A 72089-nucleotide genomic window follows, 5' to 3' on the forward strand; every position below is an offset into this window, starting at 1 on the left:
ATCTTATTTTGATGTAAGGTATCACATCTTACAGTTTGTTGGTATAGTTCATTAACACCCTTTGTATACCACATTTTCTGACTTTCGAGTAAGTATGAAAAGGAAGTTCATCATTCCTATGCAATTCGATACAATGACACATAACAAACAAGTTTCCCTTGTGGTTTAATACCAATCCAATCCACCTAATAACTTAATTTCATCAGAAGTGACAATTATCATGATGATCGCTAAATCCTATCATACAATGGTAAAAATGAAATGAAATCCTTAAGTTTTATGTCCCACGGTTATGCCGGTTAGGCTAAAGGAGACAGTGATGATAAGAGATGAGTGAAATGGTGGAATGAAGAAAGTGGGATGAAACTGGAGATTCCCGAAACAACCCACGAGCACGGTGTTTTTTCACCACAAAGTCAACACGGTGAGAGCTGGGATCGAACCAGGTACTCGAAACACCGGAGGTGATCGCTCTAGCACTGAGCTTGCGCGCCCCCCACATATCATGGTAAATATAGTGCTTATTTCGCTTCTTAATATTTTGTATGGCCGGAAATTCTTTTTTATTTTATTCATTGGAGGCAAACTTTCTTACAGATTGATACTGGACTTTAACTAAACACGTGTGGTTTATTGTTCAATATTCCTCCAACTCTGCAAGTAAACAAGTTACCACCAAACGGAATCTGTAATCAGAGGTCCCTACAGAGGTTCAGACTTTTCTTCACTGAATAGTTTTAAGCTCTTTCCTTTTTTTATAGTAGGCAATAAAAATAGGAGAAGAACAATATTACTTTTCTGCGGCAGTGTGTCATTTATTTGAGCAAAGCTATGATAGTCAAAATTTGCAGACACTCCTCAAATAACAGGAAGAATCCCACAGCTATTTACAAAGGCAATCAGAAAAACAAGTTCATTTCTCTGCTTTCACGGAATATTTACACGTGTAACACTTTGCGTGCTGAAATTAATAATAATAATAATAATAATAATAATAATAATAATAATAATAATAATGATAATAATAATAATAATAATAGTGAATATCTACAATATATTATCATTATTCATACTTTATCTTATTTCTGACATAATACATAATTTTGTCCTCTTCAATCACAAGCCACTGTTGTGCTTATACGGTAAATTTGGTTTGTATATACTCACACTCATGTCCAGTTCCATCTAAAGAAACTAGTATAAAACAATTTTGTTACCAAGCGTTATAGTAGTGTATGATTGAATTCCGGATATATGAAGGCCCATAAATATGCAAATGACATATGGGCCGTTAAAATTAGTAAAATATGCATTGGGCCGCGGAAAACTTTGCATTTGAATCAAATTTACTGGAATCCCAAGAGAACAGTTCGCAAATGTAGCATAGATTGTGTCTTAAGTTACTCATATACAGACCATGACAATAGTCTAGGAGACAAAGTTTGTGTTTGTCTCGTATCGAAAAAGTATCGTAAAAGTGGTGGTCTCTTAGGAAGTGTCGGAATAAAATAAACCGTAAAATCTACTACAAAAACAATTTGCAATCATAAGAATGACTAACTACTCACATTGTCGTTAATTTAAAGTTGTGAGTAATTCCACGAAAGAATTCCTCAAAAGATCTTTTGTTTGTGTAATAATCAACACACAGGTTCCTCAATCTATGCTGCAGATCAACGTAAACCTTTTTAGTTTTCTTGACGGGGTATTGTCCTCTTTCGCACTAGGAAATGGTAGAATGAACGGTGGAATTCTCTTTCTGTAGGCTTTGTATGAATTTCCATACCGTTGGGTGGTTATGTCCAACCAAATGGAAATACTTAAGATTCCACCCCTCACATAAGTTATTTGTGCGAGGATTGTTAGACAAAGTTGCCTCATCAGAAATCCAAACTTCCGGTGGAAATCTTGGTGGCAATCTCTTAATTCTTACATCAGAATTCTCAGAATTGAAATATTATTAGCAGTTCGAATTTTGAAACATAATGAATAAATCAAAAATTTATGCCGAAATCTTCATTTACCAAGTAAGAAACAAAATAGTTTAAAACCCGAGAATTCAAATTATACTTTCTGCCTTTATGTCCTCCTGCCATTTCGTCCGCGTGCCATTTCGTTCTGCTACCATTAATTCCTGCCATTATGTACCCTGCCATTTTGCCCTTCTGCCATTCTGACCATTCCCCCTTGCTCTAGAACCATTGGATGTGCCTTGATATCGTCTCTTGGGAACTTCCTAGGAACTGTGTTTCTTGTTAAATTCAGCATGCAACATTTTTGAAAGCGTTAACTCAACTTGATAATTATGTTGCATTTGTCTTCCGTACGGAAAGCTACGTTGATTAGTCAATGTCAAGTTTCTGTACAGTTGTGTGGCGGTGGGGTCTAAGTGGAAAATGGAAATGACTCTTTCGTGCCTAAAAATAACGCGTTACTTTGGAAGTAGGGTAAGAGTTACTTTTTTGGGACAAGTAAAGCTTGACATTTTAAAGGAAAGTAAAGTAACTTGTAACGCATTACATTTTTTACAAGTAACTTACCCAACACTGCCCAGAATCGATTGCAGAAAAATGTTTTTCGCTGTCTATTATAATTGTTGTTCTATAATGATAATTGATAAATAATCAAACCACTAATGCTGGGCTAACTTGTTTCTGTGAAGCTTAATCGATGGTGAAGTATCTCTTCCAGCGGCGTATCCAGGGGGGCGATCGGGGCGTCTTCTCCCCCAGAAGAGGAAAGTTGCTTATTTTATATATAAATAAAACCCATCCCATAGTTTGGAGCTCTTAAAAGTAGCTATACAGTATTACAACACCCCCCAGAACTCAGTCCTGGATCCAACCCTGACCTCCTTTCTATATCTCTTACCGGTGTCGCTCTGAAACATAACGGGAGACGAACGGACGGACAAAGTCGTTCTATAAAACTTCAGACCTTTATGCATAGGTCATAAATTGAGGTCATAAATTTTGTATGTCCACGGGTTGAGGACCTCCTTTCGATAATCGAAACCAGAGAAAAAAAACTTCAAAGTGAGACGAGGCGTGACTTGAAAAAAATACGAGGAGAGACAAGGAAACCTGATTTCTCCTGCATATCAAAATTTGAAATGGGGTCTATTACAGTACATTTCGCTATAGTCAATATTTACTGTACTATTAATATAGCGTTTATTATTCTATTCCTAAAGTATTCAATCAGCGTTCAGGGGAGACGATTATGAGTATTGTGTTACATTGCTCCTGTTTCGGGCAACGGGAAAGTCAATGAAAATTGTGTTGAAAAAAGGATTTTAAAAAGCTGACAGAAAGAAAGAAAAAGCAAAAGACCATCATATTTTTTCGTTCGTGATACAAGATTGACGGATGGGTTGTCACAGCGGGCGGGTTGTCGGTTGAGGTTATTTGAATGTTGTTTTGTGGTTTCAGGGAAGACAGCAACCGACCCTGTGAATTTCTGAAAGTGTATAAAAGAGAGAGATATGGAGTTGCGTGTTTGGCGCGTGTCAATTATTACCTGTTGTGCAGCGGAAGTTGCTGTGAAACGAAAGGCGCAGAATGAAAAAGGAGGTTTGTAACTTTTGCCACTATTCACATACCATAATGGACCTGTTTTATTTGTCTTTTATTTTAAATTTTTCATTTTTTTTCATCTTTTTCTTACAGTGAAAAACAATACAAGAGTATCATTGTGTTTTACTACGTATGTTTAAAAACAATGAGATAATATCTTTAGGTTTTTCCTCCAATGCTTCCCCTTACGCTTTGCGGCTGGTCTGTCGACCTCACTCATATATACTAGGGAGTGCCGTCGTATATTTCGCCCCGGGTGCTGATTTTCCATGGCACGACGCCATCCGGCGGTACAATCTCGTGTGATTCAGATCACATGTAGGTTAAAGTTTCATTTAACAGCACTGTTGAAGGTAAAGCTAAATTCAATTTATATGAACAAACGGGTGTCTCCTATTTAGAGTATTAGTCAGTGACTATGTGGTCTTTTGATTTATACAGGTTGAATCAAAACGACACCGAAAAATTTTGGGAGTTGATTCTTGACACCAAGAGAAGAAGAAAAGTATAGATCAACCTGGGTGCACAAATGCTTGCTTTCGGAGTTATAAGCTGCCAGGGCTGCTATCGAGGCCATCGCTTGTCCCCACAAAAAGAAAGTGTTTTTCATATTTTATATATAAATAAAAACCATCCCAGAGTTTGGAGCTGTTTAAAAGTAACTCTAAGTAGCAGTATTACAACCTAATGCCCCTCTCTAGAAGTCCGTTCTGGATCCGCTCCTGGGACTACTTCAGTCGGAACAAACCGTAACTTAAGAACATTGGAATATTTAAATTTTAAATTAAATTGAATAAATATGAATAAATGTCTTTTTCACTGTTTTCCACTTGATTGATACTCCTTGATACCGAAAATGATTTTCTATTTGGACTGAAGAGGAAAATTTGAAAGCCAGAGATAATTATGTGGTGTATGATTCTCCGGTCGTTTTTCATATTAACGAATGCGGACTGCTGAAAGTGATTTCCTGTTTTGCTGCATTCTGATAACTAGAGCAAAGTAAAAAGCTGGATACTTGGCATGCGAGGTTAATAATGTCCGATATTGACTATATGTGAAGTCAACAAGAAAAGGAATGATAGAAAGCCTGTAGTATATGTTTTAATTAGAGCATGATAAAAAATTAGAATATTTAAATGTTAAATTAAATTAAATAAATATGTGTAATAATAAATGTGTTTTTCATTGCTTTTCCGTTTGATTGATTCTCCTTGATACCGAAAATGATATTATATTTTGACTGAAGAGCAAAATTTGAGAGCCAGAGCTAATTATGTGAGGTATGATTTTCCGGTCGTCTTCCATTTTAAGGTATGCGGACTGCTGAGAGTGGTTTCCTGTTTTGTTGCATTCTGATAACTAGAGCAAAGTAAAAAGCTGGATACTTGGCATGCAAGGTTAATAATGTCCGATATTGACTATATGTGAAGTCAACAAGGAATGGAATAATAGAAAGCCTGTAGTTTATGTTTTAATTAGAGCATGATCAAAAATTAGAATATTTAAATGTTAAATTAAATTAAATAAATATGTGTAATAATAAATGTGTTTTTCATTGCTTTTCCGTTTGATTGATTCTCCTTGATACCGAAAATATTATATTCTGACTGAAGAGCAAAATTTGAGAGCCAGAGCTAATTATGTGAGGTATGATTTTCCGGTCGTCTTCCATTTTAAGGTATGCGGACTGCTGAGAGTGGTTTCCTGTTTTGTTGCATTCTGATAACTAGAGCAAAGTAAAAAGCTGGATACTTGGCATGCAAGGTTAATAATGTCCGATATTGACTATATGTGAAGTCAACAAGGAATGGAATAATAGAAAGCCTGTAGTTTATGTTTTAATTAGAGCATGATCAAAAATTAGAATATTTAAATGTTAAATTAAATTAAAGAAATATGTGTAATAATAAATGTGTTTTTCATTGCTTTTCCGTTTGATTGATTCTCCTTGATACCGAAAATATTATATTCTGACTGAAGAGCAAAATTTGAGAGCCAGAGCTAATTATGTGAGGTATGATTTTTCGGTCGTTTTCCATTTAAACGTATGCGGACTGCTGAGTGGGGTTGCCTGTTTTGTTGGCTTCTGGTAACAAAAGCAATGTGAAAAGCTGGATACTTGGCATGCGAGGTAAATAATTTCTGATATTGACTATATGTGAAGTCAACAAGAAATGGATTAATAGAAAGCCTGTAGTTATGTTTTCATTAGAGCACGATTAAAAATAGGAATATTTAATTTTTAAATTAAATTGAATAATTGTGTGTAATAATAATTGTGTTTTTCTTTGCTTTTCCACTTGATTAATTGTCCTTGATACCGAAACTGATTTTATATTTCGACTGAAGAGGAAAATTTGAGAGCCAGAGCTAATTATGTGAGGTATGATTTTTCGGTTGTTTTCCATTTTAACGTATGCGGACTGCTAAGTGTGGTTTCCTGTTTTGTTGGCTTCTGGTAACAAAACCAATGTGAAAAGCTGGATACTTAGCATGCGAGGTTAATAGTGTCCGATATTGACTATATGTGAAGTCAACAAGAAATGGGTTAATAGAAAGCCTGTAGTTATGTTTTCATTAGAGCATGATTAAAAATAGGAATATTTAAATTTGAAATTTAATTAAATAAATGTGTGTAATAATAAATGTGTTTTTCTTTGCTTTTCCATTTGATTGATTCTCCTTCATACCGAAACTGATTTTATATTTGGACTGAAGAGCAAAATTTGAGAGCCAGAGCTAATTATGTGAGGTATGATTTTTCGGTCGTTTTCCATTTTAACGTATGCGGACTGCTGAGTGTGGTTTCCTCTTTTGTTGGCTTCTGATAACAAAAGCAATGTGAAAAGCTGGATACTTAGCATGCGAGGTTAATAGTGTCTGATATTGACTATATGTGAGGTCAACAAGAAATGGATTAATAGAAAGCCTGTAGTTATATTTTCATTACAGCATGATTAAAAATCGGAATATTTAAATTTTAAATTAAATTGAATAACTATGTGTAATAATAAATGTTTTTCATTGCTTTTCCGCTTGATTGATTCTCCTTGATACCGAAACTGATTTTATATTTTGACTGAAGAGCAAAATTTGAGAGCCAGAGCTAAATATGTGAGGTATGATTTTCCGGTCGTTTTCCATTTTAACGTATGCGGACTGCTTAGTGTGGTTTCCTGTTTTGTTGGCTTCTGATAACAAAATCAATGTGAAAAGCTGGATACTTGGCATGCGAGGTTAATAATGTCTGATATTGACTATATGTGAAGTCAACAAGAAATTGATTAATAGAAAGCCTGTAGATATGTTTTCATTAGAGCATGATTAAAAATAGGAATATTTAAATTAAATTGAATAAATGTGTGTAATAATAAATGTGTTTCTCATTGCTTTTCCGTTTGATTGATTCTCCTTGATACCGAAACTGATTTTATATTTGGACTGAAGAGCAAAATTTGAGAGCCAGAGCTAATTATGTGAGGTATGATTTTTCAGTCGCTTTCCATTTTAACGTATGCGGACTGCTGAGTGTGGTTTCCTGTTTTGTTGGCTTCTGATAACAAATGCAAAGTGAAAAGCTGGATACTTAGCATGCGAGGTTAATAATGTCTGATATTGACTATATGTGAAGTCAACAAGAAATGGATTAATAGAAAGCCTGTAGTTATATTTTCATTACAGCATGATTAAAAATTGGAATATTTAAATTTGAAATTAAATTGAATAAATATGTGTAATAATAAATGTGTTTTTATTGCTTTTCCGCTTGATTGATTCTGCTTGATACCGAAAATGATATTATATTTTGACTGAAGAGCAAAATTTGAGAGCCAGAGCTAATTATGTGAGGTATGATTTTCCGGTCGTTTTTCATTTTAACGTATGCGGACTGCTGAGTGGGGTTCCCTGTTTTGTTGGCTTCTGATAACAAAAGCAATGTGAAAAGCTGGATACTTGGCATGCGAGGTAAATAATGTCTGATATTGACTATATTTGAAGTCAACAAGAAATGGATTAATAGAAAGCCTGTAGTTATATTTTCTTTAGAGCATGATTGAAAATAGAAATATTTAAATTTTAAATTAAATTGAATAAATATGTGTAATAATAAATGTGTTTTTCATTGCTTTTCCGCATGATTGATTCTCCTTGATACCGAAAATGATATAATATTTTGACTGAAGAGCAAAATTTGAGAGCCAGAGCTACTTATGTGAGGTATGATTTTTCGGTCGTTTTCCATTTTAACGTATGGGGACTGCTGAGTGTGGTTTCCTGTTTTGTTGGCTTATGATAACAAAATCAATGTGAAAAGCTGGATACTTGGCATGCGAGGTAATTGATGTCTGATATTGACTATATGTGAAGTCAACAAGAAATGGATTAATAGAAAGCCTGTAGTTATGTTTTCATTAGAGCATGATTAAAAATAGGAATATTTAAATTTTAAATTAAATTGAATAAATATGTGTAGTATTAAATGTGTTTTTCTTTGCTTTTTCGCTAGATTGATTCTCCTTGATCCCGAAACTGATTTTATATTTTGACTGAAGAGCAAAATTTGAGAGCCAGAGCTAATTATGTGAGGTATGATTTTCCGGTCGTTTTCCATTTTAACGTATGCGGACTGCTGAGTGGGGTTGCCTGTTTTGTTGGCTTCTGATAACAAAAGCAATGTGAAAAGCTGAATACTTGGCATGCTAGGTTAATAATGTCTGATGTTGACTTTATGTGAAGTCAACAAGAAATGGATTAATAGAAAACCAGTAGTTATGTTTTCACTAGATCATGATTCAAAATTGGAATATTTAAATTTTAAATTAAATTGAATAAATATGTGTAATAATAAATGTGTTTTTCATTGCTTTTCTAGTTGACTGATTCTCCTTGATACCGAAACTGATTTTATATTTTGACTGAAGAGCAAAATTTGAGAGCCAGAGCTAATTATGTGAGGTATGATTTTCCGGTCGTTTTTCATTTTAACGTATTCGGACTGCTGAGTGTGGTTTCCTGTTTGTTTGGCATCTGATAACAAAATCAATGTGAAAAGCTGGATACTTAGTATGCGAGGTAAATAATGTCTGATATTGACTATATGTGAAGTCAACAAGAAATGGCATAATAGAAAGATTAATAATTTGCATATATTAGACATATTTTTTGATGATATAAAAAAAGGATTAAAATATAAATTAGTAATTTAGAATTGGTATTGAGTTCTAGAAATTGTTGGAGTATGTACTTTTTATTGTATGATGTGTTTGCTATCATCGGGATTGATAATAAACTTATTAAAATAAGTATTAAACATAATTACGAAAGAGATGTTTGAGATTTGAGTATTTAGTTTTTGATCACTGCCACCCTGCTTTTGTTTTCAACAACATGTTTGTATCTTCCCTCTTCGCTTAATCATATTTACTACTTGCTGTCTGTTTTATGACTTTGTAACATCTTGTTACTTTTTATCATTTTTCAACTATTCTAATCTTTACATTTTACACGTTTAATTACCTTTCTAAATTGCCGTTAGTCTTGTTCAATACAGTGATAATGTTACTATGAAAAACGTTTGTGATGCCGACTACAAACAAACAATCAATTGCCGAGTGAACAATTGTCACTGATGAAGAAGAATAAGAGGAAGAAGAAGAAAATTGGAAATATAAAGTTCCTTTTGTGAACGGACTTGTTAATCATTTCATTAACACTGGCAACGTAAAATATAATGGGAGTATAAGAACAGTGTTAAATTCTTATTATTTTTCAATTCACAATGGCTGGTAAGGCGTGTGTTAAGTTGGAATTGATGTGCAAAAAAGACATTGCTTATGACTTACCTCATGATGATCCGCTCGAAGGGAGAGGGTGGACATACGAACTAATGACTGACAACAAAGAGTTAATATTATCTACAACGGAAGGAGAGGTATCAGTGTACAAGGATACAGCTATGTGCTCCTTGGATGTGAAACTAAACGTTGATAGGGTAAAACCAGAATCAGCACTAGAAGAAGATCCTGCATTTGAAAGTAATATAGAAACGCTACAAAAAAATGTGGTTCAGGAGACTTGCGCGTCGCATTCTAATGACTCCCAACAATTAACAACAAAAAGTTTAAATTCAGTTCGGCCAGAAAGGTAATGTTCAATTTTTCATTAACTAATTGGCTCAGATTGATAATACGGTTATATGGCTCCGGAAATTTTGTTGGTTAAAAGCAATACTTCACGAGAAATATTTAGGTATGGGAGATATCATGAACATAAGTAGGTAGCCTACAATTTGGAAATGACATGGCACACATAGACAAGCTGTATACCAAATAAAAATAATAACAAGATTGATACCATCCATACAATTCTTATGTAGTTCATATCTTGATAAAATAATTATTTCTTTATTATTGGTTACACATTTCTCACTATTTGTTTCACATATTTTAAATATGAGTGCTCGATGATATTGTTTTATTTATATAGAGACTTATGTAAAATAACAAATAATGAGAATGGTAATTATCGTAAAATTTTACAAATGTAAAAAAGTGATTTTATTTAAGATTTAGCTCAAATGGGTCTAGCTTGATTTTTTCGGTGGGCTTCGAAAGACATATTTAAAATACAAGATAAAGAATATTTTAACCAACAATGGATTTTCATATTTGTAGAGGTCCATACATCAGTCCATTTCATAGCTGCACTCATTTTTTCAAGGAAGTCGATTTTTTACATTCCCAGGAATCTTTTTTAGTGTATGGACCTGCATCTCTCAATATGGGATTACGTTAGGGGTTTGGTGAACGTACTTAATATATGAATTATTGTAAAAACAATGCTAACCAGCATTTGCTAAATGGCCGGTAAAAATAAGATTGCTATGCAGATTAGAGCATTACGCAGAATGTGGGTAAACAAAGATAACGCAAAATTCTGTATTCAGGATGACTTACATGTCTTACGTGTACAATGTGTTCTTGTACATTCCTAAGTATTTTATAGGTAACATCCTGAAATGCTTTCTTTGCTTGTATAATTGTGTTCCAAAGTAACACTATACATTACGTACGTAACTTCTTAATTATATGGATCCCTTCATTCCGAAACATTTTCATAGTTCCGTGTTATGATTTCCCACACTAAATTTTGATACTTCATTTCGCTTACACTGGTTAGTAGCTACCTTGACAAGGGATTACTTTGCACATCGGGCATTACTTCGCACAAAATATGAAGAGAGTTTCACAGTCCTCCGTCGGTAAAACAATGAACTGTATACACGAAGTTTCAACTACCCTCTACGATAGAACATGTAACTTTATTTTCGTGTTAATGTTGGGGGTCAGCATCAGTTTTAATTACAGGGAGGGTTTGTTGTTGTAGTGGTATGGAAAGCTGGAAAGATCGCCAAATTTTAAAAGAATTTCCTTGAATGTTAAATCAGTTTTGTTATATTATGTTTAGTTACTTGCATTATACAACGTAACTAATAACCGTTTGAACCTTTTAATACAAATAAATTAGTTAAACGGCGGTTAGGTCCTACGGAGCGCCATTCTGTGCGTAATTAGATAACAACACAGTTTGTAAGTCGTTCATGAAAAATACAAGTATAATGAATTGGATCCTAAAACCAATGGTGTTGACGATCTCTTACAGTTCAATCTTGCAGGGTCCCTGACGATTCGAATGAATCGCTTCTACCGTACGACCTTACATACCACCCTAGTTGCATGCCTTCGGCATTCAAGTCATGACAAATCAGGGTTAATTTCCGAACCCCAATTGGGCTGTCAACATTCAGGCCTTGAGGAGGCATTTTAAGAAAATAAATCCACCCTGGGAGGAGATTTAATCCTACAGTCCAACATTTCATTTCATCAATTTTTTAATCATTAGTATTACTTCAGGCCCGCTCGTACCTACAAAATTGGTAGGTTTACAAATGTAACCTTTTAAAGAGCGCTAGCTAATACTTTTGTGTGGCTTACAAGCAATTGCACTTTCTTTATTGAGAATATCACATCCGAGAGCATTTGTCACAATAGTGAAACACAAGATAACAGTAATATTAACTTGTTCATTAAACATTATTGTTGTTCAGGGCCTACTCGTACGTAGCAATCTTAATATGTTCTGATAACATAAACCTCAATTTTACCATATACTGCGTAACTGACATAGGCACTCCGTACTATCGATACATCATATTATCCGGTGTTTATCGTAGTATAGGGTACCGTGGAATCGTAAACGGGCTTCCCTTCTTCTTTTTCTCGAGGCCGGTTTATGATTCCGGGCACAAGAATACAACAGTTATTTTCAAACATCAGAAAGTATAACAATTAATTTACTTTCTCTAAATCCAAATCAAAACTCTAATTATTTTCTATAAATCCAAATCAAAACTAATTATTATATCAAAATCTAAAATCCGAACATCAATTTTATTACTATTACACTTTTTTCTAATTATGCCAATTATTAAAAGTTAGAACAAAATTTTGAAATTATAGTCAATTGCCAAATCTGCACATTAGCTGGGACCCAACCAGGCGTCCCACTGGTTTCATTACTTTAATTTTATAACGAAAGTACGGATGTCCCTAGGGGATGAACTATATTTTAACTTTCAAATCTTCTTAACTTATAATATCGCTTTCTCTGAAGTCTATTAACTTCAGGTATCATTAGTCACATTGAATGCACATTGACTTTTCATAGTAGACGGCATATATATATCGAACGACGAACAAATCAACGAACAACTTTATCAAATTCAAGGTTATTGTCAACTACTTTCAATATTATACTAAATTGTGTTTAACTTACAGTATTTAAAACAGCGACTTAATCTTACATTAAAAATTTCGTATATTTTCCCATTATACAAACCTAACATCAGACGAAAAAATTCACTATCTCAAGAGCACATTTTTTTAATTACCCAAAATTTAAACTTTATGATTAATTGTAGTTATTACTAGTACTTCTCTAATTATGTTCGTAATTATATCTAATTGTGTAACATGTCTAAATGCTTGATTGTATGGGGACAACTAATTGTTAATATAAACATAAAGAGGAATGATTTAAAACTCAAAACAAGATTTGATAATAAAATTTTGTTATGAAGTTTGGTTCCCAAAACTGGAATGACCTGAAAAAAAAACACAAAACTTAAACATCCTAATAAGAATTCGATACTGAAAGTCCGCATCCAAAACGGGATAGCCATACTTTTCAAAAGTGGTGCGGTATTATTACAATTTCAAAGTCCGAAATCGCGTTCTAAATCAATTACCTGTTTAAAATTTCCAATGCTGTCTTTCCTCTCCTTTCCACATTCATATTTCATCTCCAAAAGCTGTAAGAAAACTATAAAACATGACATCTAAGTGAACGTTCCTGATTGTAGAGCGATATTAATGGTTTCTTCGACTGGTGCGTCAGCGGCGGTGGGCACACACTTTGATTCTGAAAAGTAACCTTCGAAATTCTGGGAAATTATCAAATAAATAAACAATAATCCTTTTTTCATAATCTAAAAGTTTAAAAGTTCAAATTCGGTATTTCTGATTTCTCATCTCTTCCGGGGTTTAGCCCGAGTTCGGGTGAAGTTCACGCTTTTTTTGTGCTGAGATTTTAATTTTCCATCTGTGCCGGTTGCGCTTTTAAGCTGTAATATAGCACTTTTAAGTGTACTTTTCCAGTTAGTTTGTTTAATTTCGGAACGTTTCTCCTTTTTACAGCGTATTTACTAAACTTCCACGTAATGACACGCCTTCCTTTACGACGTTTGGATTTACGCTGCATTGCGATACCTGTCATAAATTTCTTTTTAGGTTTGCGCTTACTATTACTATATTTTTCCTTTTAGTTTACTATACAATGCTGGTACTTGTTTTCGCTTTAGCTTTTTAGTGCTCTTTGGAGTCAATGTATACTTCTTCCGCATGTTTTACTCGAAACAACCTCGCCTACAGCTCGACTTTAATTTGCATGGAGTTCGTCTTTGACCGAGTTTAGTGCGTTGCGAATTACGCATACCAAAGCACTTTCCTTTTATTCTCAACTTATTTCCTACTGCACGCATAATGTGTGGTTGTGCGTGCTGAGAATACGCTGTACGTGGAGGTGGACGAACATTGTTTTCATCATGATCAATCAACTTGTCTACATTTTGAGTAGCACTATACTTAAATTTTCGCTCTTTACAATTTCGCAATAGTGAAGTACTAGCTTGAAAATTCAAACATTTCGGCAACTGAAAGTTAGTAAATGTCGCATCTGATGTACTGATATGATCACGTCTGGTCATTTTAACTCTACTGATTATGCTCCTTGAAATCGAGTTTACGTTAATAATGTATTACGAAAACTCAACTTGGTATCATTGGCCATCTTCTTTTTCTTCTTAATCTTAGTGTTGCATTTCGGTTCTGTAACGGAAATATACTTTCGACTGCGTGTGCTTTATTGGAAGTGTTACTTTTACGCTTGTTTACGGTAAACATTTCCGACCGATAAATTATGTACGAGGCCTTCACTACGTAAAACAATTCGCTTGGCGGGTCTATTGTGAATTTGAAGTCGTTTCCTTCTACAATATTCAAAGCTGATAAAGTCGGAATGGATTTGCAGCACTAAAATGCAACTTACCTTTAGACATACACTGTTACAAAGACAAGTTTGAATTTGTTAAGTCGCGCAAAACCATTTGCCTGCGACACAAAACCGACAACACTGTAACTTCGTTATCACAAAAAATCATCAATTGAACTCTCAAGCCTTCCCTGGCTTTTTCGAGAGGGCGGATACGCGCAACCTGAATGCTACCGCGTATCACGTGTGAAACATCGGTATCCCTTGCCGGCAAAACAATTACATTAGAAACAATTGTCTACAGGTACGCGTAACGATTCTTCTTTTTCGCTATCTCTACACTGCATATTTCCTTTTCCTGACTGTAATTGACTTTCTGATTTATTTGGCACATATCTTTCACAACGTGGGCCGGCTCGAATTAAAGAGTATTTACGGTTTCTTTTCCGCCTTGCACTCTTTTATTTTGTTGGTTTGCCTACACTCAAACTGTGCCGTTCGCATTTATTCATAGAACACAGTGAGACCTTTCTTTCATTCCACTACACTATTTTTAAACTCAGCAGTTACTGAATCAACATGATTGGTCGCGTTAACTAATTCAGAGCGTACTTCAGTTAAGGAGTTATTGGCTACTTTAATATTATTACGTAAGCTGTCTGCTTTGGCATTCGATTCGCTCTTTCCTACTCTCCCAAATCGTTTCTGTTACAGGCTGTTGAGGTACACCTACTGATTCATGTATTTTTTGTCCTAGACATCCAATATTCATTACCATTTTTGAGCAATGGTTTCTAATTGTTTCTCTAATTCCTCTGTCAACATTGCTTGAAATTGTTCTAAAACACTAGCCTCCATATTGATATGAATTACGAGCAACTAGTTCAAAGTAGAAAAATCTAAATGTCTGAGTTTAATACGAAAATAATAAACATACACTTAAAACATGAAAGACTAAGAATTTTGATATTACGACCATTAACAACCAATCCTTCTTTTCAAAACTCAGGTTTCACTTTGCGATGTGCTTCAATATAAAATTAACACAGATATAAACTAGTACCATATATAAAATATTTTCTATAACTATTCTATCAGGCCTTGATTCCATTTTGTACTAATACACAACACACACAGCAAGGCCATGTGATAATATTTGAAAAACAGTATTACGTGACACTTTCTACACAATCACTGTGTCTTCACCGGACTTCCACTCCTTCTGGCTGCTGGGAGTTGGTCATCACTTGTATATACTGTCCGGAGATCAATTTTAATTATGTTCCTCCCCTTTTTTAAAAGTAACAATTGTCTGTCTTTCACTTTCACTTTTTAGCTGCACACGTGTCCAATTAAAGGTTTAGTTTTTTTTCCGCTGGATGCGTCCTGTCCTCTATTTATCCTTATTTTCCTTGTTATTTTGTTTCTCTTTCTTTCTTCTTCCTTTTTATTCCTTCTTCTTTAAGCAGAATCTTCTCTCACTCCTTATTTATCGAGAATCATGCATTCCAGTTCATCACCTTGCCTCCTGCTTTCATAATCTCTCTGGCTTCCTTCCATTTTCTCACCAAGGTTTTGTTCTCTACTTCTATGACCTTTGCTCCTTCCCACCCTATCCTGTGGTTTGTTTCTTTCTGATGCTTGGATATCGCATTGTTGTCCATTTTCAATCTTACATCATCCTGGTGCTGTTTAATCCTTTTTTTGCATTTTTTGTTTCTGCTAAGTAAATTTTGTTACACTCCTCGCATCCTACTCTATATATTACTCCCCCTTGATCTTTGTTCACTACTGCTTTTCTCTTTTTTCTTCTGACTAGTTCTATTATTATGCTTCTTTTTTTCCTGCACGTAATAATTCCTGCTTTCCGAAACATTCTCTATATGTTCTCTGTTTGTTTGTTCAATTATTGTGTTGAAACTGTTACGTGATACTGTTTTTTTTACATATTATCGCATAACCTTGCTCAGTGTGTTATTGTTTATTAGTATTAAAACATTTACTCTTATTCATAAATGCACATGAAGGTGCATAGTGTAAGTCATGTATGTATGTGTGTATAATCAATCAGCTTTTTGCTATCCACTCACATCTACATAGAATTAAAAATCAACAAGAAAAATTTTTTTGAGCTACATTAATCTCTCTGTTGCTCTCAAGGTCAAAACATATTTACTTAACTTACATGAAAAATCTACATCAATTACTTCTTGTTTTTATCTATCCGTCTGCTTTATTTTTAAATAATTGTATTCGCCGAGGATCTGATGGAAATTGACTGTCGAAACTAGGCTAATCAGCTTCAAAACTCAACACGTTATCAGTATAACCAATGGTATTGTAAAACCAGTTGTAGGAAGATTGCTATAATTTAATCCGGAAAACGGTCGCCTTGTGGTTGAAATCGTGTTTTTTTGGTAGTTGTTAAATTCTTGTAAATATAATCGTAACCTTCACAGTGATTTTAGTCTTTTTCCCAAGATTTGTCACTTGTTTATTGCATTTATCCCAGCTTTGCGGCGGCAGTGGGACGTAATATTGAGGTCTCAAATATTCAGTAATAATAATAGTATAGGTAACAAATCCGTATCAGGACACATTGTATTAAAGCCTGTAAAATAACCCTTAGCGTGAGCCATAAGTTACAAAATAGTCGGGATTGGAGAGAAGTGTCTGGACCAACAGCACATACCCTCTCGATACGTTTCTACAAATAGCAACATGTTATAACGGAAAGTTTCCCTACAACTAGCTAAATGTTATAAAGGAAAGTTAAATGTTATAACGGAAAGTTCCGAGGTAATTTTCGTGTAGAAAGTAGGGATTCTGAACTCACAAGAGCCGTAATTACAGTTGTTTTCAAGTAATGGTTATGCTGGATAAGCTACAGAAGATGTCGAACGGGTTTCGGGAAAAAGGTTCCGTACCATCATGAAACACCTCTACAGCTACTCAAATTTAAACGAAAGATTTCCGCTAATATTTCGTGTAGAATATATTCTACTGTACGTTTTCAGGAAAATAAGTGAAAAAAAAAGAAGTGATTATAATGAAACCTAAAGCTTGTAATAAACTAACTTGTGAAATTTGGAGATGTAATTATAAAAGCAATGCTACAAAAATATATACACAGACCAGAATTCAGTGAGCTCTGAAATACAAACTAACAAAATGATGTATAAGATTCAGTCTACACAGCAATTGTTGCTTAAAGAGTGGCGTACACTATTTCTAGAATCGAGATAAGTTGAGAAATGTTTACGATAGTTTTGGTCTCGTCTCGATTCTCATCTCCAAAGCATGAATATAGTGTGAGTTAACCTTGTCCCGTCTCGAATTAAAATGTTTCATCCCGATTTTGTTTGGTTTGTTTTAGAATCGAGATGAGAAATTCGTCTTTTCATTAACAATATTACACAAAACCGAAATATTTTTTTTTGCCTAATATCACGTTTCTGCTTCTAATGGTACGACCTGAGCGATAATAATTTTTTAATTTTTAAATATTCTTCGAGATAATTTTTATTATTATTAGTATTATTCCTGAAAATTTGATAGCTCAAGTGCTGAAACAAACAAGTATTCAAATATTTGAATGTAATGAAGCGTGAGTTATGGCCGATCTACTTCCATCAAAATTCCTAAAGTAAAAAAAAAGGAAAAAAGTGCTTGACGTGTATTCGATTGAAGAACCTCGAGATTACTGGTCAAGCCCCTAGACCACTGAACCACGATAACTACCCTGTAAATGATTCGTCTTTTTCTTGTTACTTTAAGTTCCTCTGCCTCAGCTTGGAAAGTTGTATATAATTTTTAAGTTCGTTTCAAAACGCGTTGCGTGTTCCTCTTTATGATGATATAAGTGAATGATCTTCTGTACAGTTTCTATTAATACGTTGAATTGTTCTTAAACCTTTGGATCGCAAGTTTTTTTTCTCCACACGAAACTACAGATAAGACATTTAATTCTCATACTGTGCATTTGTGTCAAGGCAGCCGACAATACCTGGTCATAGACTTATGTCCACCACGACATAAATGATAGTTTAATTTGATATAGTGAAACAAACTACAGCAACTTATTTTGAGACAGTAGTGATATGGTACTCCATTTCATATCTCTACAATATTTAATGTAATAACACATATAATATAGCGTAACTTTGTAATGTAATATAGCGAATGATTATATATATGTTTTCTTGCTCATTATCTCATATATGTAATCATTATCTCATTTATATTTCATTGTTTGTTGAATTTGTTACAGGCGCGATAACATCTTTGCTTTCCACGGAGAAGGGAATACGTTTACTACATTAAATAAAGCCATTTCTCATTCTTATGAGGAATCTGATACTTCGAAGCAGTTTGGCAAAGGATTTCATCGATCACGTTTGTCAACAAATATGGTGACACAGGAATGTGAAAAGCGTCACACGTACCAAAAAAGTGAGAAACGCTCTTGTCAAAGTTCAACTATGTCTAGTGGTGAGTTTGTGCATTCAGGACACATGTTAATCCACACAGGAGAAAAACCTTACACGTGCCAAGAGTGTGGGAAGGCATTTAATCGTCGTTCGACTTTGGCTATACACATGTTAATCCACAAAGGAGAAAAACGTCACACGTGCCAACAGTGTGGTAAGGCATTTACTCAACGTTCACATTTGACTATTCACATGTTAATCCACACAGGAGAAAAACATCACACGTGCCAAGAGTGTGGTAAGGCATTTACTCATCGTTCAAATATGGATAGACACATGTTAATACACACAGGAGAAAAGCCTCACATGTGCCGAGAGTGTGGTAAGGCATTTACTGTACGTTCACATATGGATAGACACATGTTAATCCACACGAGAGAAAAGCCTCATATGTGCCATGAGTGTGGTAAGGCGTTTACTCAACGTTCACTTTTGGCTAATCACATGTTATTCCACACAGGAAAAAAATCTCACACGTGCCAAGAGTGTGGTAAGGCATTTACTGTACGTTCACATATGGATAGACACATGTTAATCCATACAGGAGAAAAGCCTCACGCGTGCCAAAAGTGTGGTAGGGCATTTACTCAACGTTCACATTTGGCTATACACATTTTAATCCACACAGGAGAAAAACCTCACACGTGCCAAGAGTGTGGTAAGGCATTTACTGATCGTTCACGTTTGGCTAAACACGTTTTAATCCACACAGGAGAAAAGCCTCACATGTGCCGAGAGTGTGGTAAGGCATTTAATCAACGTTCAAATTTGGCTACACACATGTTAATCCACACAGGAGAAAAGCCTCACTTATGCCATGAGTGTGGTAAAGCATTTACTCGTCGTTCATATTTGGCTAATCACATATTAATCCACACAGGAGAAAAACCTCACACGTGCCAAGAGTGTGGTAAGGGATTTAATCATCGTTCGACTTTGGCTACACACATGTTAATCCACACAGGAAAAAAAATTTACACATGCGAACGGTGTGGTGAGGCATTTTCTCATCGTTCAAGTTTGGTTAAACACATGTTTAACCATACAGGAGAAAAAGTTTACACATGCCAACAGTGTGGTAAGGCATTTAACCGACGTTCAAATATGGATAGACACATGCTAATTCACACGGGAGAAAAACCTCACACGTGCCAAAAGTGTGGTAAGGCGTTTACTGATCGTTCACATTTGGCTTCACACGTTTTAATCCACACAGCAGAAAAACCTCATATGTGCCGAGAGTGTGGTAAGACATTTAATCGACGTTCAACTTTGGCTACACACATGTTAATCCACACAGGAGAAAAGCCTCACATATGCAGTGATTGTGGTAAGGCATTTACTCGTCGTTCATATTTGGTTACACACATGTTAATCCACACAGGAGAAAAACCTCACATTTTCCAAAAGTGACATCAGGCGTTTAATAAACGTTGAAGTTCAGGTGCACACATGCTAGTCCACACAAAAGAAACTTATGTGTGCCAAGCATGCGGTAAAGGATTTAGACTACGTTTAAGTAGTGATGAGATACCGGTTAAAAAAATTTTTTTGTATAAACCTTAAGGAAATACCCAGGTATTTACTCAAATTGGGTAAATATACGGGTTTTTACTTTCTCAATCCTATATGTTATACAGACATTTTTCGCAGTACGGAAAAGTAATTTAAAAGACAGCAGATCCAGTAGAAACTAAAACAAATGTCAAACGACAGTAAATTTATTATTTTCGTAATATAAATAAGTTGCGTGGTTGTTCCTGTTTTGATATTAGTAACATGAAACAAGTATGTTTCTGTAGAGAACTTACTTTTTAAAAACTTGACCTTGAAAAAAATCAGTTATTTTTTCTGTAATTAAATAAACTAAAATAGAACATAGAACGCGAATAAGTGTCTTCTTTTAATTTACATTCTACAAATGACTATGTGCGACAAGTTATTAAAGTTTACATGATTTGAAATATATTTTTTCTGTTACATCATGCATGATTTAATAACTACAAATAAAACAGTAGGGTCTGAGTATGAGAGGGAAGTTTCAAATTTACACTACTCTTGCTAGCTACACATCAAAATGTTATAAAATTTGAGCAATCTTAAGCCAATATAAGGAAAATGTATTTTCATATTTTGCATGAAATTAGCATTCTTGGAAACAAGAGACATAAAATACCATTGGAAAATGGGCTTCTCATTACGATTACGTCAGTTTGTTTAATTAGTTTCTGATTGGATGGCATGAGATTCATATGCCTAATTAAAATGATTTCATACTTTAATTTAGAATTCGGCAAAATGCCGTTAGTTTGCTCTGGTTTCTAACATCTCATTTGACAGCAGCATCATCCACGGCATTTCTATCTTAAGCTAATAAAAGAACAAATGAATTACAGAACATTCAAGGATTAACAGCGTTCTCGAAATATTCTAGCTATACACTTAAGGGCAAAACGTTATCTCGTTTTGAGGGGACATTTCTACCAAGATTATTCATCAGCTTCACCGGATATATGGAATGAATATATGGCATCATCACCGCTGATGTCTCCACCTATCTCACACACGGAAAAAGTGTCATGTCATTGTCTTCGTCAAGGGTTTTCCTTTCTTTTGTACCATCTTTACTTCAAGTGTTATTTAGAACCCCTATGTCTTCTGGCGCACATGTAGTGAGGCGTAGCTGCCAAGTCTAGACTCAGTTTATTCCACTCATGTGGGCGCACAGTGATGCTAATTCATTAACAGGCGACAGGTTGCAAAAAATTGAGAGCTTTAACGAACGTAATTTGGCTGGAGTACACAAGTAGTATAATTTTTAATCATCATTATGATCATTTTCACTCTTATCCTGTTCTCATCTCATAGTTTTGAATACTGTTTCAGTTCGGTTATTTTACCGCATATGATAATTGACGATGGAAAGTCTTTCATACATCCTTTGAAGATAAAATTACCGGGGTGGCTCAGTTGTAAAGCGTTCACCTGTGATGCATGGGGTCTCGGGTCCAAACCCTGCTCCCGCCAAGTTACCTTTGTGGTGGACAAACACCGTGTGCTTGGGTTTCCTCGGAATTCTCCAGTTTCCTCCCCTTTTCTTCATTCCACAATTTCATTCATTGCTCATCATCACTGCCTCTCTTAGTCTAGCCGGAATATCCGTGGGACGTAAAACTCAAAATTTCATTTCGTTAATTCGTTTGGAGATAAACGAGATGGGGAGAAATCGAAGAGACAGAGCATACACTGAACCAAGTTCCCAGAGTTCTCGTTCTCCAATCAGTGGCAACCACCAAGCATCATCAACGAGTTCAGCACCATTTAAGAAGCATACAAATGCAAATAGCATCTCGAGATCCGACTCTGACTCCAACCAGCTTATCCTGCTTTGCAGCCTGTCTACAGCTTGCTACAGCAAAACTACAATCCAAAGTACTTTAGTTCGAAGGTTTTACTTCTCTAACTTCTCCAGTATCGGCAACGCAAAGATATTTCGCAAATGGTAGAAACCAAAAAATGAATTCATCATTAAATCACAGTCGGCTAACTTTGCAAAATAATTCGTGACAATCCAGTTTCGAAAGGTTCAGGAAAACTAAAACTTTAACTTCTCTCAACAACATCCGACACTAGCAACCTCAGCCACATACCATGTCAATAGTAGTACGAGGGGTCCCTCTATCTATAACACTTGATATATTGGCTGAACTTCCTGAAGTGGGATACACCTTTAAAGATGCATCCGTATTCGGAACAATCATGGACCAACGTACATAGTTCGAATTCTGAGAACATCACAGGATACTATCAACGACCTTTTGCATAAACAAATCTTAATTTTCAAGAGGAGACGCCGATTTGAAAAATCCTGCTCATTACGACCAATTCCTCTCCCAGGTAAACGCTGTCAAGAAAACAAAGTACATCCTACTAATAGGTGCAAGCTATGAACCTGTTATCCTACAAAGAGGTGCACATTGTATTGTATTGTATTGTATTTATTTCGTCCTTTTTTCATACATTTAGCACTGTATTGCAATGCATATGAAGTGGACACGTCATTTATATATAAACACAAAAGTAAAAAGAACAATAATAATGAAAATGACTCACACTAGGTTAATAATTAAACATTACACCTGACATCTTATCCATTACATTTTGCATATTATTAAAAATAAAGTAAGAGTAATTATTACTTGCAGTGTATGTAGAAATCCTTGAACATATATCAAATGCTAAAAACAAACAACGACAGTGGTTACTACAGATAATGTAGTTTTTTTTTTTTTTTTTGTTAGCAATTCATGTATTCCTCTATCGAGTAAAAGCAATGCTTTAGTAAATATTTCTGTAGTTCTTTTTTAAATTTAGCAATAGATTTTTGAGTCTTTATATCTTTGGGAAGTTTATTGTATAGCATGATACCCGCGTATTTACACCCTTTTTCATATAATATGGTTCTGTGTTCTACAATGGAAAAGTTTTGTTTGTTTCTTGTGTCATGATCATGTTTTTCTTCTACCCGCGTAAGAACACCTTCTAAATGTCTCTTTACAAATATCAGTAGATTTAAAATGTACAAACAAGGTACTGGGAGTATACGAATTTTTTTTAAATATTGATTTGCAGTGTTCTTTTGCTTTAGCAGCCGCCATCATTCTTATTATTCGTTTCTGTATTGTAAAAATTACCTTGGCTTTGTGTGTATTTCCCCAAAATATAATGCCATATGTTAAATTTGACTGGAATAATCCAAAGTAAATCGTTTTTAAAGTAGACTCTTTTAAAACGTTTTTGAGTACTTTAATTGCGAAATAAATTTGATTTAATTTTTTACCAAGTTTAGTTATTTGTACATCCCAGGAGAGATTTTTATCTATCCAGATTCCTAAGAACTTAGTGGAGTTCACATAGTCTATTCCGTTATTTTCAATTGAAATATTAACAGGCTGCGTATGTTTGTCGCGGATATGATGAAAATGGATTGCTTGTGTCTTTTCAATGTTTAATTTAAGCTTATTTTCTTTAATCCACTGAGATAGTTTATGAAGGATTTCATTTGCATTACCTTCAACATCCTAATTTGTGTTCCCTTTTACTATGATATTGCATCGTCTGCATAAAGGGATAGTTCTGCTGGAGCAATATTACATGGTAGATCGTTAATGTATATCAAAAATAATAATGGACCTAATACGGATCCCTGTGGCACTCCACATGATATTTCTTGTATTCCTGATGTGTAGTATGTAGTTTGGTTTGTATCTTTGTTACTGTATGTAATTTCTACTACTTGCTGCCGATTTTCCAGATACGATTTAAACCATTTGGACGCAATGCCTCTTATTCCATAATCTTGGAGCTTTGAAAGAATATTTCTATGTGAAACTAAGTCGAATGCTTTGGAAAGATCAAGGAAAACACCTATTCATTTCTCCTTACTATCTAAACTTATATGTACAATTTCTACAAAATTATATATTGCTGTTTCCGTTGATTTCCCTTTTAGGAAGCCATGTTGCTCGTGTGTAATTAGATCATGTTTAAGTAAAAAGGATGGTAGCCGGATACTCATTATGGTTTCTAAAATTTTGGAAAAAGTTGAGAGAAGTGAAATAGGCCTATAATTTTCAAGCTCTGATTTGTCGCCTTTTTTATAAATTGGTTTTACTTTTGCAATTTTTAATATACTAGGGAATTCTCCACTTAAGAACGTCATATTTATAATTTTCAAGCTCTGATTTGCCGCCTTTTTTATAAATTGGTTTTACTTTTGCAATTTTTAATATACTAGGGAATTCTCCACTTAAGAACGTCATATTTATGAGGAAACACAGGGAGTCAGCAATATATTTAATGCTTTTCTTTACAATACTTCGCGGTATACCGTCTACGCCAGCTGACCATTTACTTTTCATCTTATTCACCACTTTTATTATTTCTGCATTTGTAACTGGATGCAGATACATTGTATTGTTGCAAGTTTTTGAGAATATTTTCGTTGGGCATTGCTAGCTCACTATTGTACGTTTTTGATAAGTTGCTGTAATAATTATTAAATAGGTCAGCTATTGTACGAGGATCTTTAATTACGTTGCCATTTTTAATTACCTCTAAATTACCGTTATCATTACGAGTGTTTACACTTAACTCGCTTTGCGCTAGTTTCCACAACGCCTTCGACTTATTATCGAATTTTTTAATGATTTTGTCATTGTGTAACTGTTTTGCTTCTTTCAGAACTCCTTTATATATGTTCTTATATCTTTTGTAATATGTCTCTGTATATGTTGATAGATTTCCTTGTGTTTTAGCCTTCTTAAGAAGTCTCATTTTTTTACTTGCTATTCTGATCCCTTGTGTTACCCAGGGTTTTGACTGTTTTCCTGAAGTTACACATTTTACAACAGGGAATGCTAGATTGAAATATAATGTTATGGTGTCAATGAAGTAACTGAAAGCTTCATTGACCTGGTTATACAAGTAAAGCTCGTTCCAATTTTCTTCCCTGAGGAGGTGATTAAAATATTGTATATTTTCATCATTAAATTTTCTTTTGTACGTTACATTACTTGTTCTTGTATTACAAAAACTTTTATTGGGAGTTACATGTATATCGAGTACTTGGGCAAGGTGGTCTGAAAAACCACTGTTGAAGACGTATGTGTTGTAGTTAAGGTGTTTGCTCACTATGAACTGGTCAATTGCACTTTTGGAGCATTTTGTGATTCGTGTGGGAACTTTAACAACTGCCTTCATATTAAATGAATCTAGAAGAAGTTCTACCTCGTGTTTTATCGGTTGTAAAAAATCTATGTTGATATCCCCGACAATTACGACAGTCTTCTTGATTTTTATAAAATAATTTAGTATGGTGTCCATCTTATTTATAAAGATTTCTATATCACTGTCAGGAGTTCTATATACACATACAATTACAAAGTTATGATCTACAATTTCTAATGCACAACTTTCAAAGTGTTTTTCTACATTTAAATATTTAAACCTAGTACATTCTCTCGTTTTTAGGTCCCTTTTTGCATATATACAAGCCCCTCCTCTATCTCTACTATGTCTGCAGTATTGTGCTCTTAGCTCAAATTGAGGAATGCCTAAGTATTCTAAGCACCCTGATTGTAACCAGTGCTAAGTTATACAAATTAAATGTACTCCTAACAGTCTGTCCAAAAGTAGTTCTTCTAACATGCTCTTTTTATGAAACGTAAACCCTTGTACATTTTGATGAAAAATGACTATATTATTGCTATTGTATTTGTAACCTAAGTTGTCAGACTGTATACTTTGATAACATGTCGGCACTCCAACAGTATCACTCTTACTAGACCGTAGATTTAATTTATTGTCAATTAGACGTTTATCAAAACTGGAATTTTCTTTACGGATGTCTTTGTTTTGGGTTGATGATCCTACCATAAAAAATAATCCGGACGATGTGTTGGAGGCTTTCTTTGTCTTTTTGATTTCCTATGTATATTGTCCTGATGTGATATAATTTCTTGAGGAGAAACAATGTCATTTGAAGCACCCCTATTTGCAATATTCGATTCTACACTGATATCTTCTTCATTAGATAGTATGGTATAATTTTGTCTTCCATTTACTACTCCAGAACAGATCGTTTCGTCGATTGACTTTTGCGAAAACTTACTGTTACATGACCTAGAAGGTGTGCTAATGCTTGTTTTCCTGTTTGTACTTACAATATTGCTAGCTTTTGGTTCATCTTCTACACTATTACTCGCTAACCAAAGACTGTTGTTATTTGTTGGAACTTTCCATGTTGCTGGAATAGCATGGCATATCTTCTTCTTGTTGTGGATATACTTTGCCAGTAGCTGGCTTACCTGTTTCTTACCTATCTTATTTAAGTGCATTCCATGCTTGGTGAAACAGTTTCTTCCTAGATTTGAGAGGTCAACAAAGGTTACATTAGGCTGACCTTTACATATTTTTTCGAATTTTCTATTCGTTGATTTAATTAACTCATTTACGCACGAGCTTTCGATTAGATCATATCTAATTGGAATGCCTATTACAACTATATTACAAACTTTATCTTTGAGTAATGACAGAGCACTGATTAAAACTGAGACAGAATTTTCACTTCTATTTGAATATACATCATTAGCTCCCCCCATTATAATTAATGTTCCCGTTGTTTTTGAGTAGAGACTATTAATTGAAGGATCCTTTAGTACTTCCTTCATTGGAGCTCCAGGTTTTACTAAACTGAAAATTGTGTAACTGTCATTCAGCGTATTGCTTAACATTTGAGCAATGTTTCGACCATGACTATCAGCTAAAATTGTAATAGGACTTTTAACATACCTTAAATCGGATCCTTCTACAGAACTTGCAGCAGGATCAAGCGACTTGGAAGAAAAGTTCAGTGTGATACCACTACACTTTAATTTTACAATTGAATTACCCCCTTTATTGTCAGAGCCCATTTTCATTTCACTCATTATATTTTCATTTGACTTTCTCATATCACTACACGCACTACCAGTACTCGTTTCAGCACGTACATTTTTCACAACTAAACTATTGCTCTCTTTACTCTCATTTGGCATTTCAACTGTAGCATTTTTAAATGTTTCCTTCCTTGCACTTCTTCTTACACTGTTAGCAATAAACACTTCATTTACTTCGTTTCTTTCTTCCCTTTCACTACTTAGCTACAGGTATGTTACATACACTTTTTGATCTTAAACCAATAGATCTAACGGTTAAATTTACACTTGCACTGCTTTTGCTGTCAGTCGAACAACAGTTTGATTTGTTGCTATTCACTTGATAAGCACACCGAGATGGTGTGGTTACATAACTTTTTTCTCCTGATACATCTTCCAGAGCTGCGAATCTGTTTTGCGTCGGTACTTCTCGTGAAACACTGTGCAGTCTGAAATTACTGATGCATTTTTTGTGAGAGTTAATTTCCTTGTGTTTAGGGAGGATATTTTTTGATACTTCTTGGTTCTTTATACATGTTTGTTTGTTGTTACTCGTTTTGTACCGGTAACTGCTGGGCACTTGCATTTGTAACAGCTGGACATTTGTAGACTGCTGAGTATTTGTTTTGCAACTACTTTGCTTTCTTGAGTCTGCTACCACTTCACTCCATAGCGGACTGCACTCCCTTGTACGAAGGAGTACATCTTCAGATTTTTTTTGATAATGTTGGTTCGACACACCTGCACATTTATCGTTTGTCAGCAATGAAATAATCTTGCGTAGAGAATGTATTTCTTCAATCAGCTCACTTATTAGTTTATTTTCAGATGATTCACCCAAGCACGATTGATCCTCATTTGTTTTCTGGTTACTAATTGCTGCTATACAATATCTACATTTTGATTGTTCAATATCGTTGTCTTTGTTGCAAATATCCGAAAGTTTAATATTTCTATTTAAAGAACTGCACTTCAATTCACAACCAGGCACGTTATCATTTCTAAATATACCTACTTCAGCCAAACTTTTACAGTTTTTAGGAACTTCTCGTGCTCCAGCTACGGCAGACGCCACCATGTTTCCAACTTGTCCTATGTAAACTGTCCGAATCTGCAACACTTGGTATCAATTCCCGCCTCCGACATACAGCTACAAGTGCAAGTCTCGGCTTGCTCCAGAAGAATTCAGGCCGAAACTTGTAGTACCACAATTGACTCATTATGTTCAAAATCGAAAAGGTGAGATTTCGTAAGACTAATCAATTTCTTTATATGCATAAACTATTAGCATTTGTCACCCACACACTTCAAAACGTTCGTCTTTTGCACAACCATTAATATTAAAACACGTTCAGCACTCAGCTCGCAAAATTCTTCACCTCGATTTTCATGCCACTTACAGTGGTTCGTACGTGCACTTTCATGTGTCTCCACCCGAAACAACTATTTAACTTCATAGTGATCATGTATCTAGTTATTTGACTATGACTTTTATTTCTATTTCTCAACATTCTCTTGTACTTACCTCATAAACTCATATTTTAACAACTATTACACGAGGAACAATTTGACACATTACTTATTAGTAAAACGCATCTCACTCCCAAACTTAATCGCAAATTTACCGGCTATCAACTCATTCCACACGATATGAAGCTTCCGGCTCGATGCGCCACTAGCGGCGTTACAATACTATTTTATCCTTACACATGTAATATTTTCCACAAGTAGAAGCTTTGCTTTGTATATACTTAAACACAAACAAAATATTTGCTGAGCAAAACAATATATTCACATAAAAAATATTACATACGTGTTATAGTTTCGCCAACTAACATTTTTGCTTCATCAGACACTATGAGATACATGAGAAACGTGCAGTCTTATATACACACAAGAGCTGAGATATCTTGCTTCTGATTGGCTCCTGGCAGCAGCCAATCCACCAGCAGCCAATCCACTATCTGTTGTAAATTACACACACACATCAAAAGGACGATCTTACCACAACTAATCTAAAGTAACAAATAATTGGCATAAATAATGAAATAATATTATAAATATATATAAATACACATAAATAAATAAATATATAAATAAACAGATAAACATACAATTACTCATACGCTTAAAAAGACGACACGCACATACACTATATACTAGTGGTAGGAACAGAAACCGGTTTTTCGGTTTCTGTTTTTTAGAAACACCAAGACCGGTTTTTCAAAATTTTCAAAAGACCGGTTTTCACCGAAACTGGTTTTCTCCAAAAGACCGGTATCGGTTTTCTTCAGGACCCGGTTTCAGTTTTCTTCATTTCCGGCTCGGTTTTCATCGTAACCGGTTTCGGTTTTCTCCAAAACTGGTTCTTGTATTCTTCAAAAACCGGTACGGTTTTTCTACTGAAACCGATTTCGGTTTTCTTCAAAGCCGGTTCAGTTTTTCATCAAAACCTGTATCAGTTTTTCCAAAACTGGTTCTATTTCTGACCAGAATATTTTTCGTTGTTCTCCGGAACCCATTTCTTTTCCACAGATAATTTTATGTGTTTTCCAGAACAGTTTTGAGTTTTAGTTTTTTACTAAACCCATTGCGATGTTTACCGAATCCGGTATTGGTTCCTTGAGAATCTACATGTCTTAGATCTTAAAATCGGTTTAGTTTTCAATCAAAATTGGCTTCCGTTTTCATCAAGCTTCTACTTAAATCCAGTTTGAACTTTCATCAAAACCCAGTTGGGATTTTTGTTATAACGGTACTTTATTATTAATATTATTATTATTATTAATAGTTACGCTTAAAAACATGTTTTTCCTTCGATTCAATATTCACTCTTCTCTAAATCTCTAGTTGTTTCGAATACAATTACCTTCCTTATTATCAATAGATTTTCAGAACCTGGATTTATTTTAATTAGACTCGCTTAACCTGCACTCTCTACACAGCGCATCATTCACATATGAGCATGAATTTCCTTTTCATTCCTCACAACATCTGTACATGTTCCCTTATAGACACAAATGAAAGACGTCTTGATAAAAATCGGCAAGGGGTACCACAAAGGAGAGACTTTTAAAATTATTTTTTCAATATCTCGCACCGATTGCAAGATTGAGCCTACTTCTGGTTGGAATTTCTAATTCATGTATGATCAGTGCGTTCTTTCTTCTTGCATGCAGTATGTAATAAGCAAATACATTACATACACAATTTATAACAATGCCACTGATATATGGTGTTCATTAGCAAAACATTCTAAATATTAAAGAATCTCCATCACTCGAGAAATAGTTTTCTTCGATTTTCATTATCAAAGGTCATGAAACAAACGCCTGAGAAATATACAACCACTGTATACAAACATGTTGTGTTTGAGTGTATAACTTGAAGAATGTGTTATTTTTTAAAATGTCAACACTTCTAGTGTACCGTAAAAAAAGTATTAAAGAAATAATGGCCCTGTTTTTAAATATTCAATTGGAACTGGGCCAATCTACACAAAATTTGGAATCGACCAGCAAAAATGGCACGATTCTAGCACTTGTGGTTTTCGAGATCTCATTGTCAAAAGGATTGGAGACAAACATATAAACTGTTCTTTGCACACAAACATATAAACCTAGCATTTTAATATATAGATATTTATAGTCACAAGTGATCAATTTAATGGGGGGAATACTGAAATGAAACACTGTGCCCTGTATGATAGAGTTGCGTAATATTATGTAGTAGATAGAAGAAATGGTAATACTAGTACAAAAATAGCTTGATTTATTGTCTTCACGAATAAAGACAGACGGAGGCATTCCTACGGAGGCTCATCTACCGCCTTTTCAAAAATTACTCTGTATTGTTTCTTTGAAACAGCTCTTTCTTAGTACCGTCGTTGAATTAATCTACTATAGCGAATTTTTTGGCTTGTTTGAGAACTGGATACCGAATGTCCGGATAACTATTTACCAGTAAGAAACTGAAATGTATGTAAGCCTATTGGTGTTCATTTCCTGGACTCAGAGTATAAAATTATTGTGTAAATCAATTTTTTTAAGCGCTCTGAGCCCTCATTCACTAGCGGTTCTCGAGCTCGACACAACATAATATTTGCGTTTAGTTTGCGGTAATGAAAATAAGCATTAATAAATAGCTTTTTTCAGTTTTGTATTGTGTTGGTGTACGCACATTTTGGTTTGCATGAACACAAATCGCTACCACGCAGTGATATAATGCAGTGACACACATCACAAATGGAGTGTTATGTCGAAACTTCAGATTCTTAAGGATGATCCTATTTCGTTCCTGTACAGTTAATGGAGAAATTTTGTGTCTTCTTTACAGGTCAAGTTGCTATGATCAAAAATACAAGAATTTTAAACCATCTAAAATGTTCTTATTTGGGGGTCATAAAAAGGGGTAAAAGTGGATCTGAAACGGTAGGAGGACGGTAGGTAGCAGCATGACTTCACGCTTGTTCCCCCTTCCTATGTTTCTCCATTGTATTTTTTTTTTAGGAACTGGGCGACGCCTGCATATTTTTTTTCGAAGTCGGGACGGAGTCTCCCCGCGTTCAGAATCTATACTCTAAGTTGCCGTTTATATATAAATATATCAACGCACGAAATATTGATTTAACCTCTCATAGTCAAACAGTTTTGAACAATGGAATAACAAGGCTCCCTCTACGCGGTATGTTCTTCCTCATATAGGTATTATTTTCTCCCTTAGTGTTATTCTAGGAAAGTGAAGTGCATTTGATTTTAAAAAAAGGAAAATTAAAAATAATAAATAAGTGAAATAAACATATTAGGTTCATTGTAGTTCTAAACTGGCTATGATATGCTATACCACCAGTTACAATACCAGATTTAATTTCTTGGGGACACAATCGAAGGGTGGATACATTTTATTTAAGGGAGTTATACTGAAAAGGTTAATTTCACATTATTTGCGCAATATTAATATATACTACCAGTCTGGGGTGCAGGTATAGCCTACGGGTAGCGCCCGCCTCCTTGGCCCCCTTTGGCAATGGTACTTGTACCAGATTTGAATAACAACTCCAGGTAAGGAAAGTTCTATTAATATTTTATTTTGTTTAAAAGATGTTAGCTTAAAACTGTTAGCTTAAAACTAAAATATTGTTGTATTAAAAGATGTTTCGAAGTGCACAATAGCTAACATTGTTAAAATATACTGGTAATCAAATGTACGAAAATGTCATTTTCTGTAATATATAAAACAAAATCCTAAACAACGTTTTTTATAACGTATAACGTCCTTAAATGTACTTTATTCTAATTTGAACGTTTTGGAACCTAAAAGTCTTAAGCCTATAATGTGTCGAGCTTTCGATAGTAAACATTTGCAGGTGCATATGGTGCAACGATTGTCAAGGTCAATTGCTCAAACGCACTGAACAAGCATTTAATATTCATTTCAGTGACCTGCAAGATAAGGGTGAAAGTAGCAATTAAGTGTTAAGCAATTAAGGTGAAGCAAAACACAATATGTCACTGAGTGAAGTGTGGAAATGCTTTGAACGTGCCGAGAATAGAGAAGAAGCTAAATGCTTCTTGTGTAAAAAAGTACTTAGATGCAAAGGAGGATCGACAAGTGTTTTATTATCGCACTTGAGAAATAAACACGTGTCTTGTATTAATAAAGTGATTGCATGGAACACTGAATCAGAAGATGATGACGATCCTGGAATCTCTGGTTCTACAAAACACATCACGTTAAGGTAAGAAGATTTAAACACTTTTCTTTCTTATGTTATTTGATTCAAGGGATATATACCGTCGTGTGTTTTATCATGTAATATTTCATTTAATATTTAACTTTCGTTATTTTGGACATCCGTTTGGTCTAGTGGCTAACAAGCTTGCCTACGGCATGCGTGGATTCGGTTCCCGGTGGGATACAGTTGAACGGAAAAAGTGGTTCAGATTCCATTGTAATCAGTAAGTTCAAGTCTCCTTTAGTCATCATGGCATAACCGTGGGGCGGTAAACTGAAACAAACCAAAACTTTTTATTTATTTTATTTTACCTTAAAAGTGGCTTTAAGGGATAATGGGATTACAGTAAGGGCAGTGTTTAAATTCGTGCTAAAAAAGTACTGGGGCCCTTCCTGGCTACCTTATATACGTATATATATATATATATATATATATATATATATATATATATATATATATATATATATATATATATATATACAACGTGTGTGTGTGTGTGCGGTTTAGTCAAATCTTGTAAACTTCCAGGCATTTCCATATTAAATAGAGTTGGGAAAACTTGTGCAAACACAAATCAAACAAATCTCATGACAACATAGTATTTTCACATAATTTTTATGTGAATAATAATATCAAAATAGCTGAATTTACCTCTTATAAGACAATGGATGCAGTTAAGTCACAGTAGTTTCCACAAAGCCTCCTTCAATTTGGTTTCTTCTGCCTCGATTTCTTTCCTAGCAACTTGAGAGGGCGTTATTTCTTTCTTGTGATATCCAGCGCTTAACGTACGGGAGGGGTTGCGGACAATGGCGGACCATTATTATTTATTGTCATTAAAGATGACACACTTCCAACCTATAGCGCGTTTCTAGTTGGCGTGACAACATTAATTATTACACTGAAACCCCTCTCACACTCAGCATTGCTGACTGGTATCGTTTGCACACACTGCATTAGTACCTTCATTCTCCCCAAGACCTGCCTGCCTCCACTATTCTTAAAGTCGTGATAAGTTTGAATAGTTTCTCGAAAACACAAAGAAAACAATTCACACAATTCTTTCAAGTCTTGTTCGCTATAATCAACATTAATATTTTCCGGACGGTACTCAGGGTAAATAATTTTCATCATTTCGGAGTACACAGTGTCCTTCTCAGTCAAGCACCTTCTGTTCATAGAACTGTTCTTTGTTAATTTCCGAAGCGTTGTTTTTTCTTCCACTCATTTTCAAGGGAACTTCTTTAAAATATTTCTCTTTTATGGCTCTCTGTACTTCTCTCCAGTATATGCCTCCTCTCTCTTTATGGGCCTTAAACACCTCGATTGTTCTGTATATGAGCTTGTTTGCCTTCGGTAGGGCTATAGTCTTTAACTTGCAAGGACTCTGAAAAGCTAGAAAGCTCACACAAGACAGTAGAAGAAAGAACTTCATAATTTCTGTCACTATCCGCCCCCCTCCTCCCCGAAGGATTAAATACCTCAGCTATAGCCCCTGTTGAAAAACAAATAGAAAAAAGAAAATTACCAGCAGCGACCGGAGAGAAAAGAACCTGGTTTCTGCTATTATCTCACTCCCCGGTTGCCCAATAATGCACTTGAATTTTACATTAATATGAGCCACCGAGCTACCGATACAGTGACAAAGGAAAGTTAAAGTACGGCTTTTATCAACATTATTTCAGATGCGGAGAATTTTTTTAGAAAAGCAACGAGAAACGATCCGGGGCTGAGCCCCGGGAACCACAAAAGTACCGGCGCTGAGCCCCGGTGTGCCCCGGGAGGGACACTTCTGGATGGTACACTTTTGCCGTAAATTTCCATATGGGTGTACCATTCAGAAGTGTTCCTTACTGTACATAAAAGTTTGAGGCTTCTTATATTGTTATAGCCCTGTGCATACTAACTAGGGTTGCCAACAGCCCGTTATTATATATTGCGGTTATTTTTATTAAGGTCGGTGACCGGTACACACTATAAACTTCTTACCAGCCTCTTTATGACCACTATTTTGAAATTTATAATCTAGAATAAAACATTAAACATCCTAATTCTTGAACAGTGTCTTATTTGCAAATACAAATTTTCATTGTATTATACATTCGGTGATTTTTTTAAAAACCTAGGGCAGTTCTTTTCATGATGCTTAGGAGTGTTCTTTTCATTTATTTAACAAGAAATTTGATAATTAAATGTTATTGTGAAACATTGTTTTCAACAATAGATACAGACAGGGACGAATCCAGAAGCGACTTCTGGGGGGCGGTGGGTTGTCATACTGCTACTTTTAAAGGCTCCAAACTTGGGGATGGGTTTTATTTATTTATATATATAAAATAAGAAATTTCTGGGGGGGCGATCGCTTTTCCCTGAATCCGCCCCTGGATACAGAAGTGTTTAATTTGTCATAATTGTGCGGCATAAACATAGCGTGAGGATTTGTCCAAAATTGACACGTACAGATTAAGATAATATTTTTTCATCTCTCGATAATTTTAAAGAAGTAGCAGTTACTGGTAAATAGAAGAAAATGATCGATACGACTTCAGAACACAATGTATATATTACGCTTATAAGTGCATGTATTAAGGATATGCAGAATACGGGTGCTAATTAGAGATGCAAAAAACCGGCTTTTTTGAATCGATGGTTTTTTTCACATAAAAAGCCGGCTATTTTGGAAAAAAAAAGAGAATTTTGGAAAGTTTGCCTTTTTTCAATTTTATGATTTTTCTATCTAAGTAGCTTTCTTATAGTGTATTCTATAGTTAGATAAGAATTCCATGACCTAAATGCCATATATCGCTCTAAAATTCACCATCAAGATGGATGGAGCACATGTTTTACGAATTAAAGCTAACATGAAGAATGTAGTATTTGAGGGCAATTTTAGAGCCTATTTAACTTTAGTTTAACTTTTGAGTTATCGACATTTTTTTCTTTTCGTGATCATTTCAGTTTGTCGTCTGTGTTTCATTTCTAAGAGCTTAGGGCCATATGCATAGTCGACCATGTAAGGGTCCCCTAGACGAACCGTACCTGTGGGCTTCCTCAACCTTCCCCTTGACTAGAGATGTGTCGTTCGCGAACGAGTCGCTCCTTTGGAACGAATCCTTTCTGAGAACGAATGGAACGAATCCTTGAAAGGAATCAAACTCATTTTGAAAGGAACGAGTATGCACTGCAAAGCAAATAAGTATCTTGAATCCGAGGACTGGTCAAGTGTAATGTCAAAATCATCTTATTCGGTGAACGATAAGTTTAGTATATTTTTCAGTAAATTTAAGCTGATATTTGATCAGTGTTTCCCATACGCAACGTTTACAATCAAGAACAATAAACAAAAGAAATGGGTGACGCAAGGTAAAATAGTGAGTAGTAAAAAGATGAAGTCACTAAATCATCTTAGCAAAACTACTAAGGATAATAGTATTAAGATTTACTGTAAAAATTATAAAAACATATATAAAAAGGTAATAAAACAAGCCAAAAAGTCCTATTATAATAATATAATTTCTAATGCAGAAAACAAGACCAAAATGGCCTGGAAAATAATTAAAGAAGAAACAAATCAAAAACCACTACATGTTCAAAATACTGAAATAAAACTCGCAAACGGCAAAAACTGTAAAGACCCTCATGTTATTGTTGAGCTTTTCAACTCTTACTTCAGCAACATAGTTACTAACCTACTTAAATCGCAAACACCATCGAATGATATTAAGAATAACCCTAATCGAATTAATCAAATAAGTAGTTCTTTATTTATAATTCCAACAAATCCTTCTGAAATAATATCAGTAGTAAGGAATTTTAAATACGGATCATCAAGGGGTCCAGATGACATCCCGGAATTTATAATCAAAAGATATATCCACGCAATTGCACAGCCTCTGTCTCACATAATTAATGACTCATTCTTACAAGGTATATTCCCAGACAGCCTGAAATGGGCCCTTATAAAACCATTACACAAAAAGGATGACAAAAAGAAATGCGAAAATTACAGACCAATAGCTCTCTCCTCTAAATTTTCGAAAATTATAGAATCCATAATGAAAAATAGATTAATTACGCATTTGGAACGTAACAATGTTTTATCTGACTCGCAACATGGTTTTCTTAAAAATAGATCCACATCTACAGCTGCTCTTCATTTCTTGCAAGAAGTAGTAGACTCAATAGAAAGTAAATCATACCCACTATCTATATTTTGTGACTTAAGTAAAGCTTTCGACTGTGTCAACCATTCGTTACTCTTAAGTAAATTAAATGCATATGGAATAAGGGCTGTTGCTAACCAATGGTTTCAAACTTACCTTACAAATAGACAACAATTTGTAGAGATAAATTTCATTAATGAAGACAACTTGTATATCGAAACTCACAGATCAACACCTTCTATGGTTAACATAGGAGTTCCTCAAGGATCAGTCTTAGGACCAATATTATTTCTTTTATATGTTAATGATCTACCACTTTATATCACTCATGGTAAGTTATTTCTGTATGCAGATGACACAAATATACTTGTAAAAGGAAGTAATTTAACTGAGCTGCAAAATAATGTAAATATAACAGCAAGAGAGCTCGAAACTTGGTTACACCACAATAACTTAATTATTAACACCGAAAAAATCAAATGTTTATATTTTTCCCAACTAATTCATCATCGATTAAACCTTCGTTTACAATTAATAATAATAATGTGGAATGTGCTTCAAATACTAAATTCTTAGGATTAAACCTAGACGGCAAACTTAAATGGAAACATCATATAAACAATTTATGCCAAAATTTATCTTCTATTGTTTATATGGCTTATACACTTTCCTCTGTTCTTAACCTAGACACTTTAATTTCATTATATTATGCGTCATTTTATTCCCTAGTACAGTATGGTATTGCCTTCTGGGGTGTCACTAATGATTTGTTTACAATATTTAGATTACAAAAGAAAATAATCCGTATCATTACACACTCCTATTTTCGTAGTAGTTGTAGAAGTAAATTTCGTGAACTCAGATTGCTTACGATACCGAGTTTGTATATATATGAGGTATTAAAATTAGTGAGAAAAAACATAGATAACTACTTAACACATGCCGACGTACATGAATATAGAACTAGAAACTGTGATAAATTTGTAATACCGTCACACAGAACAAGTATGTTTGAAAAAACTACATTTTATAGAGGTGCGGTACTATATAATAAATTACCAAGAGAATTGAAATACATAAAAGATGATATAAAGTTTTTGAGACAGGTTAAAAATATGCTAATTTGTAAATCTTATTATTCTGTAGATGAGTATATAGGTGAATAATTCTTTATTATTTCTGAAGGCAATAAAACTTAGTACGTAGATATATTTTAACCATTAGATTAAATAACAAATCTTTATTTTTCCTTCTTTTATTGTAAAAAAAAATAGTTTTATATTCGTATGCTTATAGTTTATTTGTATGTGTTTATTAACTCTGTATTTAACCAATGTATTATTGTGAAATGACATGTTCTATACCATATGTACAAATTTGTGTACTCTGTATGGTCAAATGAACGCAAATAAATCAAATCAAATCAAAGCAGCATGTGTATCGCCTTTGGCAAAAGCTATAAACGAAAAGACGACCATTTCTTCCTCTCGCCCCGCCAACTCCTAAACAAAACAAAGAGTGGCGTGAACGAAGGAATCATGGAATCAAACTTCCCTTCGTTTTCTCAACATTGTCGTACAAACTACTACAAAAACGAGGAACGAGGGACTTCACAAATAGATTCAAAAGTGGATATGGAACGAAGGAATCAAAAAATGCAGTCAAAACTGGCAGTGAACGAAAGAACTCACGAAAGGGAATCATATTGGCCTTGTTTTTGAGTGGCGAATATATATTACCGATTTACCACGAAGTTCCCCTCCACTCCCGTCTCCAGCTGGACACAAAGAAAAGACCATTGAAAAGAAATATTTAAACAAACATGAGTATCGTATAATGCGAGCTGAGCTCCGCGAAAGAAACAAAGAAATTGAGGCAAATGACAAATCAAAACATAAAATAATACTAACCAGTGGCGAAACCTCATAGGGAGTGAGATGGGTGGGACTTGTCCCCCCCCCCGAAATCTCCTCAAAAAGAACAAAAGGTGGAAACAGATACAGGAAAAGAGCGCAAAAGATGTAATTACCAGGGTGTTTTCAACAATGTCCCACCCCGAAATGAAATTCTGCCTACGGTCCTGATGGCATACATCTACCGACCCGGTTCCCTCGGAACGTGGGGTCGAGGTGGTGACACCGATTACACTAACTTTACGCACCCACAGTTCAGACAATATAGAACTAAAGCATATTTTGTTGCAGTGGCGGAACTACTGCCACCGCAGCTCACGCAATGGTGGGGCCCGGGATATAAGGGGGTCCTGATCAGATGCGTTTAAAGTAAGTTTCCTATTAATGAAACACGAAAGCGCAATCAAAATATTTTTTTGTTGATCTTGTTGAAAACTGTAAGAATGTATAGTAGGTACTATTTGGCCCTATAGATTGTTGGTTCTGAGAGGCCACAAGACCTGATATTGTCGTTTCAGATTTAATTATGATCCGGTCCAAAGGATATTATTTTTTTCGATTAAGTTTAGAAAGTCTGCTTTCGGAAGGATTGCGGCCTTTTGAGTCTGAGTTAAATTTAATATAGGCCTATTACAAAATTTATTTGAATACATTTAGTTTTCATGCGTTATGATGTAACTTTTAATTATGTAATCAAAAGGTCACTGGGAAAGTAAATAACACTTTTCTTCCTCTGAACTGTCACTGTGAATCAGTCCAGTGTTGAATTCAGACATGCTTAAGGGGGCTCAGCCCCCCTTGAATATCTACATATAGTGCATATCTAGAATATAGTGTATAGTGTATATCTAGAATATCTATTGCTCCTCCTTGTACAAAAATCTGAATCCAACACTGAATCAGTCTTGTACAAATACACATATGTTCCTTGCACTACAACAGTGTAATAAACACAAACAAAAGAAAGCTTTAGTTTAACGTCCCACGTTTATGAAAACGGAGTGCTAAAGAAGACTGATGAAATTGCAAGTGAATGATGATGAAAGAAATGGTGGAATGAGAAAGTGGGAGGAAAGGGAGAACCCCGAGAAAACCCACGAGCAACGATGTCGTCCACCACGAACTTACTTGGGCGGGGATCGAACCCGCGACTCTTCGCACCAGAGATAAGTGCTTTACCACTGAGCCACCGCGCCTCCAATAATCATAAACAGTCCATTCACACGTAGTAAATACAGTTTTAAACAACGAAACAGTTCTCATGCAAAAATAGTTTTCTGATAATTAGATACTTGTGTTACATAGTACAATCATTGCCTTATTTCGAATATCTGTGTTGGGAAAATACATGAAAAGATTGAATTGCTTTATAGGCCCTGACAAGAATTTTGCGAGAGAGTGGGGTGAGATGAATTTTCGCGCGGAGGGCCGAGAAGAATTTTTGCGTGGGGGCTGATTCTGAAATTCTGCCACTGTTTCCTTGGTATTATAAGTAAGAGAAAAAAGAATGACAACCCATTATTATAGTTCATTCACTTTGAAGAACTTTATTCTACTCGTTCCTTGTTTCCAATGTTCATTTTCTGTTGTTGTTGTTGTTGTTGTTTTCTTTATTTGGGTCCGTGCCCGCCAAGAGAGACAGAGGAAGAGAAGATGGGTACCGGGTAGATAGACGGAAATTTTATGTTTCTTCAAACAATACCAATATGGATTAAAGTTTTTACTCTCGACCTTGACGCACAGGTTCGTCTCTTTTGTTTCCTGAGTGAGGACAAATATATGACAACCCAAGCAACATACCTCCCTTTCCCCTTCAGTCAACCCTTAGAGAACAAGAGCTTTGTTCCAAACCAGAACTCCCCCTACAGCCAGACCAGCAGAAGCAGAAACAAATGTATTGGTTCCACCGCAACCCAAGGTTTCCGAGTTATACAGCGGAAGAAATGAACGAACATGTGTTGCTTGCATCTCCAATGGAATCAAAGTATTCATGTTAGAAAGGAACGACTCGTTCCATGGAGTCGTTCCTTTTTATGAGTTCTTCTAGTGAACGGAATCAAAAGAGTCGATTCCATAAAAGGAATCAAACTTCCCATCTCTACCCTTGACTGTGCAATGCATAAAGCTTCCAAAGTGATCCCTCAGGTACGGTTAACACTGAGAGCTGATTGGTCTAGTACACCTCGAGCGAGGCTAAAATTTTGTCAAAAAAAAGTTGAAGGTAGAACTCCGAAACTCAAATCTACTATGATAAAGCATTAACATCGAAGCAGCAACTGCATGGATACAACGTATGCTATATCAAAAAAATGAAATAAATGTTCTGAACTTTGTTCTTGTCAAGGCGGAAAAATCAGTGTAGATTAGGAATACAGTTCTTCTTTTTTTTTTAATTTTCAGATAAAATCTGTTAACTTGAAAATAGTTATAAAGTGATATAGAAAAGCGGAAAAATATCGGTGTAGATTAGCAATACATTTCTTTTTTAATTTTCAGGTTAAGTCTGTTAACTCGCAAAAAGAAATATGGGTATGTAGCTAGAAAACGTGTGAGGCTGTAGTTTTACAATAGAGATCCCACTAGAAATAAATTACATATACACTGTAATTTTTTTGCACAAAATCAGCGCATAGTATTTTTGTGAACGTATTTTCTAAACAATTTGTCAGTAAAAGTTAACCTTAGGAGGGCATAAAAGTTATGTCTATAAATACAGTATTTTTGGGGGGATATTCCATGCAAATAGCGTAAAACTTCTTATCTACTTATTCCTCGAGTGTTATCATCTAATTGCCTACAATTGTATAAGACATACATACATATAGTGAAAGCCAGACGTCTCAAAACCACGCACCAAACTTTGCAAGCTGCTTATTACAAGCAATTTTTGCATCTACTACGGTTTAATGCCAAGGTGAAGCTGGAGGGCTACAATCGAGGTCCGTCCGTAGGGAACGGGCGAGTTTGCGATGGTGTGTAAACGAATTAGGGGTTCACTCGAGCAGACACTTTTACGAAATAGAAAATTTATAGGTAAAATACGATGTAAAGCCCTACATTTTTCGTGAAGGAATGAAAGAGTAAATATAAGTAATTACCACCAATGGCAGCATATTTAAATGATTTAAGTGATAATGAAAGTATTGTATGTGTAAGTGTGCTCTTCCACTATCCTCGTATATACGTATACCCCCATCGCTGACGCGCCTGCTATCTATGGACGCACCCGCTCACTATCACTCGGAGTCGCCTGATGCGCTCCTACCATAACTCAGTTAGGTAGCATTCGTGCTTTTAGCCACGTAGCACAAATTGATTCGTATCTTATGTACTGTAGTTTTTATGTTATACGCCCACAGTTTATTTATACTGAGCCCTCCTGAAGTTAATCTAGCTCTTCATATAGACATACTTTGCTAAAAGAAATACAAAGCTCTAACTTAACCTGAAAATGTAAGAAATGTGTCAAAATTTGATAGAACTGTTTACTCGAATAATGATCAAATTAATATAAAAAATTTGCATCTATCTGTAGTAGGTGGTCAATAGAACCTAGTTTTCCATTATAATTGCATAATTATGAGCCATACTTCTTAACACTGTTTCCATAATCACGTGAACCGATGCATACTTTGAGCAATTACAGCGCGTCGATAAACGGTAGTTCGATGATTTCCACTTGTCTTTCCTTATACGCTTATCACCAACACTAATGTGCCTGCTTCCGCGGACAAAATCATGCGTGATCCCTCAAATTGTGCCCAGCTTGGAATCTGATTAAATGCAAACTTATCCTGTGTTGGGCATGGTTTTTCGCACTTATTTATTTATAATATATAAGTTTGCAAGCATATTATAAATGTGTACGCAGCTGGTGGTCAGGTAAGAAACAAAGAATGCACAAGACGTTAGATCATTAGTGAAAAAAAAGGGATGTTAGCGCTCCTCAAGTTTACCTATGCGAACTGAGAAATGTAGGAAAACACCAACAGGGTGAAGGATGTAAAACACATTAGAATAACATTTTCACGATGAAATATGTGTAACTATTGAGTGATTTCCCATCAGTGATGATTCCTGTTTTTTTTTTTTTTTTTTTTTTGTGTGTGTGTGTGTGTGTGTGTGTGTGTGTGTGTGTGTGTGTGTGTGGCGATTTCAATATATTGCGGATGAAATGTATTAGTAACGAAAATACTGAGAATTCACATTGAGCACGATAGGCTATGTGGTCTTGAGGGAATGTCATGGTTCTCGGGGAGGAATTTGCCCCCCCCCCCCCGGTCGATCCTTGAAATCACCACTGGACCCCTAGAATCAATTCTGAAGCTATTCTACAATCTAATCTAAAATCTACTTCAGTACCAATACTGTAACAACAAGTATCTCTCGCTTATTTTATTTCAGGTAGAAGTTGTCAGTCCATTCTTTGACCTTGTATTCAATATTTGTACGAGCGAAAGCAAAATATCCTGCAATCTTCTTTCAGGAATTGCTATATATTTTTAAATTGGTTGCCATCAATATGTCATTTATTAACGCTTAATCAGCTCAACGAATTCGGTAAACTCATTAACATACTCAAATATTTTGTCAGCACGGAGCATATGCATTTTATACAACAACAGAAACTGCTACGGGCTAGCAAAGGGAGCGTTGAAGCACCCCTAGCCATCCCCTTGACTTACGGGACGGTTGCGGGCTTGTTTGACCCTGCGGGAGAACTCTGCAACGCAAATTATCACGTGTCCCGTACGTAGCCCCTAAGTAACCCGCAGAATAACTATGCATACGGCCCTTAGTACTCTAGCTTCTAGCGCAAAAGTTAAACTTACGTTTTTCTATATATCCGTCAAAGCGTACGTTTTTCAATAAATCCGTCTAACCGTACTTCCACATTTCTGTTATACTATAGCTGTGCAACGATTTTGCAATAATTTTCCGGATACAACCTTGAATACTAATTTATACAAATAATCAGTAGCGGATTTAGAAACGTACTTTGGGACGTGTTTCTCTGATTGTTTCATTTTCTAAAATGTCCTAATTTTTTTTGGGAGGAGCTTGAAGTTTCTGAGTACAGGCATAACTAATACTGTATTTCGTTTCGTTTATGTATTTAGCGATAATCTTCCGGATACAACCTTGAAGATCATTTTATATTGAGAATCAGGGGCGGATTTAGAAAAATATTTTGGGAGGTTTTTTCTTACTAATGTTTAGTTTTTCTAAACATTCGTAATTTTTATTTGACGGCAGCTTAAAGTTTATGAGTAAAGGTATAACTAATAGGTATTTCGTTTATTTTACACATTCCGTAATTGGGGGAACAAGCTTCAGTCCGAAAGACAGCCCCCTTAACCTTCGCAAAACCGTCACTACTGGTAATTAGTAATAATAACGATTTAAAAACAATAAGAAAGGAAGTCAACCAACTCACAGTACACGCACTATTTCTACTTCATAGATGGAATGAAGATAAGTTTTGTCAGAATGGTCAAATGCTGAGTTGAATCTCGGACTTCCCGATAGAAGTGCAAAAGCTCCACTCAGTCATGTTTGTTGTGCAGTTGTATTTATCTTAACTTAAATATATTCCGTAGTTCTCTTTTTTTGGGGGGGTATTGGTGGGGGGTTCCATAATGATATGAAGGGTGTGAGCCAAGAACATGATAACTAACAAATTTTCAATTGCTGAGTTATGCAGCACCAGATAGACAGCAACGCACACCGCTTCGTTTAATCCCTCATGTATAGACTTATGTGAAAAATCAGCTTCCCGACTTTCAAAATGGATTGTGCAGCAGAAAATTTCTAATTTCTTAAAATAGTAAAATTATGGGTTACCATGTTCTTATCTCACACCCTTCATGTTCAATCCCTCTTGTTAAAAATACAGAAAACTTGAGGACTGAATAAACCGTGATGGTGCTTATATAAAACTGTAGAATTTCAAGAATATACATAACCAAAAGCTCTAAGTGTGCAGCCTTTGAGTGTATCATATAAATCTAAGTATTTTTCTTATGTTTTATTTTAATTTTATTTTGTTCCAAACAGAGGGTATGGAATATTTTGAAGTAATAATACTACATAGAATTTTGCTACTTATTTGAGTGTTTTTTTTAAAGAAGTATTTACTTTTAGGGTTTGGCTGGTTTACACCAGCTGTTTCTCTCTTTTTTTTAAAAAAAATAAACAACTGGTTTAAACCGAAAAAAAACAAAAAGAACGAAAAATGCGAATCGTGTGAACTTCATGGTGACGTTTCCATACATCAAACCAATCTGCATTAGTTTATTTCCTTTTTACCTTTTAATCAAGGTGTCTCATGTTCAATTCTCGGTCGAACCACAACCCTTCTTTCATGCGTAAACAAAGTAGCGGTTCGGATGTAACTTTAAGCGAAAGTCTTCTCCTTGATAACTTTGGTATTACGTAAGGATGTTAAGCCTGAACATACGAAACGAAACTAAATTGTATATTTCTGCATGCCTGAATGCCTGTTGTTTTATAAAGAAGCCAATGTTGCTTAAATATACTGATATAAATTGACGAAATTTATCGATTGCCTACGTTGCTTCCAACATTAGCTTGGATTGTTCTTTCAATGATATGTACGTACTAAATTTGTAATTTAATACCTCAGTTTTAGCGTACTGATTATGATACGTTGACCTTTAAATTTTACATGCAAAGCAATAACAGGATTTTTCCGTTATTGTTTCACATTTAGAGTAATGACGGGATTTTCCCGATGGCTAGGGCGGGAGTTTCTCAATTTAAGAAATTTACTAACCGGACTTCTTTAAGCTTATGTGACCTCTTCCAGCATAACCCCGTTGTTGTATAATAACACCAAGGCGAAACAAACTTATTTCTGTCAACATGTAATATAAATACATAAAGCAAAATATCTAAACCCAAAAAAAACTGGTTTAAACCAAAAAAACTAGTTTAAACTCCCCCCAAAAAACGGGTTTTTGGCATTTTCAAAAACCCTGCTTACTTTTGTATGTAGAGGGTAAAAAAATCTTATTATATACATTGGTTAATCCTTTGGAATTCATAATGTAAATATGTTGAGAAGTAAAACTGTTTGAAATATCTTTTCGAAATTCATGGTTTATTTTCGAGGTTTTATATTATTATCGGCACCAACTACTAATTAAATGACTTTTTGTGTTGCAGAGAAGCGAAACAAAATCTGGTTTATCAATTTAAAGCAGAATTTTCAAAAAAGCCCAAAATTTCCCAAGCAAAAAAGCTAAGCAGAAAAAACCGAGTTTTTTTCCAAAAAAGACGTTTTTTTTCGAGCCCTTGCATCTCTAGTCCTAATGCATTTTGGTGGTCGCTAACGCTTTCGCCTTTGGTGTGAGCGGTCCCGGGTTCGATTCCTGGTGGGGGCACTCGGTCGAAAAAGTGTAAAACGCTTTTTCATGCCAGCCATCCTGAATGAGGTTTTCCTGGGTTTTCCTCATTCACACCAGGCAAATTCCAGGATGGTACCTAACTTTAAGTCCCAGGCCACTTCCTTCCTTTCCCAATCCTTTCTTCCTTCCCTTTTCCCGGATTGTGTGCTCGCCGAGGGACGTCATCCCTCAAAACGTGAAGGGCTAAATGGCCTTCAATGCCGATAGCCCAGAAATCTAAATCCTAATGAATTTTGTACAAGATAGTACATTTCCTTCCCATGGATGGGTTCGAAGAGAGAGACATTTCACTTAGACCTATATCACAAAAAATTTTGAGCCGGTGCCGTTAATTTTTTTTCAGAGTTGGTAACCATAATACATACCCATTTTAATTTATGAAAGAAGAAGCATATAAGGGGATGATGGGTAACATTATATGTTTGAAAACAGTTGCGCGTATACCTTACCAAAGAATTATATCCTTACTTTCATGCCCACCTGCAACGGGAGTCAAGGAGGACATTGCCCCCTGGATTATAAAAAATTGGTTCGATCCCTCTAAATACATATCAAAACATATTTGCTTATTTACACACATTACTGTAGTAAACTTACGCCATTAGCGTAAGTAATTGTTTTACATGCAGTAGAACTTATATTGTGTGTTTCAAGGGGCTTGTATTTGCAATTTTGCTTGTTTGTCAGCCTCCCTCCCTGGAAAAAACCCGCGGGCGTTATTGCTTAAACTACTGGTGTTTAATATTGTGTGAGCAGTGATTTCATGGTGTGGCCTGAAGATACTGCACCAGAACGACGAAATTTCCGTGGGCATTTCTCTGATTGGGCTTAACCTCTGGGAAACCAGTATTTTAGTAGTACTGTACTACTTACACTCGTTGCTTATTCAGTTTCTCCGGGAAGACTCTTCTGAAATCGTCAATGTGTATGTGTGTGTGTGTTTGGGCATATATCATCAGTTGTGAGAGGAACAAAGACGAGGGTCATTCAAATAGTTACAAGACTCATTTTATTATAGAACGCTATTCTCACAAAATTTTATTTACACTATGCATGAAACACTCTCATGTGAATGCATTTGTCCCATCTACTTTTGGAAAATAGCATGGAATCAGTTTTCCGAAAGCTTGTTTCAGGTACCCATCGAAGACTTGTTGAGGCTTTGAGGTAGTGTTGGGTAAATTACTTGTAAAAATGTAACGCGCTATAAGTTACTTTACTTTCCCTTACTGCATATCGTTAACAGTAAGGGAACGTTACTTCCCCTAGAAAAGTAACTGTTACCCTACTTCGAAAGCAAGACAAGTAACGCGTTACATTTATGTCCGGAACTTTGAATATAATCATATACAAAAATCATTCTTTTCATTAAATTTTTCCTACTACTACTACTACTACTACTACTACTACTACTACTACTACTATTATTATTATTATTATTATTATTATTATTATTATTATTATTATTATTATTATTATTATTATTATTATTATTATTACACATTCTGATTTTTTCCGATCGTAATAAATGTTTAGAACTGTAGGTTGATAATAGTAGCGCTGCTATATCCCTTCATGCGGACAGTTTAGGCTTGCTCATCAGCGTTAATTATGGCACCCATCAAACATATCTACACTAATAGCAACAATAAACAATGCGCTATTATTGAAATGCTATACTGCACTGTTCAAAAAAATTGTATGCGTAAACTGCAACTTTTGATCACTTTTTTACAATTATATATTTGTGCAACAGAAGGAGCGAGAAGCGTATACAAAACGTGTGAGAAATGTGCACGACTTGCACCCTTGGAAGTTTCTGCACATTTCCCACACATTTTGTCACTATTGCACTCCTGTTGCACGCATATATATATATATATATATATATATATATATATATATATATATATATATATATATATGAAAAGAAGTAATTATAGGTCGTTGCAGTTTACTCGTACATGACTTTTAGGGATTATTCCAAAAAATGATCAAAAGATTGCGATCTTGGGCAAGAAGTTTAAGAATGATTAAAAAAATGCATCAAAGGATTGCGATCTTGGCTAATAATTAGTTTTCGGATCAGGGATCACAAAATTTTTGAACGGCCTCTAAATTGAGTTTTCGTATTTTTTACGGAATAAGCACATCAAACCGAGTTTAGAGATAGTTTGGGTTCAATTGGATTCAATTGGCTAAGGATAAAAGTCAATGGAGAGCTTTTGTGAACGCCGCATTGAACCTCGGGTTCCATACGCCATAGAGTTAGTTAGTTAGTCATATGTAGTTTTCCAGATATAAGGCATACAAGAAAATTTTTGATGGAAGTATATTGGATCTTTTGGGCTAATTGGATCAGGGCCTACAAAACTTTTGAACCGCCCCTAAATCGAGTTTTCGTCAGTGGCGTATTTAGAGGGGCTTCCAGGCTTAAGCCCGCCCCCCCGAAATCTTACTTACTATAACATCTTGCAGAATTTTCACATTTTCAGGCAAAGCCCCCCGAAACAAAATCGTAAATACGCCACTGTATATATTAACCGCGATTCTTAATTATTGATTTATAAGAATAATCATATCCTATAAAACATTTTAGAATATTTTTTACGTCAAAGTTTTTACGTTTCGATGATTAACTTAAAACCTGCTTATTCAAGTTGAAAGTAGTAGAAAATCACTATATTATTGTCACGATAACCAATCGACTTATTACTTCACCTACTTCGACACTTCCTACTTCACCTACACTCAATATACATTTCGTTTTTTTAATCTCTTGAGAAAATGAAATCTTTTCTCTCCATATCTCTCCATATAAACAAATCTCCATAAGTATAATCAGAATAGCACTAAACAAGTATGAAGTATTGAAGAAAGTATTAATATAGTATTAGTAAGAGCACGTGTAAAGAAATTATTAACATTTGGACAATAGCTTTATCCGCAATGCTTGTGTGGGTACTGTTTCGGTATACTCTAGAAATAATAATAATAAAAAAAAGCTTCAAATATGTATACAAACTCCTGCCTATTGATAAATATTTCCCGCCGGTACACTTCAGACATTTTACTTTTAAATTATGTCCTCATCCTCAGGTTTTAAAAAACAGTATTTTTTTAAATATTTTCGTTAAGGAAAGTTAGACTATCATTGCACTTGCAGTTCACTCACTGAATGTATTAATTTAGAGCTGTAAAAATCTACTACAAAATCTTCCAGGTGCTTGGCTTGCAATCAGTACACGTGATTTCCCTGAGGTTATACTCCCTTTCTAAAACCAGCAAGTGGCCTTAAGATCTTATCTGTTTCTTTGTGTGTCGGTGACTGTTGGTCACTGACAGTTCGTGCTCTATTGTTCAATTCTAAGAGATTTACAACAGGAAAGAAAACAAAGATTTGTTTCCGGAAACCCATACGTATTATAGTTACTCGTCCGAAATGTAACGCAAAAGAAACTAAAGCAAACTATACTTGCCGCGACTTTATCCTTAAAGCCGAGATACGCAGCTTCAATTCAAGCGACTCCGCGCACAATACATAGTTCCTCCCGTTACACATGTAAAACATTACTTACAAGGGACATCACCCAATTGTCCGGCTCCGATTTCAATGAAATTTTTATTGCTGATAGAAGACATGTATTCATTACTTGTGATGACAGAAATTTTTGCCATGGTGCATGTTCTTAATTTTTTAATAATTTTTAAAGGTTGTAATGTGGTTAATAGAGATTACTGCAGAAGTCCCTTACTACCCTTTGTAAACGGAGTGTTAATGAAAGAACAAACATGTAGATACGTATAAGGCCTAGGGAGAAGTCGCATGGTAGGTATGACCTTGACGGCAGCCATCTTGAAATCCGCTATTTTGAATTAAGGTCAAGTTTTTTAAATAGGAATAGGGTAATATGATACATAATTTCGGGCTAGAATTTAATCAGGAAGACAATGGTGAAGTTAGTTTTAAGATGCGCTCATTTGGTGAAAAGTTACAGGCATATTAATTGTTTATACTTATTATGTGCGTAAGTCCCTTACCTGCGCTTCTAACCAGCGTATTAATGATAATAAGTGGATAAAGGATTCGGTAATACATATTATGCCTAGAGGGAAGTGATACGATAAGGGTATCATTGACGGCAGCCATCTTGAAATCCACCATTTTGAATTAAAGTGAAGTTTTGAAAACTGAAAACCATAGCATGTGGCACCAAATTTTAATAGTACATTTTTCCCAAAAGCCAATGGTATGCTTATTTTTGTTCTATAGTTAACCAGTATCAATTTATGACTCTTCTATTGTGCACGAAACGTCCATTATTCGATCTTTCAAACTGGCAACACTCCTAATTTTCACCGAATGTTTTAAGATTCCAACTGCTACTTTGCAATTGTTTCCATGGCTCATGTTTTCTAAATTTATATCATTTTTTAAGTTGAAATTTGTCAGTTCATGAGTAGTGTTGGGATACTCATCCAGCAATATTTCTGAATTTTGAAGACTTGCCATGTAATTATTAATTTCATAGGCAATGTAATTATTTATTTCATATACCTGCTCTTCAAAAACTCGTTTACTGACATGAATCAGCGCAGAACGAAAGAACTCCAACTTTGCATTCAAGTAATACCGGCGACGTAGCTTGTAATGAATAGTAGATGAGACGAGAAATAAGTTGAAAAAAGGAAACAAAATATGATTGTTGTGTAAATCAATGGTCTTTTGTTTTGTTTTATATTTATTTGTTTATTGTATATTTATTTATTTATTTATTTTCTATGGCAATATTTTAGCTAGTCAGACAAAAAAGTCATTCGTTTTCTAGCGATTGTTGTCGATGGTTCATGTTTGTAAGGTTTATAATCAGTATTGATCGGGAACTCGATTAAGTTACACCTCTTTATAAACAAGTTACCTGTTTTCATATTTTGTTCACGGTACAAACAGTGTGTTGGGAACAATCATATTATGTCTGTTTGGTATTTTCTATCATTGCTGCTGTTCCTTTAAAGTTGTAAAGTTGTATTCATTTTTCTAAATACTGTTTGTCGTTTGCGCAACATGTAGGCTACATTTCGTGATAATTTTGAGTTTGTGTTACACCAATTTCTTATAATTTCATTTGTATTTTTTTTTACAACACATAGGTTCATAGGTTTCTCATGTACTCTGGGTTAAAATAAATAATTACACTGTCTAGGAAATTAATAATTACATGCCAAGTCTTCAAAATTCAGAAAGATTGTTGGATGCTTATCCCACACTACTCATGAACTGACAAATTCCAACGCTTAAAAAAATGTAATAAATTTAGAAAACATGAGCCATGGAAACAATTGCAAAGTGCCAGTTTCAATCTTAAAATATGCGATGAAAATTAGGAGTGTTGCCAATTTGAAAGATCCAATAATGGACGTTTGATGCACATTAGAAGCAGTACTAAATTCATACTGGTTAACTATAGAACAAAAATAAGCATACCATTGGCTTTTGGGGAAAATTTGCTATTAAAATAAGGTGTCACATGCTATAGTTTTCAGTTTTCAAAACTTCACTTTAATTCAAAATGGCGGATTTCAAGATGGCTGCCGTCAATTATACCCTTATCGTATCACTTTTCTCTAGGCATAATATTAATTACCGAAACCTTTATCCACTTATTATCATTAATACGCGCGTTAAAAGCGCAGGTAAGGGACTTACGCACATAATAAGTATAAACAATTAATATGCCTGTAACTTTTCACCAAATGAGCGCATCTTAAAACTAACTTCACCATTGTCTTCCTGATTAAATTCTAGTCCGAAATTATGTATCATATTACCCTATTCCCATTTAAAAAACTTGACCTTAATTCAAAATAGCGGATTTCAAGATTGCTGCCGTCAAGGTCATACCTACCATTCGACTTCCCCCTAGGCCCTATACGTATCTACATGGTTGTTCTTTCATTAACACTCCGTTTACAGAGGGTAGTAAGGGACTTCTGCAGTAATCTCTATTAACCACATCACAACCTTTAAAAATTATTAAAAAATAGAGAACGTGCACAATGGCAAAAATTTCTGTCATCACAAGTAATGAATGCATGTCCTCTATCAGCAATAAAAATTTCATTGAAATCGAAGCCGGACAATTGGGTGATGTCCCTTGTTAGGAGATCAATTCAAAGAGCTAATTGAGTTCAAGTATATAAAAATGTCAATACAGAAACAATATTTAAAATAAATGATACTACATTTATTAGTAAATGGTTATGAAAATGACGTCACGACTCAGAATCGGAAAGAGAGAAGGAAAGAAAGGAGTAAAAAGCCGGCAGCTAAGATGCGAGTCTCTTGCAAGTGTTGCAAGATTATAAACTTGAAAAACCTTATAACAAAAGCAGAGGACCAGTAAAATTACTTAATTGGTCAATGTTAGAAACCGTCCACAATGGATAGGAAATGGCTTAATATTTTTATATGGTATATAAATTAAATAGAGTAACTACCCCGTAAGAAACTTCATTGCCTGCTGATAAATGAAACAAAAGAAATAACGAAGCTCACATGTAACTTCTGCAATTTTTGTGCAGAGAGTAACACTGCTCTGCCAAATATCGTCTTCGCGCGTGCGTTAGAGTGGGTACGTGGGTGTACTCAAACTGAAACCATGAAGAGTGTTAAGCGCGTAGTTGAAAATATGAATTAATCCGAATTATCATCTTCTCAGTATTATCGCAAACACGAGGAAGGGAAACCTCTTTAAAGTCAAGCAAAGTAAATTGCCAACAATTTGTACGCTCGACTAAGAGAAAAATATGCAGACACAACTATTGAAGAAATTGCTAATATGATTGTTGCCGGTTCGCTGTGGTTTATTCAGTGTCAATGTAGAGTTGCTGTGCTTTTAGAAAAAAAATCGTATTTTTAATTTATTGTGTGGGAGGGTGGCTGCTCGTATGTTTCTGTTTATGATTGACCTTCTCCAGGTAGATATATGAGAATAACTTCATTTCTTATCCTTTCTTACCTTAATCAATTGAAATGAATAAGCAAAATAGTTTTCATGCTCTCGGGTTTTAATTGTGAGGTTTGCAAATACATGGCGTGCGAATTTATAATACATTTATTACTATTGTCGTATCTTCATGAATTATTAAAACAAATAGACCAAGAAACATTTTTTTTGTAAGCGGCAGGAAAAGGACGAGAAATCATCGCTCCGCGCATAACAGCTGAAACTCAGAACAGCGCCAGTTGAAACCATGGCGACTGAGAGCCAAACCAAAACACACACATATATATATATACAAAGGCTTCCCTGTGAAAAGGTTCGCGCGCCGATATGTATTAATGCGATTGTGATGCGGCTCTCAAGTTAACATTGCGTTTAGTATAGATATATTCCTTAGAAATTTGTAACGCGTTACCGTTACAGTTACTTTGGAAAAAAGGGCTTAGCGGAATAAGGATGTGAAAGCTCCCCCAAGCATATCTGCACCAAATTTACAGTATCGATTAACATTTATGAGAAACTCGGTTTCCAAAAGTTTCAGCCCCCCAAGCGCTTTTGGAGGGGTGTTAGGAGGGGGGAAGGAAAATTGATTTTTTTTTAACGGCTCAACCGATTTGCATGAAAAAAAGATGTTAGGTGTTCTCACCAAGAGGAAAGTCGGAAAATATTTTTTTTTTTTAATATTTTGAGGTTGAAAATTGGTATTTTGTTTAAATTTTCAAAAAAAAAATATTAGAAGACTAACTGGGACACCCACAATTTTTTGCCAGCTTTTTCTTGAGAGGGTCCCTAACAACATATATTGTTTTCATTTTGTTCGCAAGTGTACCTCATAGTGAAAAAAAGGCAAATGTACATAGGTCAGCATCTATGTGGTATACGTATGATACACACTGTACACCACTAGGATAACCAATACCTTTGAATGGGGGAGGAGATGAAGTTGTTATAACATTGGAATCTTATGATAAAAAGTATTTTTTGTTTTAACGGTAATTGGTCTCTGAGGATGAAGGGGATTCTCGACCATGTTCACACCTCCTTTGGCTACACCACTGCTGTACATCAACTGAAATTATACATTCCCGCATTTTTTGTTAATTGTGCACATAATCAATGTTCTGTGATACATATAGATCTTTCTTTAGTAATTGTTCTTTTTTTGTAACAGTTTTTTAATAATATGCCTGTTGTTAATAGCTATTCATGTGTTTAGTTTGTTTCGATGGTATTACTGTATATGTGTGTTTAATATGATCAAATAAGCCCGGGAACACATAGGGGGGTGCTCACGCACCCCACTCGGTGTTTAAACAGTGTGGAAATAAGGAATATGCCACTGACGGTGCTACCCTCTTGTGTATTCCTAGTTTATCATCTGACTGCAGCAGAGAGGGGTGCGCCGTTCCATTGCACAGAAAAAGTTTAGTCAGAAGTCGGAAAAAGTGTGTTATTTTGATGTTTGGGGTGTTGTGGCACCCCGCCTGTGTGTTCACGTATTTTTTGATACGTCACTTTCATTAGAGATAAGACATTGAGTGTAGGTTGGCTTTACAATCATGTGGACTTGCAAGGCTTCATCCTCGAAGGTTCCAGACGACGCACAGATTCGAAAGTGGCTTGAAGAAGAGGAGGTAGGTGATCAAGATACTGAAAAAAACGTGCAGCAAGCCAATTTGCGCTGAACACAAGAAGTTTGTTTGTGGCAACTGTGTGTAATCAAAACTGAGGTGTACTTCAAGAAATTATTCATTAAATGCTTCTTAAGAAAGGTGAAAATGTGTTTCTTTCAAAAATTAAAAAAAAATCTACAAGAGATCCACATATACTTATGGTGTGCTAGAGCACCCCACTATGTAAGCACGTGTGTAAAATTTCCCTATGTGTTCCCGGGTAAAGAATGAATAGAAAGAAATTAATCCTCATCACTGTTTCCGTCCAACATTGGAACAATTTCGGTTTTCGTGAACAGAACTGTTGGCTGCTGTTCTCACGTTGCTGCTATTTTGTATTATTTATCATATGCGAGGTACTTATCGAAAATAATTCAACCCGAACGAAAGAAGTTCCACATTCTGACTGTTTGTATTTCTAATAAGTTATATTGGTTTATCACACACAATATTTTCTAGACCGATACTTCGGTCAGAATCATAGTGTTTTCTCCAAAGTAGGGTCACGATGGCTTAGTGATAGAGCGCTTACTTCTGGTGCGAGATGGACCTCGTTCGATCCCAGGTTATAAAAGTTCGTGGTGGATACCATCGTACCAGTGAGTCTTCTCGGGATTATCTGTTTTCACTTACATTCTCATTTCACGAATTATTTTCCAACAATTAGCTTCCATCTATTACCTGTCTGTATTATTGGATCGGATTTGTGTTTAGCATTCCTTCGGTAGCAAAGTTATATGAGTCATGGAGCTACGAATTAACGTGAGATTCAAACCGCTTGCGTTCCTGCCGGGAATCGGAGCCACGTCTCCTATTCCAAAGTCCCGTATGCTACCCACATAGCCGTGAGTGATTTCTCTGTCTTCATTAGCCTAGAAGGCATAATATTTAAACGTTTTGGATTTCATATAATTTCAGTTCTTCCTCGATAGTCAATTCTGTACTGAGACAAAGTAGATCAGTCAAATATACTTATCTTTCCTTTTTCGAATTCTAACAAGGTTCTTGTAACTTGTACCACGTTCTAAGACTTTTGTTAGTTGAAACATCGTCTTTAGTTTTAGTTAGTTTAATCGTATGTCATTATACTCAACGTTTAATAAAATATCCCAGGATTTCTTCAATTTCTTTGGGGTGACCCTTGCCCCCGCCCTGTACCTCATCGAGGTGTGTATTAATGGAAACTACGGCTAAAAATAATAAACATTCCCTTTCCCCCAACTTCGATCCGATATTTTGTTCTCGAGTTATGTTTTTTTTTTTTTTTTGCACCTTCCGACATATTTTTGGCTGGTCATAGTACCGAAAGGAAGTATTTGTACACCCAGGTTGGTCTATACTTTTTGTCTTATCTTGGTCAGGAATCTGCTCCCAAACGTTGTCAGTGTTGTTTTAAAACACTGTATATTTCTATCCTGTTTCTGATTAGCTCCTGTCTGCTAAGCACCTTCCAGTTTTCCCAAAACAAACTAAAAGTGAACTACATCTACTTCATCGTCCCCCTCCCCTATGCTTTCTTGTTTTATAGTACTTATTAAATATTTATATTGTACTTGACAGAAATTGAAATATTGATTAAAATATCTGGTTAAAATGCTAGTAGAGGAATTCTCTCTTTAGTGCAGAAATTCGCTTCTTGTATCTTACCGCCATTTTAGGCGAGAAGGGATTAGGCAGGATGTGAATTCCCATCTCACCTATAATAGCTTACATTCTTCTCTTGGAGATATCAGTGACTGATAAATCGTTAGGCGAGATGGAATGGAATCTCCTTTTTTATGGAAGATATTTTTCCTTCTCTGATAACTTACCACAAGGATGCTGGTGACCAAAACGCCATCCATTTTCCCACCACCCTAATTTCAAGACAGTGGAAGTACGAACAAATTCCCTGAGGCAAATTTGTCAAAACAACTGTTGCATGCATACCCACTTAGTGGCTTGATGAGTCAAATAGTAATACACTAAAACAAGTTTCAATGCTTATATTCATAATTACTTTGATTTTGTCTTTAAAATAAGTTTATATTTAATTTGTTCATAGAATTACATTGTGATTTATCTTAAACATAATATTGTGTCATTTTCTTTTCTAACAGTACCTTTGTGGAAGCTTCCTATTCGGATAGTTCTGAAGATTCTCCTGGACCATAAGACTGTGTTGAGGCCACAAATATATCAGAATATACTACTGTGAAAGTTTCCTGTGAAACTGTCACCAATGACGAAACGCGTGATGATGTAATTAGAGTTCCTCAAACACACAATAAAAAGCGAACATATGAACAAAGATCAATAGTAAAGTATCTTAAAAATAGCCGGCCTTGGACACCAGAACATGAAGAACAGATTGCGAAAAGGATTGCAAACATGATAGTAACAAATCTACTCCCAGGAAAAGGTTTCGGGAGTTAATGTCCTTTCTTGAACCAAATTATAGCGTACCGTCTAGGCGGACACTATAGAGACGCTTGCAGGTTTTTTATTCTGAACTGAAAGAGCAAGTACAACAGAGGCTAAAGCAGAAGTAGTTGCTTTAACGACAGATATATGGACGTCTCGAGCAACAGATTCTTACATTACAGTGACATGCCATGCTCTGTATAGAAACCTCTGTACAGAAGATTTTGTTCTCAAGACAACTGAACTAGAAGAACGACATACAGCTGAAAATGTAGCTGATGCTATTAAACTGTGTATGGAGGAATGGTGCATCAAAGACAAAGTAGTTGCATTAGTTCACGACAATGCATCGAATATGATTAATGCTGGACGTTTGTTGCCGGTTTACAATGTATCATGTTTGGCACATACATTGCCGCGATCCATACTGACCAGCTTAGAGAAAAGCGAGGTAACAAATATAATTTCAATCTGTAGCAAAGTGGTAGGGCACTTCAAACATAGCACTTCTGCTTCAGTCGCGCTTGAAAAGCAACAAGAAATTCTGAAGTTACCACAGCATCGCCTTATTCAACATACAAAGATTCGCTGGAACAGTGTATATTCGATGATCGAACGGTTGCTGGAACAAAGAGAAGCAATAATTGCAGTGTTCTCTGATAGAAATGTCACTAAACCAATGGATGCAAGAAATTTACAATTAACTGAAGACAACTGGCAAATCATGGAAGATATCGTTCCAGTACTGAAGCCACTGCAAATGGCTACAACAGTTATGTGTGATCAAAAGTGTTCCATTTCTTTTGCTTTACCATTAGGCTATGGTCTTATTTCTAACCACCTGAAGGAATGTCCTTCAGATTCTGAAATTGTTAAGAACTTGAAATCTTCAATATCAGTCGACTTAGGAAAGCGTCTTCAGCTCGATGCATTATGCGATTCTGAATCATCAGATTTTTTGTCAAATAGTGTTCTGAAATGTTACCTATTAGCAACATTCTTGGACCCAAAGTACAAATTATTACCATTTCTGAATTTTAAAATACAAACAAATATCCATAGATTGGTTCATGATATGCTCGTAGAATCTGAAGGATCAGAAGACGATTTATCACAGCAATCGTCCGGTGGGTCATCAGCATTAGACTATTTGCTTGGAATATTTCCATCGTGTTCAAAAAGTCCTAATGTAACAGATGAGCTTACTCTTTATAAATCAGATCAGTGTCTTTCGCAAAGTGGCAACAGCCTTGAATGGTGGAAACTTAACGAACATTTTCTTAAAAAATTAGCATGTCTTGCTAAGAAATTCATGGTGATTCCAGCAACTTCAGTCGAATCTGAACGAGTATTTTCACTTGCTGGTAATATCGTTACTGCCAGTAGATCTAGACTTCTCCCTGAAAATGCAGATATGTTAATATTTTTGAACAGAAATCTAAAAAATTTCGCTTGCAAACTGCAATAGGTTGTCACAAGTTGCACTGGTGAATTAAATTTAAATTAAAAAAACTCTATAAACGCTTAAAATGCAATATGCAAATACGATTTCACAATCTAACTCAACTCGTAAAATTTATGTTTAGTGAAAGTTTGATAGTTTTTCTTAAGCTATATCAATCAATACCATTTTAAGTTTCCTTTCGGCATATTTTCTTACGTTTCTTTTCTTGTTTTGAATTGATAGAATTCACTAGTGTTTATCTAATAAAAGTCGTTGTCCTTAGGGTTTATTTTATGTAGGTTTAGTTACTGGCGTAAGTAAAGTATTCAATTTTAGGTGAATGAATATAATTATTTGATATCTTTCTTTAGTTTTAGATAACATTCTATTATTTTCCAATTGAATGTTACTCAACTTTTTGAACTTGCTTCATTAAAAAAACTACAACTGTCCGTTAACTTATAACTTTCGCAAAATATGGAAATTTGAAGCATGTAGTTTGATTGATGCTACTTAAGCAGTGTCGCAGACCGAGAAATTTCGTCGATTTCTGCATTGAATTTTAAGTTTACATGGGACAAAATATGTATAAAATACAGAATGAATACGGTAATTTTCATAAAGTACAAATTAAACCCATAATAATAATATCCATCCATAACGTATTCTTATTTCAATTAACTGTTGCTAACGCTTTCAATATCAATGAATCAATGCATATACATGCAGTTTGTATTTCTTTTTGTTTGACTAGTATTGGTGGATGGCAAATGTTTCACCTGCAGATATTAATATAAGTTTAGGGAGCTTATATCTCAAACTTTGGTTTAAGCTCAGGGTGAAAACTGCAGCACCTTTTTTTTTTCGCTGCGTAAGTAAACAGAAGTGTAGTCCTTGGTTCTATTGATGTATGTGATGCATGTGAAATATTTGCATAGGGCTTTGTTATTTCGCCGCATATACGGTACGTTAGTGGATGATGAAGTAAGATAAGAGTAATATTAGTAATGTTACATTGTTATTGAAACTTGTAACAGAGGAGAGGCGCTTTTGCTATTTTTGATCTAATGTCGTTAAGAAGAATAAAGGTATGATATATCCATGAATCTGTGAGATGTATTTCAGTTTTCTCTTTTGGTGAATTTTGGCAAGTTTATGTAATTTATACATTATTTCAAATAATGACATTCCCAGGCTTGTGATCATAAATTTGCATGCAAACAAAAACATTTGTGTATATATAAAGAAGCAGTTCTTGTTTTCATTATGAGTGCATTTTTAGGACAAAAGCTCAGTTGTCTAAAAATGACATCCAGAGCTTCATATTGTATCTTCGTGAGTGACTGTAAAATTTATTAAGAAATTGGTTGCTGGACACTACCTGTGTATAATTATCAATTTCTTGTAGTGTATTTTAGTCTGTGTGAAGTATTTGTGAAAATAAAATAACTAATTACATAGCACAGCATTAATATTTAGAAAGAAACTTTTTCATAAAATGAAATAACAACTTCATTTCTTTGTAACGAAGAAACTTGATGTATTTCGAGTTCTAGAAACTTGATGTATTTGGAGTTCACAAATTTTGAGTATGTCAACGCGTGTTCTATCTTGCTTTGATTCTAGATGTAGAAAGTTTGAATTGAAGTATATATCTATTACGTATGTATCTTCCTAATAAACTTCTAAAGTGTACCAACAGTATATATAAACATTTAAAAACAAAATAATACAACTCTTGTATCTTTCAACACAAAACTCCACAATTTGCAGACAAATAAAACCGGTTTTGAAGCTTCTAAATAGTTTTGTAATTTATTTCGTACCTTCTTTCTACTTGTTTAAGAGCATGTAGGTTAAGAGACAATATGAGCAGCAAATTTAAACGCATACAGATATATGAAGGTACTAGCAAATGGCTCCACGACACCACGTATGGAGGATATCTTAGCAAACCATTCTGACTTTTTTAATCCCTTCTACGTAGCTAAAATCAAAGAACGCTGAAATGCGTATTTGTTTATTTTAAATGAGAGGTTCAAATTACATCTGTGTAACCTTAAAAGTTTACCTCACATTTAGCGAAACTCACCGTATTTTTTATTTTATTTTATTTTATTTATTTATTTATTTATTTATTTATTTATTGGTGAGGTTTAACTGGATTGTTGACGGAACTTGCACAATACAATATTTTAAGTTTTGTTTGCAAATAAACCTACATCTGTTTTATTTTCTGGTTATAATCACCATAATTTGCATCGTTGGTTTCTTGAGCAATGAAGAATACGTATTTTCCATTGAACTGATGTTCAACGTAGTAGGACTTTGCTAGTAGTAGCTTGTAATTCCCATCTAAGCGCTTCACATCGTTTGGACTTAACAGTACAAATTCTAAAGACTGCGTTTTGTTCAGTTTGACGAGCTGTCGTGATTATCTAGTCAAGTTTTCAGCTTTTACTAGAACCTCTAAACGATTGGGTTTATTTATCTTGACAAGCAATTCGTAAGGGTGGAATAGAGTTCGATCCCAAGACCTTTGGCATGCAGTACAACTGCGTTTACCACTCGATCATCTGTTTTATGTGATAAGCAGCCTCTTATTAGGCTTTTATATTTGAAACATCAACTTGGTCCAAATTTGATTACCCGTAGTTTGCTAGTGGTATATTTCCACAAGGCGAGTATAGGCTCCTTCTAAAGGTCTTACTAAATACTATTGAAAAATATAATAAAAATTCAAACATCGTGTTTTTTTTAAAAAAATAAACAAGTAAATTTTTGCATATTTGCATACTTTTCCCGTTGACGATAATGTTTACCACAAATTCAATTTTTGCGCCTCTATTTGCCCATTACCCAAAGTAATATATCAGAATTCGCGACGACAAGAGATTTTGATCTGAATAATAACATGAATTCCCTGCTTTTAATCGACATTTAGTTCATTCGTGAATATGGTTTTCGTCTGTTAATATTGATCCCAGACATTTGAAAGTATTCACTTTATCAAAAGTATTATTCCATATTTTTACGCATCCATAAGTTGCAGTATAACGATCCTGACGAAATTTCATGTATTTAGTTTTCTCTGCATTTACTTCTAAACCTATGACCCTGTAAGCGTTTAATAAGACTGCTGCATTTCCTTCTACTGTTTTCCTATCATCCCCTTTTAAATTTACATCATCATACGCAATAACCTGGTGAATCCCATTTAACTCTAGGCCCTGGTTGCTATCTTGCAAAGTTGAATAATAATGGCGACAACGCATCTCCTTGTTTCAGGCCATTCTCGACGTGAAAGCTCTTGGATATAAATTTTCCTACCCGGACTTTACTTTGTTATTCATTTAAACATATCTTAATTAATCTAATTATCTTCTTCGGTATTTCAAATTATGTAAGAATGTCGTACAATGCTTCTCTTCTAACCGGGTCGTAAGCCTTTCTAAAATCAATATAGAGATGATGTACCGGAATATTTACAGTGAGCTTATGTCCGGTTAACTTTTGTCCGCTTTCGCATTAATATAGGTGAACTTATGTTCGGTGAAGTTTGTCCGCGACCCGCCACTACATGCAAGAAGAACATAAGGATGGAAAACTTGCTAACTTAATTTCAATTATCTATATGTTAATGATAAAAGATCACTTTGGAAGAACTGGGAAATAACGAAACAACCACTTCCCCCCCTCAGCTCAGCCGTCCAGATGGTGGTGTGCAACGAAAAAGCGCAAATGTGTCGCCTGGGGCAGAATTCAAGAAATAGGGGTCTCCTTAGGAGAAAGCAAACTTTTCTGAATGTACAGCTGCCGACTTGCCAGACGAACAACAAACACAGTCCCAAAACTCTAGTATTAGTGAACATCTCATAGGTGACCTTCCCTCCTCTCCCTCCATTTATTCATAAGCTCTGTGAGTGAAATCTCCTCGTAGTGTTGATAGAACAACAGCGAAAGGCAAGAATTCATCCCTCTCCCAGCACTCAACCATGCGTCAGTCCTCGGCAACAAATTTCCAAGAAAAAGCGATGTACTTGCCAAAATGAAACATATCATTCCAGTAGAAATGTTGATGACAAACAATGCATTAGGGAAGAATGTGCGGAAACAAGTAAAGGCGGTGGTCACGGCATTGAGGTATATATATATATATATATATATATATATATATATATATATATATATATATAGAGAGAGAGAGAGAGAGAGAGAGAGAGAGAGAGAAAATGCTATTTACATCAGCAGTGGATTTTGTTTCGAGAGAGGCTTCAGGAACGGGTAAAAATATTTGTGTTGTAAGTGTAATGCGAAGAAATTATCACAAATTTATTTCGGGAGGGGGTTGTGTCCGATAACCACTCCTAAATACGCTTCTGTACATGAGTCAACTGTTCCCATATTATGTAGCAGCAACGAAACAAATTTTGAGTAAAAGCAATTTTAATAGCTATCAATATTCGAGACGAGACCGATTTTTCGAGACTGACCTAAGTCTCGTCTCGATTTATAGAGGTCTATCTCGGTCTCTGTCTCGTCTCGGTATATAAAAGTCTTGGTCTCGGTACCATCACTACTTTATTTGCCATAGCATCTGCAAAGCGAATATAATTAAGTTTCCTGATATGGTGTTATTGATTACCTGCTAATTTGACCTCATATGATGCTTGTTTAAAACCCTCGGAATTCCGATGATAAATTTTCTGCTCATAGTACTAGTACAGACCCGGTTCGTTGATGAAGGTTGTGTGAGGTTGTTCGTTTGGAAGGGTGTACGTATTCTGGACAGCCCTTCGTTTCCAGGTCTTCAAATCTACTCTTTATGATCTTATATCTTTAAGCTGTTCTCTGATTTTAAGCAACGTACCTTTTATATATTCGTTATCCATTTCACCATTTAATGTTATTATCATCTCTAACTGTTCTTTAAATGAGTTAATACAAGTGACAATGGCTTTATTTTCATCCTTTCTTTTGCTTCTGTTCAACTTAGAAGACAAACCTGTTATTATAGCACTTCCAGTTGCAAGAGACGTGTTAATATTGAGTAAATTGTTACAGGTATAAATATTAATAAACCCAGTTGTTGCAGAAAGTATAACCGACAACGTGATCAAAGTGTAGTATGCATATTTAACAATTCGTAGTTTTCTCTTTTTCTTCTTTAAACTGTATTCTAACTTTCGAATGACATCTTCAATTAACTTGATTATTTTCTCTCTTGGAATATCTCTAGGTAAATCAAACTCATTCATTTATTATATAATAAATGGCTAAGGTATTTAAGCTAACGAGTGATACTTCAGTTTTAAAGAAGAAACTCCATTACGAATTAGATAACAGGAGCAACTATTTAAGTATAGGACTAGTTGTGTTTTACAGTACATATCTATCTCCAAACCTTACACATAATGCGTCGTTTTATTATGGAAATGAACTTGTTATTATACCAAATGGACAATACAGCTTAAACAGTCTTAATGATTATTTAAAATCTCGCCCCATAAACATAACGTTAAAAGAGGATCATGTAACAAATAGAGTAAAAATAGAAACAGGTGATATTGATATCAGAATGGTAAATTTAGATACTGTTCTTGGATTTAGGTATTTTGAAGTTTTAGAAAAGAACAAAACACAAATTGGAAGTAATTTGCCAAAGTTTCATCCGTTTGATACTATAAATGTTCACTGTAATATAGCAGATGGCATGTTTGTTAAAGATACAGAATACACATATAGAGAAACAGGGATCATAGCATCATTCAAAACAGATGCTGAGTTCAAACATAGTATTATTTACGAGCCTACTTATCCATTATTTTTTCCTATATCCAAAGACAAGGTTGATAATTTTGAGATAAGGATAACAGATGAGAATGATTCCTTAATTGATTTTGGTGGAGCAACAACAACTGTACTTTTACAAACTAAGATTTTCTGTTAAATAAATATGAAGATGTGTTCTATTAATGGTTGTATGTTTAGTGTTCCTTACAACGAACTAAAGGATTTAAATATCGATCATATATTAACAAAGAAACAACTTAGTGATAAATCTAAGAAAATTAAAGAAGGTAAAGGAATGAATTTAACTTTAACTACTGCACAAATGAAAAAGATTAAGAAAGAGGATATAGGTGGTTTTATCTTTACAATTCCAGCCATTCTAGTAGCTTTAGGTGCAGTCGGTTCATTAGCAGGAGGTGCAGCAGCGATTACTAAAACTGTACTTGATGCTAAGAAGAATAAACAAGAACTTGAAGAACAAAAAAGACACAATATGGCTATAGAAGAAAAGCAGGGGGCAGGTAAACCAAAGAAGTCAAAAAACTAAAACCATTGACCAACTTCGATATAGAGAGGTTGGCTAAAGAATTAAAGATAAAACGATTTAGAGGTGTATTTATGAGTGATGAACTTCCACATAAGCCCTATGTAAATGAGTGTGGTGTAGTTAACTTCGATAAATCAGAAAACATTGGTACTCATTGGATATGCTATTGGAAAGATAACAACATAAAGTACGTGTTCGATTCTTATGGTGGTGTTCCTCCTAAACAACTAGTACAATATCTTGGCACCAAAAACTTATTTTACAATGATGAACGAATACAAGACTTTAATTCAGTTATATGTGGTCATCTTTGTGTTAAGGTTTTAAATCTTCTAAATCAAGGGTATTCTTTTAGTGACGTTATGTATATGATTAAAAACGATTAAGTGCTTTTATGGCTTATATCCATAAAAGTTTTGTTTTAAGATAAATATGGTTTGAAGAATTAGGATGGGCATTTTCTGTATAATAAATGAGTATGGATATATTTGGTAATGTTAAAGGTAGAAAAGATAATGTTGATATTAGTGAAGAAAAATTAAAATTGTTGGAGAATTTAAATGATGTTTTTAGCGTAAGTCAACTTAGGTCAATAGAAACCTAATTAGAGAACAATAGAAAACGATTTGAAGATGCATTAGAAACGTTACAAGACACATACGTCAAGAAAAAAGATATTGGAAAGATTAGGATGGATACTACTAAATTGGTTATGCAAAAAGAAACTATGCCTCTACTATATCGATTAAGAGCTAAAAACGTTCAGGAGCCAATCTTTAGAATATTTAATGTCTCTAATGGTTACAAATGTCTCTATAATGGAAAAATAATGCACATGGAATTAAGTTTGGATAAATACTTTGTAGATATATATTTGGATGATACTTTGATTAAAGAGATACCTTTTGACTTTAAGAAGGACGATATAATTACAATTAAACCAAATAAAAATTCTACTATGGAAGAAGGGCAATTATTGTTTGTTGTAATGTACATAGAAAGAGAGCTTTCCTAAAGACGTTTGCTATATAATAAATATGGACATCTTTGGTAATATTAAAATGACATCAGAGTTAGATAATACAGTTGTGGGAAAAGATATTGCTATGTTAAAAGAAGAGCTTAACTTCATCAAACGGAGTTATATTATAGAGCTTCCAAGTCGATTGATATCAGAAAATGTTGAAAACCCGTTCTTTTTAATACATAATCTATCTACCGCATACAAATTTCTTTATAAAGGTAGGATAATGCATATAGAATCATCTTATAATACGTATTTTATAGATATATATTTAAATGGTTCTCTAATTGAAACTTTTCCATTACACTTTAATATAAATGATCAATTAGCAGTTAGACCATCTAAAGATTCTGATCTGAAACATGGTAAATTATTATTGCTTCTTATGCATGTAGAAAGAGAAGAAAAAGATAGTGATGATGATGGTGAGAATGTTGATAGCATAATATTAAACAGCGATAGTTATTGATTTTCTATATAATAAACAGGATGTATTGTGGTAAGTGTAAGAAATTGACAGATACGGAGAAAGATACCATTAGAATTGAACAAACAAAGAATGGAAGATATCTAAAGAAAGGTATTTGTTCTGTATGTGGTGTTACTAAAACTCAATTCGTTAAAAGGCCTGATTGACTAGAAGAAGGTAAAGGTGTTAGAGAAGACCTAATAGAAGAAATTCACAAACCATCTAGAAAAAACTTTGACAGATTAAGTGTAGTTATAAAAGGTATCGATGATCTTTGGCAAGCTGATCTTGTAGAAATGGATAGTGGCGTGTTGAAAGGTGTCTCCAAATTAGCCAAAGGCTATAAGTATCTGCAAACGATTATAGATGTGTTTTCAAAATATGCATTGGCTGTTCCTGTTAAAGATAAGAGTGGTAAGAATGTTACAGAAGCATTCGAATCCATATTAAGAACGAGAAAACCTAGTAACTTACAAACAGATCAAGGTAAAAAGTTTACAATAAAGAGTTTAAGAAGTTAATGGAGGAAAATCAGATTAATCACTACTCAACTTATAGTGGCAAGAAAGCTTCTGTTGTTGAGAGATTTAATCGAACACTTAAACAAAACATGTGGAAAAGGTTCACCACACAAGGGAATTATAAATGAATAGAGATTTTACCAACACTAGTTAAAGAGTATAATCATCAAATTCATAGAACAATTGTTTTAAAATCTATAGAAGTTAATAAGAAGAATGAGCGAATAATATTGGAGAAAGTGTATCAAAAAGAATATAAGCGTGTTAAGCCCAAATACAAATTTGGCGATCATGTTCGTATAAGTAAATCGAAAGGGTTATTTGAGAAAGGGTATATACCTAATTGGTCAACAGAAGTATTTGTTATTAGCGAAGTTATTCCATCTAATCCGCCTACATATAGAATTAAAGATTTAGAAGAAGAAGATGTGCAAGGTAGATTTTACGAACTAGAACTATTAAAGACGAAACATAAAGATGAATACTTGGTGGAAAAGGTGTTAAGAAAGAAAGGTGATAAAGTATATGTTAAATGGCTAGGTTTTGATGATTCACATAATAGCTGGATAGATAAGAGTAATGTTGTAGTGTAAATATAAGTGTTTGTCTTTTATGGCTATTATTCCATAAAAGGTTAGTATTTGGATCTGAGGTCCACCAGCACTGGACCCCTTTCAAACATACATTTCCAGCGCTCGAATACGAGCTGATGAAATTATCAAACAAGTAGGAGGAGGTAAAGGTGAAACATGGAACGAAATAAGAGGAACATATGTATGTAAAGAGTTGATTTTGGATATATATCGATGGGTTGATCTAGTTTGTATTGGCCTGTTCGTCTGATTGATGGTAGTACCTCACTTGTTATCCATCTCTTAAACTCTTTGGCTTTGGGTAGTTTTGAACGTAGAACTAAAGAGTACCGTCCAGATTCATTAATGAAGATTGTATGTGATTTATTACCAGCAAGTTTTACTTAATACGTTACTTCTTTAAAGTGGTCTATATCTAGACCGATTATCTTTTCATTATAAAATTTTAAGAAGAATGAGCGAACAATATTGAAGAATGAGCAAGACTCGTTGATGAAGATTGTTTTAACATCTACACAACGGTCGTCGATTTTCCCCAACGATTCTAGGAATTTCAACTCGTGCCTGTCTTCAATATCAGCGTGATTGTTTACAGCGTCTCTAGGAGGTTTGATCACTAGATACTTCAACGCTACTAAGTTGTGTCAAGATGGTGGTAAGAGGTTTGCTCACTGGTTAGAAAATAAACAATCCAAAGAACTATTAAGGTATTATGATGAGAAAACCAACCGCCGGAATTCCGACGGTTGCTCTACATATTTAGTAAAAGGAGGAAATAAAAAAACAACATCGATTATTTCTGGAACATACGTATATAGAAAAATTTTTCTTGCTATTGCACGTTGGTTGTCTAAAGAATTTTACGATAAGTGTTATGATATTATTGAGGACTACTTTGTACAGGGTTTTAGACAATACCAACATAATAACGAAGAACTACAAAGAAAGGTAGAAGAGATTGAACAATCAATGGAAAGATTAAAGATAGAAAACACAAAGCTTAAAGAAATAGCAGCTGAACATACAGTAGATCTAGGGAAAGTACACAAACTAGTTATTATTAAAAAGAATCTTTCCCCTATTCAACTACAAAAGATATTAGAATAGTACGAAACAAACAAAAGAGAACAAGTAAACAGCTATGAGAGTTACAGGTATTGGGTTGGAAGAATTCAAGAGTGTAGTATAAAGACAAGATTACAATGCCTTCAAGAAAAATACCCCCATATGACTGTATTATCTACAACAAAAGACCCAAACTCAATCAACCTTCTAAATAAAGTAAAAGAAAAGTATGATTGTGTTATTTCGCATGGTTTTCATGTAGACCTACGGAATGCGGATGGAGAAGATGATGAGTTTGTTATTGATTTGTTTTTAAGTATAAGAGACAATTAACAGTAAGTTTCGTATTTGGATATTCGTTAAGGTAAGGATAGTGAGTTTTGAACATCCCTGACATACTTGGTTATGAGAAGACCGCAAACGCCATTGAAAGACGCGTAGATGAAGAAGACAAAGTTACATACAAACAAATACGGGTCCTCGAAACGGGGACGCGCGTTAATCCAAAACAACATACAATCTTCATCAACGAGTCTGGTCTGTATATTTTCTATATAATAAATATGAGTACTATGGATAATTCTCTTAATTTAAACAATATTTGCTATGAACAGATTAAAGACAATTATTGGTATGGTTTGTTTGGTGATCTTAGATTGATTATAGATAAGAGTACAGGATACTTTAATGCTACTAAGTTGTGTTATGACGGAGGAAAGAAATTTTATAAATGGTTAGAAAATAAACAATCTAAAGAGTTAATTTCTTATATAAAGTCATCGCAACAAATTCGTAAGGAAGACTAAGATTGTTAAAGGTGGACAATTAGGTATTATACGAGGAACATATGTTCCGAAAGAGTTAATACTTGATATAGCAAGATGGGTTTCACCAGATTTTTATATTAAATGTAATGAAATTATTATTAATTACTTCACTCAGGAATTTAGACAGTATCAACAAGACAATGAAGAGTTGCAAAGAAAAGTAGAAGAAATAGAGCAAGCAATGGAAATATTAAAGATTCAAAACGAGGGCTTAAAAGAAATTGCAGCACCATATACAGATGATGTTTCAAAAGATAATTGTCTAATCATATATAAGAAGAACAAACCTAATGATCCTTCCCCTTATTATGTTATCAGATGCCAAAAGAGAAGTCTATACAAGCCTCTTAATGAAGCAGAAGAAAAATATCCGAATCACGTAATAATATACGAAAAGTTTCGAGATCCTAAGATTATTAAGCTATTCAACCTAATGCAGCAAGAACTAGATATTCGTAAAGGTAAAGGCAATGAATTTTGGACATCACTATCAGAAGAAGAATTGATTAACAGTATAGATAATTATCTGTACTGTTAATCTGTATAGATATTATCTGATAATTAAGGTTACGACTTTTATGATATAATAATTAAGGCTACAACTTTAAGATTACATAGAACAAGCGATGATGATGAGTAAGTTTACAAAAATGATTTAATTTTAATCTGTGTATATGTGACTTTGATGGGATATGCCCATGACAGTCGTGTTCTAATACAACGCGTAATATGTAGACAATAGCAAGAGTGTACAATGTTAGGTGTTGTATTAGGATATATGGGAGTAAAAATAGTATGAAAATGAACTGAAATAATCCGACGAAGGTAAAAATTGAGCAGAGTAAGATTTTCTATATAATAAATAAGATGAGTAATTATAATAGATTTACTGTAATAGAGCTAAGACGACAATGTAAAGAGAGGGAATCAGAAGATATTCCCGATTAAGAAAAGCAGAACTGATAGACTTTCTTAAACAATATGACGATGAACAAAGCAGAAGACAGATTAGAAATATATTCCCATTTAAACAAGAAGTAATTGAAGAACCGAAACCAGCACGTATACCCATCAAAGTAGAATTAGAAGAAACAGCATTCAAGAAGCGTTTACAAACCATTAAAGTTGAAAACACAGGAGGATATAAAGACCCAATAAAATTTTTAGATACAAGTGGAAGAGTTGCTATTAACAAAATCAAAGAGGAATTAAAATTTCACCCTGTTAAAGTTAACCTTGTTTTCATTTGTGACTACATTAAAGATAAAGGAATACAGGAGCGCAATTTCAAAACATCAAACGAGAGAATATTAGAATCAACTGACTTAAGTGAATATATACATCATGCAAAACAAAAACTTCGTAGAGAAATGGAAGAGTTTGAAGGAAGAGGATCAGGATGGACATTACACCAAAATTAAATACTTACATATCAGATTAAACAAATATGTGCCATTAAGAGCTTCTTCCTATATTGAACTTCCTAAACTGATTAAAGATAAGGAAGCAGTGATTAATGTTAAAAATAAATACAATAAATGTTTCTTGTATTCTATTGCAAGTTACTTAAAACCTGCTGAAATACATCCTGAAAGACATTCTAAACAGCTTGTTAATGAATTGCAAAAGAAGTATTGTGGTAACATTGAATTTCCTGTACAATTAAAAGATATTCCAAAATTTGAAAGAAGAAGAAATATCTCCATCAATTTTTACAGCTATGACAAGAACTATAATGTATATCCACTTCAAATCACAAAAAATAAGCAAGGAAGCTCATATCAATTTATTATATGTAAAAGATGATCAAAATAATAATCATTTTTGTTGGATAAAAAACCTATCACGATTAATAAGAAGTCAAGTGACAAAACATGAGGAAAAACTATACTTCTGCGACAGATGTTTAACGAGGCACTTTCGAAATGAGAAGCAATTACAGAACCATGAGCTATAGTGTAAAGAACATGAAGCTGTTAGGATAGAAATTCCAAAAGCATACGACAATCAAATAGAGTTTCAAAACTATAATCGATCATTAAGAGTTCCATTTACGATAATGGCTGACTTCGAATGTATCTTATGTAGGTTAAAAATAGAGCATAATTGTAGTAAAACAGTAAAATATCAAAAGCATGAACCAATGAGTTTTTGTTACTATGTCAAATATTCAAATGGGGACTATAAAGCTCCTGTTAGTTATATAGGTCCAGATGCTGCGAAAGTATTTATTGAAATGTTACAAAAGGAAGCAATAGAAATATTAGAAATATATAAAAGGGTAGTTGATATGATCCCGCATAGTGAGGAGGAAATAGAAGTTTATAACAGTT

General features: G+C 34.6%; 2 protein-coding genes across 2 annotated transcripts; both read left to right on the plus strand.

The window, feature by feature from the left end:
• Nucleotides 1-8977: 8977 nt before the first annotated feature.
• On the plus strand, nt 8978-24170 carry LOC145674795 (uncharacterized). The gene is made up of 2 exons (XM_081745011.1): nt 8978-9722; nt 18457-24170. The coding sequence occupies exons 1-2, from the start codon at nt 9358-9360 to the stop codon at nt 20087-20089; spliced, it is 1998 nt and encodes a 665-aa protein (XP_081601137.1). The 5' UTR covers nt 8978-9357; the 3' UTR covers nt 20090-24170.
• Nucleotides 24171-32657: 8487 nt separating this feature from the next.
• On the plus strand, nt 32658-58941 carry LOC145675347 (E3 SUMO-protein ligase ZBED1-like). Its single transcript, XM_081745747.1, has 2 exons — nt 32658-32890; nt 57570-58941. The coding sequence occupies exons 1-2, from the start codon at nt 32658-32660 to the stop codon at nt 58939-58941; spliced, it is 1605 nt and encodes a 534-aa protein (XP_081601873.1).
• The last annotated feature ends 13148 nt before the right edge of the window (nt 58942-72089 follow it).

Source organism: Thermobia domestica, chromosome 18, assembly GCF_964235325.1.
Source record: "Thermobia domestica chromosome 18, izTheDome1.hap1.1, whole genome shotgun sequence".
Classification (NCBI taxonomy): Eukaryota; Metazoa; Arthropoda; class Insecta; order Zygentoma; family Lepismatidae; genus Thermobia; species Thermobia domestica.

What these genes read in the sequence shown, in the direction of transcription:
- LOC145675347 (XM_081745747.1), top strand. Translation starts at nt 32,658, where the DNA reads ATGTCACTGAGTGAAGTGTGGAAATGCTTTGAACGTGCCGAGAATAGA. An exon ending in ACAAAACACATCACGTTAAG is followed by an intron (nt 32,891 to 57,569) that starts GTAAGAAGATTT and finishes CTGAACTGAAAG; the next exon opens with AGCAAGTACAACAGAGGCTA.
- LOC145674795 (XM_081745011.1), top strand. Translation starts at nt 9,358, where the DNA reads ATGGCTGGTAAGGCGTGTGTTAAGTTGGAATTGATGTGCAAAAAAGAC. An exon ending in AATTCAGTTCGGCCAGAAAG is followed by an intron (nt 9,723 to 18,456) that starts GTAATGTTCAAT and finishes AATTTGTTACAG; the next exon opens with GCGCGATAACATCTTTGCTT.